At 41.4% G+C, this 72,089-nt stretch overlaps 1 protein-coding gene and 1 long non-coding RNA gene across 2 annotated transcripts; both read left to right on the top strand.

Moving 5' to 3' along the window:
- Positions 1-21,197: 21,197 nt before the first annotated feature.
- LOC119140655 (perilipin-2-like) lies at positions 21,198-26,619 on the top strand. Its single transcript, XM_037372153.1, is given in 8 exon segments — positions 21,198-21,367; positions 21,448-21,643; positions 22,303-22,385; positions 22,890-23,175; positions 23,493-23,606; positions 23,609-23,673; positions 24,415-24,549; positions 25,253-26,619. Coding segments are annotated over 8 exon segments (1,446 nt in total). The 5' UTR covers positions 21,198-21,337; the 3' UTR covers positions 25,790-26,619.
- Positions 26,620-26,988: 369 nt separating this feature from the next.
- Positions 26,989-35,436, top strand: LOC119140656. Its single transcript, XR_005101672.1, has 3 exons — positions 26,989-28,888; positions 31,707-31,806; positions 34,268-35,436. It is a non-coding gene; the product is annotated as an uncharacterized LOC119140656 (long non-coding RNA).
- The last annotated feature ends 36,653 nt before the right edge of the window (positions 35,437-72,089 follow it).

Raw genomic sequence — 72,089 nt, forward strand, 5'->3', positions numbered from 1 at the left:
TCTCTCATCAAAAGAGGTGGAATTACTACTTGTCCATTAGGAGTTATCCACCATCCAACTAGGTTTTTCTTAGCATTTAATAACTGACCTAATTTGTCATCTTCTTCTGAATATCTTGGCCTTTCCTTAGGAAGGGTGCTGGGGTCTGCAGTGGGTCTGCAGATAAGTTAGTTGACTTCAAAGACTTAGTCGCGTACCTTTAAGACAGCCACAGATTGTCAGGTATGTAAACAGGATGTGAAGAATCAGAACTTAGAACCGCAGCATACGGGCACCTACAGCAACAGCAAATAGCAAGCAAGAAGAAGGACACAAAAACCTATCAGGGTCTAACACCTGTGCTGTCTAAGATATATAAATAGTTTGTATAAACAATAAAGGCTATTTTGTCTGAACCCAGCCATGCAGACATAGTGTTTCTTTTAAGTCCGCCTCGACTTGCGTCACCACAGAAGGGTTACTGTTTTAGAAGTGTGTTTGTTTCTTTGCTACCTTTCTTGCCATTTTATCAGCCAAATTATTTCCAGCAATTATTTTTGTATTCCCAATTTGATATGCCTTACAGTGCATGATTGCTACTTGATCTGGCTTTTGAACTGCTTGCAATAATTGTATAATTTCCTTTTGATGCTTAATGTTTGATCCTTGAGAGGACGATAGCCCTCTTACTTTTCACAAAGCCCCATGGACATGCACTACCCCAAAGGCATATTTTGAATCTGTCCAGATATTTACTTTCTTTTCTTTACTTAATTCTAGGGCTCGAATCAAAGCAATAAGTTCCGCTTTCTGGGCTGATGTGGTACTTGCCAATGTTCCTGCTTCTATAACTGTAGTATCTGTTGTTACTGCATATCCAGCGTATCGGACTCCTTGTTCCATAAAGCTGCTCCCATCTGTATACAATTCCCTGTCTGGTCACTCCAGTGGTACATCCTTCAGATCTTCACGACTGGAATAAACATACTCAATGGTAGCCAAGCAGTCATGTTCCAGTTGTCCCTCTTCCTGTATGGAGCTTAAAAACACTGCAGGGTTTACCAGGTTAGTTGTCTTTAGAATCACATCATCCTGTTCAGTCAATACCACCTGGTACTTCATCATTCGGCTGGGAGACAACCAATTGTCCCCCCTTTTGTTCTAAAACAGTTATCACCATGTGTGGGACACAGACTGTTATTGTTCTTCCCAAGGTCAATTTCGAAGCTTCTTGTATGAGCATTACTGTTGCCGCCACTGCTCGAAGGCAGTTTGGCCACCGTTTACTCACTGTGTCCAGTTGTTTGGAGAAGTATCCGACTGGTCTTTACCAGCTTCCTATCTTCTGAGTTAACACGCCCAGTGCAAGGTGTTGTCTTTCATTAACAAACAGCTGAAAATCTTTGGTTAAATCCGGAAGTCCCAGAGCAGGTGCAGACATTAAGGCACGTTTTAACTCTACAAAGGCCATTTGCTGTTGTGGGCCCCATACTAAAGGAGAATTCTTTTGGGCCTCATATAGTGGTTTAGCTATTAGCCCACAGTTCATAATCCAAAGGCAACACCACCCAGTCATTCCTAAAAATGTTCTGAGTTCATGAATATTTTTCGGCTTAGATATACTACAAATAACTTCTTTGTGATCTTTTCCTAATTGTCGCTGCCCTTTTGAAATTTCAAAGCCCAGGTATATCACAGTCTGACAGGCTATTTGGGCCTTCTTCCTGGATACCTTATACCCATTTAGTCCCAGAAAATTCAAGAGGTCAGTAGTCACCTGTATACAAGTAAATCTTTCTTCTGTAGCAATCAATATGTCATCCACATATTGTAGAAGTAAATGTCCAGGTCCTGGTTTGTCCTGTTTCCAGATCTCAAGTTCCTTAGCTAACTGATTTCCAAAAACAGTTGGACTGTTTTTAAATCCTTGGGGTAATCGGGTCCATGTAAGCTGCATCTTTCACCCGGTTTGTGGATTTTCCCATTCAAAAGCAAATAGTTTTCTGCCTTCCTTTTTCAAAGGTATAAAAAAGAAAGCATCTTTCAAATCAAGCACTGTAAACCACTGATAAGTCTCCTTTAACGCTGTTAACAACGTATAGGGATTTGCTACTACAGGATAAATATCCTTAACTATTTGATTCACTGCTCTCAAATCTTGTACTAACCTATATTCACCTGAGGGTTTTCTGACTGGTAAAATAGGAATATTATACTCAGATTCACATTCTTCTAATATTTTATATTCCAGAAATTTATCAATCAATTTCTTCAATTCCTGTCTCACTTCTGGTTTGATTGGATAGTGTTTAATTCTCACTGTTCCTGCGCCTTCCTTCAAATCTATTTTAACAGGCTCTGCTAGTTTCGATTTACCAGGAATACCTGCTTCCCATACTGTAGGGATCACTGCTAAATCCACCTCCGGTGGAGTTTCTTGTTCCTTTACTTTTTCTTGTATCATCAGGATTTCTCCCATTTTTGACTCAGGTATTTTCAAGAAAAGTTCTCCTTCTTCAAAAACAATTTGTGCATTCAATTTGGATAACAAATCCCTTCCTAACAAGGGTATCGGACATTCTGGTACATACAAGACTTCATGTGTAATTATCTTATTTCCAAATTTCAAATCCAGGGGTTGCAGGAATGGCCTGTTTTCTTCTTTCCCTGTTGCTCCTATTATATTAGCTGGTTTTGTTCCAATTTTTTCTTTACAGGTATTTAATACTGAAAATGTCACTCCTGTATCCACTAAAAATTTAACTTCTTTTACTCCCAGCTTAATTATAACCAGAGGTTCAGCTGGGTTCCCCTCCGGTCCCCTTCAATCATCTAAAACCATTACCTTGGCCATGTCTTGATAAGCATTCCTATTTTTAGGACAATCCCTTTTCCAATGTCCTTCCTCCCTACACAAAGCACACTGATTTATTCCTAAGGGGGTATTAAATTTCCCATTGCCATAGTTCATACAACCTCCCCTTCCATTAAATCCTCATCCTCTTCCTCTGCCCCTTCCTCTATCTGCCATCCCTGTCATTACGGCCAATAATCTACTCTCCCTAATTTTTCTTTCCTCTTTTTCTCTGTTGTTATATATTTTCCATGCTACCTCCAACATTTTATTCAAACTCCTTGAATCCTCTCCCTCCAGTTTCTGGAGTTTCTTCCTTATATCTGGTGCCGATTGTCCCATAAAAATCAAAGCCAATTTTATCTGAGCTGTCTCTGTTTCCACTCTCAAATCAGTATATTACCTGTCAGCTTCCTTCAGTCTCTCCAGAAATGCTGAGGGAGATTCATTTTTATCTTGCCTTACTTCATACAACTTAGACCAATTCAGAGATTTAGGCATAGCATGTTTAACTCCATATAAAATCCATTTCTGATACCGACTCAGTCTTTCTCTATGTGCCACATTATTTGGGTCCCACTGCGGATCCCCAGATGGAAAATTCTGCTCTAATGTTCCACCTGTTATTCCACTCAACACAGCCACCTCTGCCTGTGCTTTGCCAGTTTTCAATACCATCTGCTTCTCTGTATCATCTAACAAATTATCCAGGATCACCTGTAAATCATTCCAGTCCGGGTTCTGCATTCTGATTATAGTATCTACTACTCTGCCCACTCTTTCAGGATCTTCTCTATAAATTCCTGCTGCCTGTTTCCATGCCATCAAATCCATAACTGAAAAAGGCACTTTCACACACACTGGCCCATCACTACCAACTCCCTGTCGCAGGGGAGCTATTGTTTGTGTCTGCTGCCGAGTTCTCTGTGAAACAGGAGTATGAATTACAATCTCGGACAGTCCCTCCTCCACATCTTGTATTCCACTGCTATCTGGTTCACCCTCCTGCTCCCGTGCCCTATATTCTTGACCCCGATTCCTTTCTCTCCTAGGAGGGGATATATCTAATTCTGGTCCTTCATCAATTTCAAAAGCAATTCTCTTTTTCAAACAATCTTTCCCGATCTCAGAAACTGAACAACACTTTTTCATTTTCTTATTATCAGCAGTTATAGCCATTACCAGGTTATCTCCAATAGTTAACTTGCATTCATCCTGCCAGTCTTTTCTCTGTCTTAAGTAAAAGAACAAATCCACATATGGCATTTCACTCCATTTCCCCTCTCTTTTACAGTACAGCGTTAACTGCAGAATGGTGTTATAATTCAGTGTCCCATTCATGGGCCACTTTTCCTGCTCATCCAATATATACAAAGGCCACCAATTATTACAATACTCAATCATCTGGCTCTTTCGTAGATCATCATATAAATCTCCCCAATGTGCCAATAAACATCCCAACGGAGAATTTTTTGGAATTTTGTCATTTGCAGCCAAATTACCCATACTTTTACTTTTAAACCACTGTGTTAACTTAGATGCCATTGTATAATCACTTTACAGTACAATACACAATCACTCAAATCTGTCACTCCTATCCGCGGATCCAAACTCCACACTCGACTCGCTTCGTGTTCATTTGCACATCTCTCCTTTACAGCCACACTCACACTTTTCCACAACTGTTATCTCAGACAAAGGTATATAGCACAATATTATACACTTCTTAATTGCTACACAATCAAAGAAATAAACAATTTCACAAAATAACACATGAAATACTTCTAACTTTTTGTTAGAGGTGCTACCTTAAAGAACACTATAGCATATAAGTTCTCTTATCTCCGCTATTGTCCAACCCTGCAATAGCTCTTGCTTATGTCTTACGGGCAGACGCCTAGGCTTCCACTTCCACAAGGATCCTTTAGTCCAACCCTGCGCAGCTTTCGCCATGACTGACAGGCAGACTTATTCAGTGGGACTCTAACCCACTCCTTACAGTGGAACTCTAACCCACTGCGTGGAACTCTAACCCACTTACTACAATTTACATACAAGAAGTGTCTTACCAAAATCCAGGGAACGTCGCGAAGAGCCTTACGGATCGGGGATCGATGGGTATCCCCGAGAAATCCTTGGTGCTGGCTGGAACTGATCAGGTCCCTGACTCCTCCGGTCTCCTTCAGTGAGGTCCCACCTGGGTTGCCAAAAACTTACCGAAATCTCGGAATGAAAAACTTATCAACACCAATGTGATGTAGATAAGCAGACACTTCTTTATTGACGGCTGGGTGCGTGAGTGAGTCCTCTCACGATCGACACACACCAAGCTTCAAAATCATACACCTCATATAGAACTTATTCATACATATTCATTAAGTATTCATGCATAAACATAGTATTTCCCAAAAATCATTAACATACTCTTGCTTCATATGTTAATTAGCTTATCAGTCCTTCACGCTTGCGCAAATTCTTCCAAAAATTCTGGGCAGGGGTCTCCGGGACGTGGGCAGTGGTCTTTGGGAGGAAGGCCGTAGGTCTTCCGCATGGTGTACTTTTCACCTTTTGTCTAGAATGTGATGGTCTTGCAAGTTTGCAGTGTTCTTATCGGTCTGAGCTAATTTATGTCCTTGTTGACCATCTGTGTCTTCTGCTTGTTTCTTTTAGTCGCTCCCTCTAGATAACTTATAAACAGGCCCCTTGTTAGAGAAAGTTAAAGAAAGAGAAACAGACTCCTTCTTTCATCAGTTATTTCATTAATTATTTCTTTCAAACTATGGTTACATGACCTAAATACTATACCTACATTCTTTGAGTAAATATAAGTTCTTAGCCTTGGTACAGGGCTGTACAGAGGATTTCATAGCAGCTTTTGTTGTGCAACTACTAGTTTCATTAGAATATATTTCTTATTCCTCTATATTTCTATTAAAATTATTTTAGCAAATCTGTAACAGAATTATAGGTTTAACTCTAGATTTCTTTACATTTATGAATTGAAACAATGCAGTTACATACATGCATTTTTATGTCTGAATGGAGAACACATATAATACTTGACTACATTACATAACCCCACACAGTTTTAATAAGTGGAAAAGCATACCCATTTTTACATTGTAAAAAACTCTGTCTTTGGTTAATAATCAAGTTTGTTTTATTAGTGCCAAATATCTATTCATACTGATTATTTAAGCACCTTTGTCTTTTTTAATTTATAAAATATGGGCTACAAAAACACTCCTATTTTACTTCAGATAAAAATACAAACGATCATTTATAATTTCTAGTCTTTTCAGAATTTGAATAAATGTTGATTTTCCAACAACAACAAAAGATCTTGGCTATTATTTTGTGTTGCTTCTGCTTTATGTTTTATTTAAGGAATCCTTTGCCAGTAAAATGCTTAAATAATGTGATTCTGGGAATGTATACCATGTCATATTTTGTTAACATGAAAGAGGAAATATCCCAGTCCTCAGATCACACTTTAAAAAATATGACCAGTCTATATAGGAGAACAATGTCTGTACCCATTACAAAGCTTTCATTGCCTGTGAAAACTGAGTAAAAATTAACTTCACATCATGAAACTGCAAAAGCAAATTAAAGAAATTCAGTCATTCGTATCAACTCTGGCTGTATCTGCTAAATATTTTCTAACTGTTCTAAAAAAGAAAACCAGAAGGCAATGAATAAAAACAATAATGGTCAGTAGCATGCGTTGCATGTTATTTGAATGGGAAGTAATTTATTGCTTATGAAATAAAAGCTGTTTATTCTTGTGATTCACTGTTTGTAACAATTTTTACAATTTATCTGTTTAAAAAGTAAGAAACTGTACCACTATGAGCATATGAATACTGCACACGTCAAATTGGCTGTACAATAACAGAAGGACATTTGCTATTGGTGTATGCACACAGACAAAGCAGCCATTTTGAAAAAAAGAAAAAAAGAAATGTTATGGGTGTTTAACCCCTTGTGTGTCTCTCTGGTTTCACACTACTGCTTTGATTGGGGTAGCCTGGGAGTGTGACCTGAAATTCTTAAAAAATAAGCATACAGGTTAAATACTGGAACAAAGATTATATGTATTATATTTTTATTCAGCCAGTAGCAATAGAGACAATATAAGAAACAGGTTCAGAATAAGAGATTTTGAATGTATTTGCATGTGTGTCCGGGGTTGGGGGAGGGGGTTAAGTTTTCCAATGTGAAGATTATACAGAAATGAAACGTTGCCTACATAGTTTTATTTCATGCAAACAACATAGTGGGCCTTGGGTCAGATGTGTGAAGCTATTTCTCAAAGAAGCTGCATATATAATTGAGACCCTATGAAGGGGTCTCAGTTGAAGTTGCCAGGTTACATTCATTTCAAAAGCAGAGCCATTTGTTATCAAATTTAAATTAACTCTCTCAGCACTGAACTCACAGTTTAAAGCACAGCTTTTCAAATGTTATTTACTGTCTAAGGAAGGAAAAATTGTGCCTGTTAACTGACAACATTATTTCACAAAAGACAGAAATCTTACCCATATTTATACCTGCAGAGCAATAATCTAGCAAGATTAATTTCTGAAGGATATCTTGATGCCCTATTCTCTCTTAGGAACCACAGTGTTCTTTTTCTTCACCTGTTATTTTCTTTCCCTTTAAAAAAAAGAAATCACAATTTCAGCTTTAATTTGGAAATAAATTAATAATTCAATATTTGCTGCTGTTTTTCTGCAAGCATGCCACAGCTGCTTTCACCAAATATTTTGGGTTTATGAGATTACATACAAATTAGAGACTCATAAGATATTTATATTTTTCAGCCCCACATGACCTACAACTTTTGGGTTTGATCCTGTAGCTTTTATTTGCACTGACAATCCTTATAGATATAACTGCAATGTGATTTTTTTACATTCAAGAATTACTAATGAGATAAATGATGTCTGGATTGCACTAATTATTATTATTTATTTCCTTGAGCACCCCATTGTGCTATGCACTTTCTAAACAGAGATGTTTTTGCCCCAAGGAGCTCACACAGCTGTGCAAATATCTTTTAAAAGCAATCCATATGACTTTTTTATGCAGTATCTTAAGTAGCAAGGGGCAAACAATAAAAACAAACACCCAAAATCATAAACATTCATTCACTAAATTAATCTGCTTTTGCTGAGTTCATGCTCTTCCTGTATTCACTTTTGGTAAATATTTTAGCAGTTGATTGTCAATGGCAAAATATTTGTGGAAAGCAAATATACCCTGGAAAGAAGTCTGTCTGATAGAAAATTTTAGTGTTCTTGGTTCATTCTTTGGAGATGCTGGATGCTCTGGAGCTCAGCAGGAACATGCATGCTTGAAAGTAAGGCACATTAGCCCAGATCCTCAAGGGACGGTCCCCATCAGTCACCTTTGAAGACAGACACTATGTTGGACAGAAACCAGAATGATCACTCAAAACTTTGCAGCCTTAGCTCCAAAGATAAAATAACAGGTACAACAACATATGAATTCTCCAGCCAATCACAACTGATGAGTACAATGCAGATTTTGAATATCAATAATGAAGTCATACAGTAGGGAAAAAAGCTACTTTGCAATCTGCTCATAAATATGACAAGAGATGAAAATATGACTAAATTTATCAAATAAATTATTCATAGTAAATTATTTGCTCTGTCTGGTCTTAAATTAGGTTTACTCAGGCTAATCAACAAAGATATGCCAACAATTAAACCCAACAGAACATCCCAGTCATATACATACTGTATGTGTGCCTGAATACATCATCATACAATACAGGCTTTTTGAACAAGAAAAGAAAGATGCATATACTTTCATAAATTCTGTATAAACCAAAATTATGTTATTTTTCAGTGTTTTGTTTCAAAAATATAAAAGTTTTATTTTTTTAAAGCTTTTAAACCTGAGATTTTTACCCAATTTAACTTGATATTTTTGTTTTCATTTCTCTGATAAATTGGAGTCTCTAGCCAAGAATAAGACTTTTACTATTGCTAAGCTTAATATACTGAATTAAACATAGTACTTAACAATCTCTGCTTTTCCTTCTTGAAACTTAAGCTTAGAGTATTTACTATATATCCCTTCATCAACATAAGATACTGATTTGTTAGATTTAAGTCAAGCCTGTTGTAGCTGTTGACATATATGATAGCAAGACTGCTTGAATTTCATCTTTATAGCCTGTGAAGGGAGAGGACTTTGTTTTAGAAAAGACAACTAAAATACCATTGACTGATGTGTTGTCAAGTATTTTTTCCCATAAAAATGAACAATTTTACTGTTCATATGTGTAAAGATATAAAACATTTGTTTAAGCAATTAGTAGGCAACTATCTCAAATTGTCTACTATATTAGAAAATGATCCTTCATATAATGTACAAATATTTTCTAAAAAATAAGAGGTAAAGATAAATTGAATTAAAAAGTTATGACAGTAATTACACATTATCACATTTACCTTTTCATTTTTAAAAGGTAAATATATCATGTATGTGTGCTCCCATATAACTCTGGGTATTATTCTAAAACTACAAATCAATTTGCTTATTTAAAGCTCTATGCAGCTAACAATACTACAGGGCTAGTAAATCCTACCAAGCACTCTTTAAGAATCTTGTTTATTTACTGGTGGAAGTAATGTATGATACCTGTGCATCCATGACAACACTGTAACATGTCAGAGCAGGACTAGGTCTTTTCTTGCAACTGCAATATGAGATTAAAAGTAAGAGGCAATATTATTAAATAGCAGAAGCTTTTCAAAAGACAAAACATGAAGTTTATGGGAGGATACAATTGTTGTTCATGGTAATATATTTGTGCTATTTCGGTGCTTTAGTTAGGTTCATCCATTGATTGTAAATAGTACTGAATGGTGAACTTACCAGGAAACATCAAACTTTGTATTTCCTCCTGGAGTTCTTCATAATACTGGAAAGGGATTCAACAGTGTCAAGCCTGAATTCTTAGGAATATCACTTTTTAAAAGTATTAAGTTGGATCGTGTGGTGACGCAAGTCGAGGCGGACTTAAAAGAAACACTATGTCTGCGTGGCTGGGTTCCGACAAAATGGCCTTTATTGTTTATACAAACTATTTTTATATCTTAGACAGTACAGGTGTTAGACCCTGATAGGTTTTTGTGTCCTTCTTCTTGCTTGCTATTTGCTGTTGCTGTAGGTGCCCGTATGCTGCGGTTCTAAGTTCTGATTCTTCACATCCTGTTTACATACCTGACAATCTGTGGCTGTCTTAAAGGTACACGGCTAAGTCTTTGAGGTCAACTAACTTGTCTGCAGACCCGCTGCAGACCCCAACAGGATCGTACTGTAATTTTTATCTTTACTTAAAAGATGCTTCAGGTTCTTCAGTATTTTTCATTCTCATGCCAAATACTTTGATTAAAAATGTTATATGATCCAGTGGATTAGCAATGTAATTGCCTATTTATATTTATTAATCCATGCATTCTTTCAGCACGTTTGTGTTTGCTATGATATTGATATGTTAGATTGATACGCTTGAGATGCAAATGATATGTATGTGGTGGAATTTAGACATTACATTATCATTGCTTCGACAAAGGTTGTAAGGTTTTAAGATTTAGAAAAGCATCTTGAAATATTAAAGCAAATTAATTCTGGAAAAGCAAATCAGTGCAATAAAGGAAGAGATTCGTAGCTAGGGATAGGCTCCAGAAGAATATTTATCTTCCTCTAACATCTTAATAAATAACAGGGACAAATTCTACCATAGGTTTCTTAGCATTCATAGATTTAAATGCGGAAAGATTTTGATTTAATACATCACATTTCCTCCTAGTGTACTGCATTTTCCAGACATGATAGTATTTAAGCTAATGTCTGAAGTACAAGGTTAATAAAGAAAGTTTTCTATTCCAACATTAAGTCTCTTACTGGAAACTGTCAGTTGATTCACTAAAATTAGAGATGAAGAAGTCCTGAAACAATCGGTAAGCCTTAGCTGAGACCAACCTTTCATTGTACCTTAGACAATAAGTATCAGGATGTGGCAGCTATAGAAATTACACAGATAACAGCCTGGGAACCGCATGGAGTACCTTCTTATTTGGTTTCAGCAAATTTACATGCAAAAAGAGGGATAATAAAAACAAATAAATTATCTCTGAGTTTTCTCTCATTTTCTATCCCTTTCTCAACACACTATAAATTGGTCACCTCTACACAAACAAAACAGTTGTATGTTGATCAGTTGCTTCTGCAGATATGTGTTTTTCAGTTAGAATAGAGACACAGGTTTGGGTGTCCTGTTGTTGACTTATTTTGATCATCATATTTTAGAGTGGGAAGGGATTGTTTAAGTGCATTTTGTTCAGGTGTGTGTCTATGTATGCACATTAAAAGAGCTGTTAATTTGGAGGGGTGTGTGAAATATAATTGTTTTCATTGCTTTCTTGGTTAACATATTCAGTTTGTGAGGTCAGGTGGAGCGTTGTGCTAAAGGCACCCATCTAAGTGATGATAATTTGAACTTTCAGCAGAGAAAGGAACGTAAGAAGACCCCCAATCTGGATAAAAGTTATTCTCAAACAGTTTACTAAAAAGAAGGGAGCTCTAGTCCCACAATTATTGGTTTAAAAGAAAGTGGCAACTTTCACTTCATTTTGTGGGCTGCAAGACTGTTGGGTTAAGTTGATGATGCTTTGGGAATACTTAGCAAACCAGCTTCCTGTCATGGTTTAACCCCAGGTGGCAACCAAGCACCACACAGCCGCTTGCTCACTCCCCCTCGCCCAGAGGGGTGGGTAGGAGAATCGGAAAGGAATGTAAAACTCAAGGGTTGAGATAAGAACAATTTAATAATTTAAACAGAATAAAAAGGAAAGAACAACAATTAAAGGAACAACAATAATAATAACAACAACAGTTATAATGGAAAGGTGGGGAAAAGGATAAAATTCAAAGGGAGAAAGGAAAACAAATGATGCACAGTACAACTGCTCACTGACCAATGTCCAGCCAGTCCCTGAGCAACAATCCCAGGCCCCAGAATACCCTCCAAGTTCATATACCAAGCATGACATCCTATGGTATGGAATACCTCTTTGGCTGGTTCAGGTCAGCTGTCCTGGCTGTATCCCTTCCCAATTTCTTGTGCTCCTCTAGCCCTCTGACTGGCAAGGCCCAAGAAACTAAAAACTTCTTGACTTAGTGTAGAGGAATGAAGGCATTGATAATATGCATCTGTGGCCTTGCCTGGAAGGCAGTGGGTTGATTGACATGGATGATGTGCAGCTGTAGCTTGTTCCTGCTAAATAGTTAAATAGCACTAAGGATTAGGGTTGTGGTCTTACTGTGCCTTGTGTCTGGACAGTAGAATTTGACTGATGGTAAAAGCCTTGTTGCAGCCTACTAGTTTTTTGAGCTACAACCATTGGTGTCTTGTGTGAGGCTGGGTTGGACTCTGGCTACAACAACTGGTGCCCAGCGTAGCTGAGACAAGCAGGAGAACCTGCAACCCATAACAGACACTGTGAGAGCTGAGCCATTGACAACTAACTGATATAGGTATATTGCAATATTTGTTGACCACTTTAACTCAAATGGCAGCTTCTGGCACCCAATGTAGATGAGGGAAGGTTGATATGAGTGCAGAAGAAGAAAGTTCTATGTTACAAAGGTTTATAGACATATTTGAAAAAAGAAGCATAAAGTATAACAAGAAGGCAATAAGAACTTTGCTAGGATGGTGCAAAGTAAATGATGTGCTAGTTAAGCTGAAAAATGTCTCTAGTGTTCAGGCATGGCAAAATGCTGGAAAATTACTTTTTGAGGCTGCCTGGGGGGGGGGGGTAAAATTGCTACAGCTTTGTTCACAACTTGGAGATTGATCATAGATTCGCTAGAACAATCAGAAGTGGATGGAGAGATGAGCCCTATATTAAAAATGTTAATAGGCATATTTGAAAATAGAGGCATAAAGTATGATGAGATGGCAATAAGAACTCTGCTGGGGTGGTGTAAAAGGAATGATTTGCCAGTTACAGTGAAAAATGTCTCCAGCGTTCAGATATGGCAAAGTGCTGGAATACTACTTTTTGGGGCTGCTGTGAGAGGGGAAAAAATTGCTACAGCGTCATTGACAACATGGGGATTGGTCTTAGATTTACTAGAACAATCAGAATTGGACAGGGAGACAAAGGCTGCAATTGAAGCAGCCACATCCCCGGTTGCAGAGATGATGCCCAATAAGGTACCTTTGGTGCCATCAGATTCTCTGCCATCGCCTGATTCACACAGTCAGGGCTGGCAGGGGGAGCAGAGTGGTATTGGATCAAGTGGACAGAGTTGGTTCCCTTTGGGGCAGCAGGGGGATCCGGTCATTGTCATGTTGCCTGACTGTGATCCCAAGCCACCTGTGATAGGTTTATTGGAGGAGACCTTGGGTCATGTTCAACAACCAGTCCAAATTACAGCATTGGGACCAGATCCTGCCAAATTCTGGAAAAAGATGCGGGAGCAAGCACTTGTAGAAGAGAATATCAATGTTGCAACTGCCTTGGGGGGCAGGGTGTTAGCCTGCCCAGTGCTTTGAAAGGATGGTAATGCTCCCCCCGAGTGGGAATCTTTCAACTGGGGAGTGATAAAAGAGTTAAGATCAACCTGTACACAGTACGGAATAGGCTTGCCCTATGCTCAATCATTGTTATGTGGTCTTTTCACAGCAGAGCTTACTGCTCATGATTACCGTACGATTGCACAAATTATATTGACCTCTATGCAAATGTTAATGTTTGAGTCAAACTGGAGGTGTTTGGCAAATGAGCAATCATTGATGAATTTAGAATACCCCCAGGATGATCCACGTTTTGGGGCAGGGATTCCACAATTCATGGGGGAGGCTCTGGTTAACTCTCCTCAGTTACAAGCTCGCTTACATCCTTTAGTCCTGCAGCAGGGAAATGAATTAACTCCAAGCTTTATTGCAAGTTCTGGATCATGGCACTCCACAACAGTCATGGACCACAATAAATCAAGGCCCCAATGAGGGGTACGTGTCATTCCTGGATAGGTTGAGAGACTTCTTGGACAAGCCAATACAGAATGGGGCAGCTAAAGAAGCATTGTTACTTCAATTAGCTAAGGACAATGCAAATGAGGATTGTAGAAAGGTGGTTGCAGGCATGGTGAATCGTAATCCCACTTTAATAGAATTAATGTATGTATGTGGGAAGGTAGGAACCGCTGCCTTCCAAATGGAGCGTCTGGCAAAGACCTTTGCTGATGCAGTCAGGGTCGTCCACCGTTGTTACACATGTGGGCAAGAAGGTCACTTAAAGAAGGACTGTCCAAAGAGATCGAGGCTGGGAAGGGCTGATGGCTCTGGTTTGGTATGCTGTTGATGTAACAAACCAGGGCATTTTGCAAAACACTATAGATCTAAATTTAACACTCAAGGGCAGTTATGTGCAGGTGGCAACAGAAAGCAGGGAAACAGGGGGAGGAACCGCACGATGATACAGATGAATCTTCCACAACAATTCCAGGCTTATGCAGCCAACTCGCAGCCTGAACTCAAGGGAGCACCAGATTGGATGTTACTACAGCAACCGCCATCACACTAGAGGATGATAAAGTACATAAGGTCCCACTGAATGCTGTGGGACCCATTGGCAATAAAATGAGTGTGCTGTTGCTTGGATGTTCAACATTACAAGGTTGGTTTGTCTTACCAGGAGTCATTGATGCTGATAATATGGGTTGGATTCAAGCAATGGTGTGGACCCCCACTCCCCCATGTCAATTCCTGAAGGTAGCCAGATTGCACAATTAATTCCTTTGTGGGCGCAAGTTAATTATGCCCATGACAAAGTCTGGGGCAAAGAAGGGTTTGGTTCAGCAGGAACACCACAAATTTTCTGGACTTGGAGTGTGCAAAATGGTTGACCAACTCTAACCTGTAAAATCACCTTTGCCAAAGGGACTCCTTCTGCAATATGGGTGACTGGGATGATTGACATGGGAGCAGATGCGACTATTATATCTGCGTGCATCTGGCCTCACTCTTGGCCTGTCTGTTCAGCAGGTTCCGTATTGGTGGGAGTGGGTGGTGTGACACTGTGTCCAAAGTCAGTATATGGTGCAAGTTCAAAACCCTGAGGGCCAGACACCAACAATATGTCCCTATGTGCTTGATGTCCCTCTGAATTTGTGGGGGTGGGATGTTTTGGGATAATGGGGAGTCCTCATTGGTACCCAGAAGGATTTTTAATAGGGGCCACTGTGATGGAGGGTGTACAAAGACCTACTCTGCCTTTGACTTGGAAGACAGATACCCCTGTTTGGGTGGAACAGGGGCCCCTTCCTGAGGAAAAATGTGTAGCCCTCCAGCAATTAGTCAAAGAACAATTAGTACAAGGACACCTAGAACCTTCCCATAGTCCTTGGAATACCCCTGTGTTTGTGATAAAAAAGAAATCGGGCAAATGGCGCCTGTTACAAGATTTAAGTAAATGATGTAATGGAGGGAATGGGAGCCCTGCAATTGGGCATGCCTTCCCTGATGACGATCCCGTGAAACTGGGACATTTTGGTAAGTGATTTAAAAGATTCTGTTTTTTTCAGTAATCCTTTACATGAAGCTGATAAATGTAAATTTGCTTTTTCCATACCTAGCAGAAACAATATGGCTCTTTGTAAGTGATGCCAATGAATGGTGTTGCTGCAGGGTATGAAAAACAGTCCTCCTATATGTCAATGGTATGTAGCAAAGGCATTGTCACCTGTACGGGAACAATTTCAGCAAGTGTATTGCTGTCATTATATGGATGATATTCTTGTATCAGCTGCAAATAAGGCTGAACTTCAGCAAGCGTATCCAGTTTTGCAGCAGTCGTTGGGCACCTTTGGGTTATGTATAGCTCCAGAAAAGATTCAACAACAAGCCCTGTGGAAATACTTGGGAGTTAAAGTGCTAGATCAAATGCTTAAGCCACAGTCTATCCAGCTCAGAGTAAGTGTCAGAACCCTAAATGATTTGCAGAAATTATTAGGGGCCATAAATTGGGTAAGGCCATACTTGGGCCTTACAACAGACCAATTGACACCACCCTTTGATCTATTGAAGGGTGACACTGATTTGATGCCTCCCCGATCACTAACTAAAGAAGCCACCTTAGCCCTGGAGAGGGTGGCCAATGGTCTGCAACAAAAAAGGCTACACCGTGTAGACGTATAAACTCCAATAAGTTTATATGTTGTCACTGTGAACTATCATCCCATGGGATTGTTGGGCCAATGGAATGAGTGCTGGCAGCATCTGCTACATGTCTTAGAGTGGTTATCTGTGCAACCATGGAAGACAGTGAGCACTCAAATTGAACTAGTATCAAAAATTATCACCAGAGGACGTACACGGTGTGTTCAGCTCACCGGCCAAGATCCCAGTCACCTGATAATTCCCATTGAACACGATTATGTAAGCTGGTGTTTGGCAAACAGTTTACTGTTTCAGTTAGCTCTGGAAGGATTCAAGGGACAAATATCCTATTATCTTCCCGGTCATAAATTGTTACAAACTTATTCAGACATACAAATACTTCAAAAGCTGCTGGTAGCAGATAGCCTAGTGCAAGGCCTTATGGTCTTTATGGATGGTTCTGGGAAATTGGGAAAGGCAGTGGTCACTTGGTATGATGGGAAGCAATGGCAAGAATTGATACACTTAACACAGGGATCACCCCAATTGGTTGAACTTAGTGCTGTCATTGTTGCCTTTAAAATGTTTTCTTGACGTTCCGTAAACATTGTTACAGACTCTGCTTATGTTGCGGATGTTGTGCGACGCATTGACCGTGTGCTGCTTAAGGAGGTAAATTCAGAACAACTATTTTTTTTTATTAAAAACATAATGGGTGATGGTGAGCCAACATACACATAGATATTACATTCTGCACATCTGCAGTCACACTGGATTGCCAGGATTAGTCTGTGAAGGGAATGCCCTTGCTGATGCTTTTGCAGCTCCTGCTTGGACTCCTCCAGTGTTGGATCTGATATGACAGGCCCTCATGTCTCATCAATTTTTTCATCAGGGGGCTCGGGCACTGGTCTGTCAACTTAAAATATCTCTTGCGGATGCATAATCAATTATTGCCACTTGTCCAGAGTGTCAGCGATTGGGTCCCGGACTGACGTTTCCACAAGGGGTCGATCCACGCGGATATCAGTCCTTGGATCTGTGGCAAACTGATGTCACACATGTGCCCTCTTTTGGTCGTTTACAGTATGTTCATGTCTCTGTTACCTTCTCAAAAGTTGTGTGGGCATCGGCCCATACTGGGGAGAAGGCTCTGGGAGCCATTTCACGTCTTCAGCAGGCTTGGGCTGCTCTGGGGGTTCCGAAGCATCTCAAGACAGACAGTGGGCCAGCATATTCATCTACATGCATGGCCAAATTCCTTGCCTCTTGGGGGGTGGAACATGTTACTGGAATTCTGCATTCCCAACTGGCCAAGCCATTGTGGAATGTGTTCATCATACTTTAAAGCTACTTCTTGAAAAACAAAAAGGGGGAATGGGTTCTCAGACTCTGCATGATTGTCTATGGAAAGCTGTGTATACATTGCATTATTTGACTGTGCCAGCTGGGAAAGAGTGTCCTGTGACTATCTCTCATTTCTTGTCTTTGCAGGGAGGAGATCCTCCTATCTGAGCAAAGGTCTTAATGGGAGACCTATGAATGGGAAAATGGACAGGCTCGTGGGATTTAATTACCTGGGGATGAGGGTATGCTTGTGTCTCTACAGATGCAGGGTCTCAGTGGCTTCCAGCTAGGTGTGTTAAGCCTGTTTTGGATCCTAGAATTGACAAGAGGACATCAGATATCTGCTGTTCCACAGACCCCTTGAGAGGGGAGTCAGAACATCTGGGTGACCCTGATGTGGAGCCTGAATCAGACGCAGCTTTGTGCCTTCTTAACTCAGCCTGAACAGCCTTTCCACACAACCTGCCAAGGGCCCTGCAATGGATGATAGACATGGCCTTTTTGGTTAAAAACAAAAAGGGGGAATTGTAGAGGAATGAAGGCAGTGGGTTGATTAGCATTGATAATGTGCATCTGTGGCCTTGCCTCAGAGGCAGTGGGTTGATTGACATGGATGATGCACAGCTGTAGCTTGTTCCTGCTAAGTAGTTAAATAGCCCTGAGGATTATAGGGTAGGTGGTTGGGTGGGGGAGGAGTGGTGTGACCTTTGGAAGAACAGTATGGACAGTAGAGTCTGACTGGTGGTAAAAGCCTTGTTGTAGTGATTTTCCTTGAGGGGGAAAAATAGTTACACAAAAATTACTGGCCCAAGCAGAAGTTGTTTGTACAGGTTTGTAGCACTTGATTACCCTCAAGGCCTGAATCTTTATCAGGCAGCTGTCTCCTGACACTGTCACTGCAATGGCATGCTGAATACAACTTGAATTGTAAATATGTATTTGGACCTTTGCTCACAACAGTTTTTCCCTGCTGCTTTGATATGTCTAACTGTGATGTGTATCTCATTTGTTTATAGGTTAAAAGTGAAGTGCACCTTTGGAGTTACAAAAGTTAAGAACACCAAACAAATGTGGGTTTAAATCTGTGGAGGTGATTATCTGTGAGTGTGCTGACCTGAACTCGTAGTGCTGGAGAAGAAGACCGGAGGCTCATCTGCCTTTCTGAGCTGGTCGACCCCCTGTTTCAGTATACCCTGTGTTCCAGCCTCACCTGGGACGGTCCTGCTTAAGAAGTCTGGATAAAGGAAGAGGTGTGATTAATTTATGACCAACACAGCCTAACCTCCTGCTTTGTTCTTTTGCACATCTGGATGAGTTGAAATAATTCTGAGTGAAGAGAGTAAACATTTTGTCTGTAACCTCTGCTCCTGGCCAGGCTACTTGTGGGCCTACACACCTCGGTCTGAAAGCCTTGACCTTTCCGGCCCCTTTCTGGGCCTTGTGTTCGCACTGAGGTACTACGAACGGCTCTGCTGAAAGAGCAGTTCAACAAGCGTTTCCTTTATTACGATTTCTTTTTCTGGGTGCGGCCCTGCCCGGCCCTGCCCTGCCCTCCCGCTCTGATGCTTGACCGGCACGGGTGAACGCACGGCCACGTCCTCGGCCCGGCCCCGCCCCCGCTGACGCGCGGCGGCAGTGACGCATCCTCCTCTCGCGAGAGGTCGGGTGGCGCGCGGCCGGCGGCGGCCGCTCCCCATAAATAGCGGGGCGAGGCCGGGCCTCGGCAGGTGGTGGCGGTGCCTGAGCTGTAGGTGCTTGTGCCCTTCCTGGGTTTTCCCGGGTGAGTACTGCTGGCAGCGGCGCTCCGGCCCGGTTCTCATCGGCCGCGGGAGCGCTCGGCGCCCGCCCGCCCTGCGAGGCTGGCTCCGCAGCATGGTGGAGCTTACCGGCGGGGCGGGCGGGGGCTGCGGCTGCGGCCCGCCGCGGGCCCGCCCCCGCTGCCTCCGTCGTTGCGCCTGCGGGCCCCCTGCCCCACATCCCGGTGTTTTATGGTAGGCTGCCTAAGGCGCTCGCGGGCCCGGCGGGGCTTCTCGGCGGGGTTGTCAGCCTGCTGCCTTTTGGCCTTTAGCCTCGTGACATAGCGGGGGAGGGAAGGTAGAAATGAAAGCTGTAACTTAGTTTATTTTCCTGTTCAGCATCTTTTGCTGTTTCCGAAATATGCTTTCGTTTCCTGGGCTTTGATTCGGGCAGCTCACTCACCTCCTCCAATGAAGTGGATCCAACTTCTAGTGGCGCTGAAACTGTGCAAGGAATTCTTAAAACTGTGCAAGAGCGTAGCTATCACTGATGTCTTTAAGAGCAGGGATAACTTCACAGACGAACTAGTTGACTAAAATCTACATCTGTGCTGTGTTTGGCTCAATCTTTTTGGACATATTATAGATACTGAGTAACCCTTAAAGTAAGGGCCCTTCCTCCTTCAGAGGCCAAATTCTGCTCTATTAGCCTCTTCTCCTGTTCTACAGTGTGCTTTACAGCCCAAAATGAAATTCAGCTCTACTCTGAGTAATCAGACTTGTAATGCTATGTGAGAAACATAACGTGTTCCTGGGGGTATTTCAATATTTAATAGATGGAAGGAAAACAACTCTTTTACTGCTGTAACCTGTGTCAGTTACCTGCTTGTATGTCCCATGTACAGTGGTTAATCTCATTACAGGCATTACCTTATGGCATGTGTGTTAATATGTGCAAATATGTCTAAAATGTCAACAGCATGCCTTTGTCCTTGTTCCCTGTTATGTAATGGGGAAAAGGTTTTACTTGTTCCCAGGCAGGATTTTAACACACTCCTTTTGATACTGTCATACCTATGAGAAAGAAAACTGCTGGTGCTTCTCTGACAAACTTAGCAGAAAGTCTTGAAAACCACAGTCCTTTTGAGGACTGACTTTTAGCTTGCCTTTCTGTTGCCTTCATTTATGCAGGTTCTTAGGGAACTTAACTGTCATATGAAAACATCAATGCAAAAAGTGGTTCCAGCAAATTATGTTCAGCCTGTATGTGCACATTGGATGACAGTGCACTTCTGTATGTGCTCCTTATGTGGTACTGCAATACCCCTCTTTTCTTACAGGGTTCATATGGGTGGTAGAGCTGTTAGTGTTTTATCCATGTTGGAAGATGTAGGTGTTGGAAGATAACTGAGTAGCATGGGCTTGTTGGATGACTGCCTGTTCCAGTGTGGGATGGGTAATAATTAAATCTAAATTAACATAAAGGAGAGATTTTCTGCAGTGGGAAAGTCCTATACCTTGTGCGTTACACGAATGCTAACTTTTGAGCAAGCTGTGCAGGGGGAGTCCTGCATGGGTATCGGGTATGCCACTAGAGAGAATGAGCTCCTTGAGTTTAGCGGAATGACTTCTGGGAATTGAGCTGAGGTTACTGAAATAAGTACTCCCCTTCAATCTTCCATGTGTTGTCAAGATTTGGGCAGCAGTGATGACTCAAATGTCAAACTTGACTCCCTTATGTTAACAGAAGATCTGATCTGATTAAAGACCTCGATGGTGGAGGCTTCATCTGATTTAGACATCCTAAACTAGAATTCTGGCGATTTGTTGGTTGGTGTTTCTTTGGCCTGGCTCAACAGATAAGCCCAAGTGTGTGTGTCTTCTAGAAAAATGGATTGATCGACTGACTGGTAACTCTTTGGTAATTCTTCAGTGAAGTGCTGTACCTCAAAGCCTGTCTCTTGCATGTGCCCTACTTCTGTTGCCTAAACCAAAGTAATTGGGAAACAAAGTTTTGGATTTCTGAGTTGCTACAATAAAATGTAATTCCTGTATGCAAGAATTTGGACACGCCAATCGCCTTGATCAATGGAGTTGATTACAAAAGGGTTGTTGGTTTCAAAGTCTGGTGATTAGATGGAGTGGATATGAGAATGCTGTAACTCAAATATGCTTCTTTCACAGGCTGTGTGAGATTCAAGACCTGAAAAAATGGCATTGGCAGTAATTGATCCACAGCAGGTAGGTCTTGCATAGCCCCATAGTTCTTTATGCCTAGTTCAGAAACATGAGTCAACTAACACTTTTCTTTTTTTAAACAGAACATTGTATCGAGGGTTGCTAACCTTCCCTTGGTGAGCTCCACCTATGATATGGTGTCCACAGCTTGCATCACCACAAAGGATAACCATCCTTATCTGAAATCCGTATGTGAGATAGCAGAGAAAGGAGTGAAGACGATTACTTCAGTAGCCCTGATGAGTGCTATGCCTATCATCCAGAAACTGGAACCGCAAAGTAAGGCAACAATGGAACTGTTGATAACTAAACTGATTGCTTTTTATATCCAGATGTACTTACAGTTTAACATGGTCATGCCAGTCTGGAGTGTGGTTTCAGGTAGCTGACTGAGCCTGTTGCATGGCTTGTTAAGTAACTGATTACAGATGGGTATGATTGAACAAAAAACCCCAAGCCGCCTAGAGCCAAAGCAGATTCCAGCTTTTGTAATCCTAAACTAACTGATTCATCTTGATATGCCAGATGGTTATGTAGTCTGTTGCTCAACACCTTCATTACCTTTCACCTGGTTTCAAATGCTACTCCTGTACTTTCTCTTGCTGAGAACAACTGATTAAATTTGGCAGCTGTGTCACGAGACTGTTGTAACCAGTAACCTGGTTTCATGAAGTAGCAGGCAGCCAGGTGCTTCTATCTTGTTCTAACAGTTGCTTGTAAAGTGTCAAATGGATTTAAGTGAGCTTTTTCTCCTGTTGCCGTAAACCTGTGTTGTTTCTGGGCTTTCCTGCCTCAAATTTCACTGAAAAAGGGAGGAAACTACTTTAAGAGTGTTTTAGCATGAGCTCTGTTTCAAGAGGAATTCTCAACTGGATTTATTTATACTAAGGGAAAACAAACTCCAAATTTTAAACCAGCTATTGTAATTTCTTTTATAGTTGTAGTTGCCAACAACTATGCACGCATAGGTCTGGACAAAATTGAAGAGAGACTACCTATTTTGAATCAACCCGCTGACAAGGTAAGTTCTTTCCATGTACCTATGTGAAGCAGAAGAACTGTACACCCTTCCTCTTTCCTATTACTAAAAATGCAGGGAGACAGATTTCAATAAGCTGTGCTTCAAGCACAGCTTAGAAGCGGTAAGGAGGTAAAAGGTTTTTCTGTAGAATTTTGTTGCCTTTGGGATGCCATTAAGCTGCTTTTTTTTGATTTTAAAACTTGCCCAATGTTTGACACTTCTGTCTAGATCTGTTCACTGATGGGCATTTTTTTTTTAAATTTGAGTCCTTTACTCTTTCCTGCTCAGTGTGAAGCAAATAGTACTGGAATTACACCATTGAAGTGTTTTGAGCTGAAGGCTGCATGGAAGTCATATTTTGTCTTGTCTTGTACATATGTTTTCAGGACATAATTTCTCCTAGATAACTGATAATTTTACAAGCTTTAGCATAAATCTGTGTTTCCTGGATTATGTATCTCCTTAGGAAATAGTTTTAGTGAATCAGCCTGTTTCTTATGTCAGGTTGTTGCTAATGCCAAGGATGTAGTTGTGGGAGCTAGAGAAGCTGTTAGAACCCCTGTGACTGGTGCCAAGGAAACTGTTGCTCACACGATCACTGGAGTTGTGGGCAAGACTAAAGAAGCAATGCAAGACAGTGTAGAAATGACCAAGTCAGTTGTCAATGGCAGCATTAACACTGTCCTGGGAAGTCGTGTGGTGCAGATGGTGAGCAGTGGAATGGACGGTGCTCTCACTAAATAGGAGACCCTTGTTGACCAGTATCTCCCACTTACAGAAGCAGAACTAGGTAAGACCAATTCAAGGTTTGATTTTGTTGGAATGCTGGTATTGGAGAGAAGCAAGCAATCATCCATTTATTACTTGCAATGGGGAGAAGGCATGTGCTTCCCATGCTGCCTTTGCCTTGCTGTTTGTAGTAGCATTTTCATAGGGAAGCAGAGTGAAAAATAAAGATTTCCACATGCGGTAGTCTTATTAACTTACTATGGTACTAAAGGGCTACTAAACGGGTCCAGTATTCAGCTGTTAGTAAGAGGTCTGAGGCAGTTACATTTGCTTAAGTTTTCTTCCATTGGTCAATTTGCTTCCTTTCTACATATCTAGAGAAAGAAGCTGCAAAAGTTGAAGGTTTTGAAGTTGGAGTTCAAAAGCCAAGCTACTACGTTAGACTAGGATCCTTGTCTTCAAAGGTCTGCACACGTGCCTACCATCAAGCCTTAAAGTTAGAGATGCTAAACAGAAAAGCCAGGAGGCAATCTCTCAGCTCCACCACACTGTTAGTTTGGTAAGTTTAAGCTTTCACTTGAGTTGTGAAAAGCAAACACTGGCACAGTTTGAGTGCAGAAAATAACCAAAAAGAGGCATAGGAAAACTGGAATTGCGTTCTCATACTAAGTGTGTTTTGTGGGTATAAAGGATTTCCCATTCAGAGCTTTTCACCGCTATTCAGGCGAGATCTTAAATCAGGCTAAGCTGTAAATGAGCCAGGAACTGCTTGTAATTTTGAGCATTGCAGGAATAGAAGTGACATGTTTAAAGTGATATTTCTGTTCTGAAGTGTTGAGTTTAACACAGACTTCATTCAGTGAAGTAAGTGTCTTGCAACTCAACACTCCAGTCCTTTATATTAATAAAATGGTCAGGTTCTTTGTGGGCTTGCATATCTTGCTGTGGGTATCTCTGAGCATTCCTGGGTACTTCAGTAGTCTTATCCTAACAATGTACCTTTATGTACAGGATACTGTGCATAAAGAGTCATGGCCTTCTATATGCTTTCAAATCCTTGTGTAGGATGTGAACGGGGGAGGGGGAAATAGTTGAGGAAGAGGGATATGCTATATAACATCTTAAAACTGCATTCTGTTTTCTCTGCTTTGAAGAGAAGGAATGCATGCTTATATTACCCAAAATCTTATATTGAACTTCTAAAGTATTTAAAAAGGAGCTTACAAAGCAGGTAAGTTAGGGTAGTCCTAATGGAACTTTTATATACTCTGCTTTGCTTCCTTTTTTGGCTGTATTTCAGATCGAGTATGCCAGAAAGAACATGAATAGTGCCAATCAGAAACTTCTTGGTGCTCAGGAAAAGCTTTATCAATCCTGGGTAGAATGGAAGAAAAATACAGGCCAAAATGATGGTGATGACTCACATAGCACTGAGGTAAAGAGATGTAAATGTAAACCAGAAATAAATGGATTGTATACTGTCAAGGTAATGGCAAACTAACAGTCCTCAAAGTGCACAGCATCTTAACAGCACAGAAGCTTATGTGCAAATTGGAATTTGAATACCGAAGTGCAGGACAGCTGACTAGCGACTGCTATGGAAAGTGGGGGACGTGCAAACTCTTCAGTGAGCCTACTTGCTGCAAACACTCAGGTTCATTCTTCTTTCAAGAGAATGGTCATCCTGTTTAGCGCATGAACTTGGGTTGGGATGTCTGTATCTAGATCAGCTAGGACTCACATACCTGATATGGCCAAATGACAAATAACCGTTTGTCATCATAAAACGGTCTTAGGCACAGCCTCACTGTGTTTTACATGTAAGCAGCTACATGCAAATTATTTATTAGAATACTTGTCTACTGTGACTTCTTATCTGGATTTGAAACAAGAGCTTGCTTATCTGTTGACTGGGTAGAAGCTACCAGTATTTCTGTTCCACAAAGTACTTGAGTAAGAGACTTGAAAGTACTTGATATTTCTTCAAATCTCTTCAGGCTTAAGACCTGTTTTATTATCTGCTGTAGCTTTATTTTACTTGCATCCTGTTTACTTTGCTGCTTGATATATCTTGAGCAACATGAAGCTGCTACAGTCATAAAAAGATATTGACGTGCTGTTAAACTTTTTGTTTCCAGTACATTGAGTCAAGAACTCTAGCTATTGCCTGGACCCTCACTCAGCAGCTTCAGACCACTTGCCTCCCACTGCTTTCAAGCCTACAGGGGCTGCCACAGAATATGCAGGATCAGGTTTACAATGTTGGGTCAACGGCAGGCGATGTCTACCAGAGCTTTTGGTCAGCATCCTCCTTCCAGGAGTTATCAGACAGCTTTCTCACAACTAGCAAAGGACAGCTGAAGAAAATGAAGGAGTCTCTGGATGATGTGATGGATTATCTTGTTAACAACACACCGCTCAACTGGCTGGTAGGTCCCTTTTACCCACAACTGCCTGGCCTTCAGCATGCTGAGAGCAAAGGTGAAGGGGAGAAAAATTGCAGCCAGAAAGACGAACAGCCTGAACATGCTACTGAATTAACTGCATGGCATGTGTGTACTCTGCTGACTGACCAAACAAGTAGCCTTAGCAAGTGTAGCTGTCAAAAGCCTTGGAGAAAAATCCATAAACATAGAAGTGGGATAAGCATAGAGAAAAAGGACACTCACGCATGAGCTGCATTGTCCTTTGTAGTTAAGCCACTCTTAACTTAAACTGTCTTGAGTGCCAAAATACTGACAGCTTACAGTTGTCAAGATGCTTGTTTGTCAAGTTAAGAAACCTCACTGTGCTTGACTAATGGTATTAATACCATTAGTCTAAATAAAATGTGCCATAGGTAAAAGCATTTGATATGTTGCTTAATCTGTACCAGAATGATATAAAAACCTTGCATGCTATGAAATGCATTTAAAAGCCCTGCAGTCTAGCTAGATATGTTTAAATTCCATATTTGCTTTGGATCACACATTTGATGATTATGGTTCTGACTGTCTCAAATTCTGCTGCTACACAGTTCATGACAAAAGGTCTGTGAGTACAGAATTCCAAAGCTGAAAGTGGGGTTTCTGAATGAGTCAGCTGGAGTTACTTAAATGCTGTGACAGCGTTAACATTAACTATCTAAACTTAACTATTGTATAACATAGTAACCTGACCACAGAATTCTGGAGTATCTAAAGTTGTAAGGGGATCCATAAGGATCATGGAGTCCAACTCCCTGCTCCTTGCAGGACTACCTAATACTAAACCATATGACTCAGTGTTGTCCGCATGCTCCTTGAACTCTTGACAGGCTTGGTGCCATGACTGCTTCCCTGGTGAGCCTGTTGCAGTAACAGACCAAATCATTATCAACATGTTTTTCTAATATACAGTATAAAGACAAGATTCATGCTGTTTGTACCCAGGTGCCTGATGTTGTGTGGGTAGTTGGTTTTTTTTGTAGCCATCTTTTTGTAATTCATTTTGTATATTAGTAATAAATGCTTCAGTAGCCAAAGTCTGTCTCCATTTCAGTGGTGTTTAAAACAAATGTAACTTGCTGTTCTGTGACTCCTTCAAACTGAGTCCAGCAGAAAGCAAGCCTGAAATGCAAATGAAGTAGACATGCATTGAAAATATGTGTGTGTGTATGTATAGATAGGTAAGAGATTGCTGCAGCATGTCCTTCCTTTGAGTTCCTGTGCATCCTTCCATTCAGTCTTAGCTTAGCTTTACTGCTGCTTTTTTTGGTGTTTTCTGTTGCCTGCCTTTAACAATGACCTAAGCTGTGAGCTGATGGATATATTAATATTGAGAAGGATACAGACAAAAAAATGCCCTAACTTTGCAGTAGATATTCTGTGTGTGTGTGACTGCTAGCTAGCTGCTTTGGCAGCTGGCTCCTTATAAACAGTATATACTCAGCTGCAAAGACCAGTTTTAACCTGTTTAACTTTATTTACCCTCTTCTGAACTTGAGTGACTAGCATATATTAACACTCAGCTATTTGGGTACAATCGTTCCTCAGTAGATTCTGTGAATCCCTCTCCTGGAAGAGAATTACAGTCACTGAGAAATAAGCTTTCTTGGTTTAGGGCTGTCCAGGTAAGTTGTGTCTCTGTTCTTAATGCATGCCCTGTGCAAACTTGAGTTTTGTGTAGCAATGCTGACCACCGTTTTCAGAGGTCACCAAGGAAGTGTAAAGGAAAATAAGAGTTCAGAGGAAGCTTGCCACCTGGTGGCATGTTGCTATATGGAGCAATACCCCTCTACTGCTGGTACAACGTGGGCACTAAAGCAAATGACATGTACTGTAGCCTACTGTGAGAGGGCTTGTATCAAGACTGTTTTAAGCACAGTATTAAAAAAAAACAAACAAAAACAACAGAGGATTACAGAAAGATTCTGTAACTTCCAGGTATAAATACTTGGGTTTTGTAAGGGGGCTGTTTAACAAGAAATTGACATGAGATAGCTGGAAAGAATTCTCTCACTAGGGCCTGCGTGAAGGCTTCTGGAATTCTTTCAGCAATTCATTCTGTTTACTTCAAGTATTGAAGGAGTCCAACGAGAGAATATACTTTTTCATCTCTATTTGTAATAAAACTTGTAAAGTGTATCTACTGTTGTGGAGGTGCTCAGGAACAGAATGGGACTAATCTGGTCTGGGAGCAGCTGGTAGTTCAAAGAAGGGAATTCCCATTCTTACATGTATTTTAAAATCTGATGCCTGTGAGCTTTTGTTCTGAGGTGATCCATCAAGTTAGATATTCAAAGTGCTCACTGTCTTTTGGGGACTGAGGAATAAGCAGCACCTAGTACTAATGCAAAAGCAATACATCTCTCTGTTCTGCCTTAAGTTGGACTACTGATTTGGACTTGCTTAGATGCCTGTCCAGCCTCGCTAAATGTCAGCAAGCAGATGAAGTAGAAAATGAGGAAAAATATTACCAGCCTAGACCTCCAAATTATTTTGCCCTCACTATGGACTGTGGGTGGATTCTGTGCAAAAGTTCCTTTGACTTATGACAAAGGCCATGAATGGAGAAATGCCTGGTTAAATGCTTACCTAATGGTAACAGGTAAAGCCTGTTACACCAAAATGCTATACACAAGTTTCTGTATCATGCTCTTCTGGGGTGTGATTCTTCTGTTGGCTCCTGGAGCCGCCCCCTTCCCCAGCCAAAAGTGTGTAAGCTTCTGTCCACCCTCCCAGTAGAACTAGGTACCCTTCTTTGGGGGGAAAAGAGGGCTGAATAACAGCAGTTCAGTATATTCCTAGCTTATGTTGAACATGTCTCTGGGCTGAAATTATGACTCCCGTAGTAATGAGAGCACTGAACTGCAACTGTAGCTTGCCAGGCTATCTTCTTGTTGGTAGTTTAGTACAGCATATCCTTAGGTTCTAGACTTGTAATTAGAATGCTGACAAAACTGGGTATTTTTTTCTAGTGGAGTTAGGGTGACTATTAAAATGTCTGCTGGAGGCAAGAATGATGTGGACATATTTCAAAGACCTCTTTGGCTTTTTCCCCACAGTGGACTGAATCTGAAGTACATGCTGATAATTGCTGAAAACTCTCAAACGGGAGGAAGAAAACCTAAGATATTAACAGAGCAGAGTCTACTCATACATTTTTCCTGTTAGCTTAGCTCTTTCTCTGTAATTGCATGTATGAAGCAGCTCAGCTATACTGCATAGAAATTTGCCTGCTCTTAGTCCAAAACCACTTTTGAGGATATAGCTTGGGCTAGAAAGCTGTGAAATCTCTGGAACCTTTTAAAAAAGGTAAGATTAGGTATGTTGAAAATTATAGGAAATAGTTGAGCCTATTTCCAGCAAGGCAGAAAAATCAGATGAAATGGAAAAGTGTGTCAAAGGTTGCTAGTCATGCAAAAACTAGGATGGTAACAGAGTGCTAATGAAGTAATCACTGATAAGATTATTTATGGCTTATGTAGAGTTCAGAAAATAATTGTTTCTGTTCAAGAGATAATAAAAAAATCATTCATGCTAGTTGGAACTTCCTCTTTCCGGGCATACTTAACAGACAACTACTCTATCATTACTGATAATACTTAGCTACAAAAGTTTTAAATACAAGCATTTGTAAATAGCTCCATATGATATGAAAGTTTCACAAACATCATTTATAGCAGCATACACATTGGTCAAATCCAAATTACAGGATTTGAGTAAGAGCTGGAGTTGCAGGGATATAGCTATTTGCCTTAAACTAAAGAAAGGGAAAGCTTTTAAAATGTCTCACCTTAAGATGACTTTTTTTCTTTTTTTTTTTTTTTTTTTCTTTCTTTCGACAATCTTTTCCAAACTGCAACTTACAGTAATACTATATAGCCAGTAAAATAGGTGAAAGGATTTGGAAACAACTGATGAATTACTTTATTAAAAAAAACACAACTAAACCCAAACAACAAAAAAACACCCAAAAACTTACCTAAGCCATCTAATTAAAAAGAGGAAACAGCATGTAACTAATTTCTTAAGCATGATCTGTTGGTCGTTTGCATGATCAGAAAGTCTTACATGCAACAGCTTGCTAGAGGTTTTGTGCACGGTTTTGATAAATGTATTTCTCTTCATACTAAGATGGGAATTTTCTTTTGGGTAATACAGTCTCTGGTGACTAAAAATAAGTGCTTGTTCTGAAAGTGCACAAATAAGAACCATCTCAAATTGCTAGTGGTTTAGTTCTGAAAACCCGTTAAGAAAAAATGGATTAATTTAAAGTTAGTATTGACATTAACATTTGTATATGAAAATTGCAAAACACTGAAGTATGTTTTGCACTATTCCATGCAAGGATTTTGCAAGTTTTGCACTGTTCTGTGTAAATGATCCAATTGCATCCTATGGAGAAATGGCACGAGGAGGAGTTGTATCTGGCCTTATTCTTTGTTGCAAGAATTGACTTACTGTTGTGTTTCAACTTCCTGTCAAGTGTGAAAAGTGATAATGGAGGTGAAGGTCCTTTACCTAAGCAAGCCTGTAACACCAAGGGCTTTGCATTGTTTTAGTTAGATTGGTGCAGGTGTCAGAATACACTGTCCTAATGTAATTTAGCATGTTCCAGAACAGATAAATCATACTGACATAAGCCCTGCTTTATTCTGATGCTGACAGATACACTCCAATCTGAAATTCTTTCATGGCTGTGAACATCTTACTAGTATGCTAAAGGAGTCAGTTGCTTATAATGTGTGCATTAAGGAGATTAAGAAAGCACGGAATCAAATTTCAGTGCTTATCCTGTTGTCAGCAAGAATGACATGATTATAAAAGTGTCTTAAATTTAGGATGTGGTGAAAATTGTCACTTGACAGACACAACTAACATGGTCATGTGCCCTGCTCAACATAAGTATAGAATAAAACCACTTGTTTAAGCCATCCGTTTGGGCACATTTTAAAACAAGTTTGCACGTGGACTACTTGGCCTAAGTGTTGTTAAGACATCCCCATTTGTACTGCAATATGAAATACAGGGTGATGTGCTGATAATGGGCTAGCTTAGTGATTTCTGTAAGTGCAGTAATTAGTAAAATTACTAAAAGGTAAACTACCATAAGCAGAAAGATGCAAGATAATTCCAGCTGGTAGAAAGATGTGTCTCCTCAGTTCCTAGTGCCTTTTGGTTTTTTGGGAGACAAAGATCACTGATTTCATTTTAGGTTCTCAAAGCAGTTACATGTTTCATTGTATTAACGTTAGTGCCCAATAAGTGACATGTTGCTTAAATTCTTCTGAAGCTTAGTTTAATTAATACTTCAATTACTAGTCTTAAGTCCCTGGTGCCTTAGGGTTTATCAGTTCTCTTAAGGAACTGATTTGTGTTCCCTGCTTCAGTGCTGTCTACAACCTGATAGCTGAAACAGTAATCCTTTTATCCTTTGATGTGTTCTTTTTTTCCAATGTCTTCCATAGCAAGCAAAGCACACATTTATCTTGCACGCTGTCTTTCATGAAAGTAAGTCATAAGCAAGGTGTTTTGCAGTTAAAGAATGGATTAAAACTGCTTCTCCAGACAGCGCCGAGTTTGTTGCACAAATGCCTGGAAGCATTTCCAGGTTGCTGCTGCTTGTATGTGCAGAACCAAAGTCCTGTCAGCATGCAGCCATCGTTATGTGCTGATACTGTGCGTTGCTCCAAGTATGTCACATCACCTGCGTTAAAACGGTTGCCATTAATGAAACTATAGATACAAATACTTTTCACTTGGGGCAAAAATCTTGCGGTTATGAGTAAATCGCTTAATTATATACCATTTTTCAGAAGTGCCTAAGTGTCTTAGCCAACATTTTTAGAAGTGTGTAACATCCATGCATCCACTAGTGTCTCTGGCAATTCCTGAAACCTGGCGGTGCTTAACAGTGCAGAATACTGTACATGCAGTTAAAACAGAAGCCAAAGTGGGATTGCAGTTCCAGATGCTTTGGTTCTTGGGAAAGGCTTGATGTGGTAGGCAGGCAGAGCAGTACAGGGCAATCCATATCAAGCTCCTCAGGGCAGGTTCCTTTGTATAGCCTATTGCTCCCAAGGAAAGAAGAAAGGCAAAATATGTTGCGGTTTTTTTTTTCTTTTGAAAGGTACTTGGTTTATTAAGAGCTTCGCCACCCTGTTCTTCTGATGTTGCAGAAGAAGAAGATGAGGATAGTGACTTTAGTCCACATCTGTTATCAGTTTCAGGTGGGTGAGCAGGAGAAGCTTCTTTTCGTTCATTCTGTCTCCCATCACAGTTGTTAAAAATTACTTGGAGTTGAAAAGACTGCTTGCATTTGCAAGTATCTTTGATAGTCTCTGATAATTTGGTTCTGAATGACTTCTTGCCACAATTGCCTTGCATTTTTCAACCTTGTCGTATCTCAGAGATTCTCTGAGGTTTTTGATATGGCAAAAGAACAATGCTGGAATTGTTAGGTGTTTTGTTTTCTTGCATGAAGGATGTTGACACAGATTTCCATGTACAAAGGTTCATTCATGGGTTCTAGGGAGTACCTTAACAGTAACAGTTGCTTCAGATTGGAGGGGTAACAAGAAAGAGACAAAGATAAAACGTTTCTCATTGGCCAGCTGGGAAAAGAAATTTAAGGTGTCCTCCCAGGTAAGCATCTTTCCCTGGTGCATTCTGAAATACTTGTTCCACAGTTATTGTGCCATTTGATCTGTGTTGATTGCTTTCAGTCTTTAGGTTAACAGTGCTGATCAGAGCTCACTTTGATGAGAAGAAATTATTACTGTTATAACAATGCATGGCATTGATTTAAATATTTTAACGGTGAAAATTTTTAAGTAGCTGTAATTCCAAGTTTTTATTTTTGTATAGGGAAGTTATCTGTTCTGTGCTTTTATTTACTTATATCTATTATGAAAATTATTTGAATTGTCTTTAGTGAAGATTCTTCAGTATTTTTGTTGCAAGGTTAAGATTTTATAAGCAATTTAATTGATTTTAATTGATTTGCCAGTATAAAGAGGAGCATAACTAATAGGGGCTGGTGACTATGCCTGAGGGTACAGAAACTAAGAGAATGTTATGTGAAATGCTTTAATCTGAGACATCATTCACCTGTTCTTTCTTGAAAACAATCCCAGGAAGGGGTACATATGACTAATTGTAGAGGATATGTGTTAATTAGAAATGAGACATCTGCTTGAGTCTATGTCATTAATGAATGGCACTCTATATTCTGCTGCTAAAATATTTTGTGGCTAAGAAAGCATGTAGCCTATGTGTTGGTGGGGCTGTTACAAGGCAACTAAGGGAAGGTGAGGGCCAGCAACAGAACAGCTTTCCTTTTTGGCACCTACTGTGTCGGAGCGGTAGCTGGACATTTTCAGTTTTGGAGCTGGGCTCTGCGAGACATGGATATTGCATGTGCTAATCGGCTGATGAGCTGATTGTATTTTACTGGGTAGTGCTTATTGACCAAGTGCTGACTGTCCCTAGTGTAGAGTTACAAATTAGAAGCTGCAAAGCAAGGGTGGAAAAAGGAGAGGGAAGGTGACTTGAATCATGTGTCATTTGCAATCCCTTTTAGGAAGAATGGCGTAGCAGACAAACGTGTTGGAATTTCAGGGTGCAGAGCAAGATGGAGAAGATCCTTTTGGTTACAAAGATGAAAGCGCTGCTCCGGCAGTCTGAGAGTATATAAGTATAGGGCTAGAAGCTGAAAAGGAAAAGCTACAGAATTGCAAATGGAAGGTCATTTGCCTTAAAAATGTCAAAGATAAAAGCACTGTGAGTAATGCTGTGAGCTTCTGGTAATATCAGAAAGCTTGAGACAAATTGGTGTCTGTGGCATTCTCTACATTGTTGTTAAGATGCTTGATCTGAGAATTGAGCCACTAAAAAAACTAACTTTCTGCCTGTTAACATGGTGAGCTTTAAAAAAAATGTTAACCTCACCTAACTTCTTGAAGTGAGTTTGGAATTTAGAGGTGGTGTTGAGGTAAATACAAAAGGAAATGCCTTTTATTTTTGCAGAAGCTGAAACTTAGGGTTAGTATAGAACTGCTGAGGTTAAACTTTGGCTCTTTATCCCAGTGATGTGCCAAAATTGGTATTTATTGTTCTAGAGTCCTGAGCCGAGCTATGTATACCTGTGATAATGCGAAAAGCATTTCCTTACAGTGTGCTTTGCCTTGCCTATACTGAGGCAGCACTGGTCAGAGAGATGAGTATATCTGCAGAGATATTTATTGATAAATGCAGATGAAGATGGTGGGATAATGTAGGTAGAATTTTCCGTTGTGGAATTGATGCACCACACAAGTGATGTGTATGTGAAGAGGAGGGGATAATGATGACACGTGGCTGGGATTGTAGTTGCAAGGAGAGGGGAACACATTTTTGTTTCATGATTGATTGATACATGCAGAGCAGCAGATAGGATCATGCCTTTCAAACATGTGTTTAGGAGCAACACAAATAGGTGCTGGCTGCTGGTAGCCTCTGTGGCTGCAGGTGGTACCTGAGCAAAAGGTTTGATTACACTGTCCTGCTAGGTATTAATTTATTTTTCTTGAAGTATTTGTAAAGTCCATCCTGTGAATAGTCTACAAAAGTGGTCTGAGTCACTTGTGTCACCTGGTAAGCCTCAGCAAAAAAAGTGGAAGCAGTAATAACACTCTTGACTTGCTTTTCTAGATGTTTGTGAGACTATTGCTGAAACACATTCTGAGAAGGATGACGGGGCATTGGGAACTACGATAGATGAGTCAGCAGCACCACCAACATGGTATGATGTTAATGAGAAATTGATGAAAAAGCAGTGGGAAAAATTAGAAATATACTTGTTGGAGTTGAATATATTGCACCTCTTGATCCTTAGTGGAATATTTCAGTAGCCCACTCCTTACATGTCACATCTACCTGATTTAGCAAGATGGTTCTAAAGTAACCGTCGCTTTCTCCAGCTATTGACTGATTGATCAGCTGGTGCTGAATAGGATGTGCAGCAGCCAAATTGCAAGGTTTTTATCTCACTTTTAACTACATTCTTTCTAGCTTTAAGAGGTGGGTGGAGAAAACAGAATTCTGTTTCTCAGATTGGATCAAGGTAGGCATATATGTTCAGTATAACCTGAGAATAAAAGGACAGACATTGACAAGAGCCCTTCTTTTGTGTTTAAAAAATCCCAAACAACTAAATCCGAACTGAGACGAATAAATGTGACTTGCAAGCAGAACTACTGTGCTAAACCTTTGCAACAATGCTTTTCTCATGAATCTTCTAAAATAACTTTGTTCTGTAATTTCTTTTACTGCAGTTCCAGCAAAGAATAGAATGCAAACCAATGGTATTTTAAAACCTTTTGGCTTGTTTGTCATTTACTTAGTCCAGGAAGGTTTCATGACTTTTTGAATAACATTGCATACCATAATAAGACTCCTACAGATACTTGAAAGTTGCCTACTAGGAGAGAAAAGGAGTTAGCAAAGGAAAGCTGTCCTGTAATAGACATCAGTAGGTGTAGTTGCATGTGAGTCTCAACAGTTGTTGAAGTGGTTAACAATTAAAGCCTGGATTTCTCCAGTGGCTTAATTGGCTCTATAGCACATGGGAGAAGCTTCTGGCATCATCTCACAGAAGCCTCCCCTGCAGCTCCCCCACTACCAAAACCTTGCCACATAAACCCAATACAAGCAGTAAAGAGAACAGGGGGGAGAAGTGAATATTACGTGCATATGAACTCCATAACTGTGGATTATGTGTAACTATTTTTAACAATATGCTTAAAGATTTCTTTACAGATGATACAAACAAATAACTCTGTAGGGGTAGGTGACCTTTGGAAAACAACATTATCCTTTTTATCCACAGAATGTCAGAAGATACATTTGACACTATGTGGTTGTGGATTATAATCCTGCTGTGTGCTTTACGGTTGGCTATGATGTGCAATCACTTACAGGCCTATCTGAATTTAGCCCAGAAATGCATGGATCAGATGAAAAAGGAAACCAGCAGGATAAGTACAATTGATTTACAAAAAATGGTAAATATAATGGCACTAAGGTTACATATATGTGGGTGCTTTGTCTGTGCAAATTTTTTCCATAGAAAAACATAAACATCTGGTTTGGTGTCTTCCTTGGCACCAGAACTGAAATTTGAATGAAGCTTCCTATACTATATCCTTTATAAAAATAATACCGTTACAGCAAAATTCTGTAACCCAAAATATGCAAAGATGCATCATCCATATTATTCAGGTATTTTGTCTTAAGTTGTTCCTCTGTTGTTCTAAGAGATCCCATCATGAAGTATTCTTTACAAATATCTTGGCAAGCCTTATGTTTATCTTGATGAGTTTCTATTCAGCATGAATTGAATCTGGGGAGTGTATAGAGTAAATGGTGGTTTCTTAGCTACAGCATGGAAAAAAGTCAGATTTAGATAGGAGGGCAAAATACTGTTACCTAATCCCAACTGTAATTTTTAAATTGGGGCAAGATTTAAGATAGGATGGTTATATTTTGCGATAAAATAAGACATGTTTAGTTCTGTAAGACTGCTCTCAAAGTCCACTAAATACAGTCCTGTCTGGTTTTACTAGCCATGCCTACTTCCTTTTCTTCTGGTGCTTTTGCCAGTAAAATCTTTCATATCTGTCCTCCTACAATGATCTTTCATTTTTTTATTTGCTCTTTTCGTCATATGCCATCATTTCTTAAAATATTTTCTCATGCTTTTTCTTCTGTCAGTGTTTTACTGCTTTTTTTCTCATGTTAGTTTTTTGATGCTTGATCATCTTAAAGCCCTTTGAGGTTTTAAAGCTATTTCCAAAAATGTCAGGGCTGCCTTCATCTATTTTTGCCATCCTGTATTTTATTCTTTTCAAAAATGCAGTTAACTTTATTTTACTGCTTGCTTGCTATTGATTTAATGGCTTTTTTTCCTTCTTCATTTGTTCTAGCTTTTTAGATCAACAGTTTATATAAATATGTAATGTAACAATCTTGAGAAAGCTGGAACCAGATTGGGAGCAGGGGGTGGGATACATCTGAGTGGTTTTCAATGAAATATAATGTGTACCTGAAATAAAGATAATTTAAATGTTTTGTTATTGATGAACTTCTAATGAAAATTCCTCTTGTCATTTTTTTTTAAAGTACTGGTGTTTTCCATTTGGAGGTCTTACAAATATCTCACTTTGAAAAGGGACTGCAATATTAACCAAATAATGTTTGTCTTTTATTCCTCACTACTTACTTACTTTCTGAGAATTTTAAGAGGAAAAGATACCTTTGACAAAGAATCAACATTTCTGTCTGTCTTCCTCCATTTCACCCTCCTTTTCTCACTTTAGTAATGGGACTTGATATCCTGATGTTTTTTCCTATCCACAGATTTTTCCGTAAGTTAAGAACTAACGTGTTTAGAATTGACCCATCTAACTTAGTTAAGGATTGGATTTGGGTGTTTTTTGTTTTTTTTTTTTTTACTTTTTTTCATTGTTTTGGTTTAAATACATTTGCCTGTGAAGGATTAGTTCCTTTAAATAGTTTAAATAACTTTGAATTCCAGCTGAAATATAAACAAACTTGTTATTGGTTGTTTAAGCACTGCACTTTTATTATAGAAGTCTCTTTAGATAAAATATTAGGATAGTGATAAATCCAAGTATTCTAGCATGATTCAGGGAAGTCCAAATATAACACTATTTCTGAGCTATTTCTGAGCTTAGAGAAGTTGATTAGGAAGAGGAGAAGGGATTGTAACAAGCCTATTCTTCTACTTTCCAGGCAATATTTTCAGGCAGCACTTGTCCTCTTTCGATACCTTACCAAGTTTTACGTTTTCCCAGGTGTTAAAGGGACTCTGGTAATTTCAGCTGCAGTTTTTTTCTCATTCTGACTTCTCTTGTATAAGAGTCAACAAGTAAAGTATCAAGAAAAAACAGGTAGTATCAATGCAAGAGAACATCCTTGTACAGAAGGCCATGCTTTAGAAAATTAATTTCTATGGCTGTTGATCTTCAGCTTCTTTTAGTCACAAATACTGGAAGACGTGAGAAGAAATACATGTTTCCCTGGATTATAAAGTCAAACTCACCTATGAACAAAATTCCCATCAAAATGCATCAATTAGCTAGCATAACTTCTGTGCATATGTAATATGGTTAGTTAGTACAGAAATTTCAACTAACCTCAAAGGAACAATTTAAAGTTTTGCACTTTGTCACAATAACTACAGCTAACTGGTAACAGAGGTCTTGGATTTAATGCATAGAAAATATAAAAGTATTGAATCCTGAAACCTATTATTTAAGTCTCATAGAAATGTTGGAAGGATCTACAAGATAAGCCTTATAACTATTTATTCTCCAAGGTCCCTGTTTTCCATTTGAACATTAACTTGTTTTTCCTTATAAGTTTTTTAACAGTTTTGAAATGTTATTCGTTGTGTTTTGGCATATGATGCAATTTGTGCATTTATTTGTTATCCAGAAAACCTCTAAATTTAACCCACTGTTAATTTTGTGCCTACTAAGTTACTAGAATGTTTTGCCTAAGACTGAAGATTTAAGCTCACAGTGAAAATAGAAAATGTTGAATGAAAATGAGACCCCAAAAATTGTGTGTTCTGTTGAGGAAATCTTTCTATTATGGCTGAGTAAAATCTTAATAGCAGAAGGCAACAGCAGGTTGCTTATATCCTAAATCAAATATTAAAAGTGAATGTTTACCATAACGAGTAAGACTCTTATTTTCAGCATCTGCAGCCTAAATCTGAAGTCTGAAATGATAAATTAAGAGCAATATTTTGACCTTACAGATATTTACTCTAAAGAGCATATAGGGCAACAAGTATTGTAGCTAAATGCTACATCTTGTTAAGCAAGCTGATGTAGTCAGTCTGTACTTCAGAGTGACATTTGAACAACTTTTACTTTAGAGAGATCTGCAATATTGTGTGGCTTTGGCAATGCATGTACGCATACATGTATGCAATGTTGATGTCATATCTAATCTTCATTCCTGATAATAGACTGAAAACAATCTGGGAGGTGGGGGAGTGAATGGGATTCACAAACTCAGGAACAGAAGTGATGAGTTGAGGCTTGTTCTGTGTAACCTGGAATAAGTGGGACCAAACACTATAAAACTGCAGGGGGGAATGTTTGTGGGGTTTTGTTTGATTTGTTTTTCATATGAAAAGTTGTGGAGGATTTAAGCACTAGAAAAATGACTTCTAGAGAGAAACATAAAAAGAAATCTGAAGAATGTCAAGAGGATATTCAGAACTTTATATCTTAATGTGGAATAAAAACTGCATAGGGAAAGACTAATCTTAGAGGAAGACAGAACAAGAACAAGTGACTAGAACCCAACACTTGATAAATTACAGTAGTGGAAAATACACTGTTTTAACAGAGTGAGTAGCTAATTAAATTATAACCTGAAGTGGTGAATTCTTCACTGGGTTGTTTTCAGACATTTCTTTTATAAGCTGCTATTGGTAAGCAAATTACTGGTCTCAGTGAAAATGTACATGCACTTATTGGTCACTATTCTATAATATTCTTTTGGATTTTGGCTATGAGGAAGAGCCCAGCCAGCTTTTTGCATTCCACCAGGGAATTTAAATCTCCTGCTATGTGTATTTTGCTTATTACCTCCTTAAGCCACTGAAACTTTTATCCCTGACAGTAATATTAATGATTGACACGTGGTTTTCAAAGATGAGTAAAACTGACAGCTGTTTTGTATTTTTCTTGTGTGTGGATAGAGTAACTTCAACTAAAAAGTCCAATAACTCCATTCTCTAAGAACGTGTTCAGCGTTGCCAACTTCTGAGTTGATTACTAATTGTGTTTAATTTGTTTCTTAAGCCCTCCCAATTGTGATAGTATTAAAATGTTTGACTGAAAAGAAAAACTAGAAAAAGTAAGCAGGATGATACAAGTGAAGGAAACAGATAACAAATAATTAAGCCACTGTTTAGTTTAGTTTTATTTTAAAGATGAACATTTTTGAACTTTGAAAAGATGCTGAATCTAACTCCCTATCAACAGTAAAGTAAGAACTTTACTCTTAAAAACTTAGAAGTGTAAGTCTTTGAAATGCCATAAACTTTTTTTAATGTTATTATTTTATGATTTTAACTTATCAGTTGGACTCTCTCCAGTATGTACATATCTCTCTTGTACTAGGGAGCCCAGAACTGGACACGGTACTCCAGGTGGGGCCTCACCAGTGCTAAGTAGATGGGAAGGATCACCTTTCCTGACCTGCTGGCAACACCCCTCCTAATGCAGCCCAGGAAACTGTTAGCCACCTTTGCTGCAAGGGGACATTGTCGACTCACGTGGCACACTGTCATATTGTCTGGGTATTGAAGTTAGGTTGAGTGGCTTAATATCCCAGGTTATTCCAAATTTTCTAAAGGTGGGATCAGGAAAACTAAGGCGCATTTGGAACTCAGTTTGGCAAGGGATACAAAGAATAATAATAAGGGCTTCTACAAGAATGTTGGCCAGAAAAGGAAGTTCAATGAAAATGCACCCCCATAATAAATGACAGGAGAGCTGTTGACAACTGACATGGAGAAGGCTGAGGTACTCAACGTTTTTTTTGCCTCAGATTTCAATGGTAATCTCTCTTCCCACTTCTCTCAAGTCCCTGAACCTCAAAGCAGGGACTGGAGGAATTAAGTCCCTCCAACTGTAAGAGAAAATCAGGTTTAAGACCACCTGAGGAACCTGAATATACACAAGTCCATGGGACCCGATGAGATACATCCCAGGGTCCTGAGGGAACTGGATGATGTAGTTGCCAAGCCACTCTCCATCGTATTTGAAAAGTCACAGCAGTCAGGCAAAGACCCTAGTGACTAGAGAAATGGGAATAGCACACCCATTTTTAAAAGGGGTAAAAAAGAGGACCCTGGTAGCTACTGATCAGTGACCCTCACCTCCATGCCCTCTAAAATCATGGAGCATATATTGGAAGTTTTATGTTGAAGCATATGGAAGACGGGGAGTTGATTAGAGACAACCAACACAGCTTCACCAAGAACAAATCCTGCCTGACTAATCTGGTGCCTTTCTAAGATGGAGTAACTGCATCAATGGACAAGAAAAGAGCTATGGATGTCATCTGTCTAGACTTGATATGGTCCCCCACAACATTCTTGCTGCTAAATTGGAGAGATATGGGTTTGATGGATGGACTGTTAGATGGATAAGGAATTGGCTGGATGGCCGAATCCAAAGAGTTCCAGTCAATGGGTCAATGTCCAAGTGGAAAACAGTAATGAGTGGTATCGCTCAGGGGTCCATACTGGGACCAATACTATTTAATATTTTCAGCAATGACAGAGACAGTAGGATTGAGTGAACCTTCAGCAGGATTGCCAGCAACACCAAGCTGAGTGGTGCTGTTGACTCGCTGGAGGGAAGGGATGCCATCCAGAGGGACCTTGACAGTGTTACGTATTTGCTATTAGTTAGAATTAATTAACCATATTTGATTTTAATAGGAATATAGAGTTATAAGAAATATTTTAGTGGAATTTGTGTTTGCATAGCTGTAGAAGAATGGCTGCAGAAGCATGGCTTTAGAATCTCTGAAGATCTGCACAATCCAGGCCTGGTATTAGAATAGGCCTGTAATCAGAATTGTGCTGAAGTTAACAAGAAAGGTAGCCTTGAGCTATTCTTGAATCCTGAGACCAAGTAATTATGTTGTGCCAACAGGCCGTGGCTGTAACAAGATACAGCTGCTGGGAAAGCAGGTGCAGGGCCAAGAAAGATAGGGACCGGTATGGGAAAATAGGGAGTAACAAACTACAAGGCTGAAGCACAGCAACACAATTAGCTACATGGATAGAATGCTTATTTTAGTCATGATAATTAGGGGTGTGAGAACCACGCGCACTTAGAGACTACTAACCAATGATATTTCTGCTTTACGAATATGCATGTGTATTGGCTCTATATAAGTAGTGTTAGAAACTAATAAAGTTGAGCAATCATATTGAGCGTCTTCTTGACTCTGGCGAACCCTTCTTCCAACACATAGCAACCGGCAGCTACTATGAAATCCTCTGTACAGCCCCGTACCAAGGCTGAAGGGATTGGTCAGAATCACCTAGTAGGAATGATTAGAACTTAGATAACAGTTTCACGATTGAATGCATGATTGGATACAGTGTTTACGTGTAGCCTAGGAGAATGTATTGAGATGTCAGAATGTAGAATTAATGGGAACTGGGGAGAGTCGACTGGAACAACTTGTAGTTACCTGCCAAGAAACAGTGAATGTAGGTAAAAGGTAATTCCGGCAGGGGGCTTTGCGACCACTGACTCATGTGCCATCTACCCGAATAATACCCCAGACCCATTTCTGGACCTTTCTAACCTTTACTGCGCAGAATCAGATATAGGAGGAGAGTATGTTAATGATTTTCGGGAAATACTATGTTTATGCATAAGTATTTAATGACTATGTATGAGTAAGTCCTATATAGGGTGTCTGATTTTGAAACTTGGTGTGCGTTGATCGTGAGAGGACTCACTCGCGCACCTGGCCATTAATAAAGAAGTGTCTGCTTATCTGCATCACATTGGTGTCGATAAGTTCTTTATTCTGAGATTTCGGTAACAACAGGATTGAGGAGTAGGCCCATATGACCCTCATGAATTTCAACAAAGCCAAGTGTAAGGGCTTGCACCTGGGTCTAGGCAATCCCCAGTATCAATACAGTCTGAGCGGAGAATAGATTGACAGCAGTCCTGAGGAGAAAGACTTGAAGATACAGGTGAATGAAAAATTGAACATGAGCTAACAATGTGCGCTTTCAGCCCAGAGAGCCAACCACATCCTGGGCTGCATCGAAAGAAACGTGGCCAGCAGGTCGAAGGAGGTGATTCAACCCCCTCTACTCTGCTCCCATGAGACCCCACCTGGAGTACTGCATTCAGGTCTGGAGCCCCCAACATAAGAAGGATACGGACCTGTTAGAGGGTGTCCAGAGGAGGGACATGGAAATGATCAGAGGGCTGGAGCACCTCTCCCATGAAGGCAAGCCGAGAGAGTTGGGGTTGTTCAGCCTGGAGAAGAAAAGGCTCCAGAGAGACTTTATTGTGGCCTTTCAGTACCTAAAAGGGGCTTATAAAAAGATAGGGACAGACTTTTTAGAAGGCCCTGTAGCAATAGGAAAAGGGGTAATGTTTTTAAACTGAAAGAGGGTAGATTTAGATTAGATATTAGGAAGAAGTTCTTTCCTGTGAGGATGGTGAGACACTGGAACAGGTTACTCACAGAAATTGTGGATGCCCCCTCCCTGGAAGTGTTCGAGGCCAGGTTGGATGGGGCTTTGAGCAACCTGGTCTCTTGGAAGGTGTCCCTGCTCACAACAGGGGGTTTGAACTAGATGATCTTTAAGGTCCCTTCCAACCCAATAATTCTCCAGAACCCCACAACGCCTGGAATACTTGTGTTTCCTTCTTGTTAGCTGGTGGAGACATAGTTACTATCTTGTTGACCACATCCATAGGCACATGATGGCATCCATCCTGCCATTTTATTTCCAAGAACTGAATCTCTTGTGCAGGTCCCTTGGCCTTGCTTCTTTTTATGGTGAAACCAGTTTTCTGAAGAATCTGAATTACTCTTTTTCCTTTATCAAATACTTCTTCTGCCTTGTTGCCCCACACAATGATATCATCGATGTATTGTAGATGTTCAGGGGCATCATTCTTTTCCAGTGGAGTTTGGATTACTCCATGACAAATGGTAGGGCTGTGCTTCCACCCCTGGGGCAGTCAATTCCAGGTATATTAGACATCCCTCCACATGAAAGCAAACTGTGGCCTGTACGCTACTGCCGAAGGGATTGAGAAAAATGCATTGGCAATGTCAATTGTAGCTGCCTTTGACTCCAGTTCACCTTGGAGCTCTAGCATGTCTGGTATGGCAGCACTCAATGGTGGCGTGACTTCATTCATGCCACGATAGTCTACTGTTAACTTCCACCCTCCATCAGACTTTCTCACTGGCCATATGGGACTATTAAAGGGTGAGTGAGTCTTGCTGATGACTCCTTGGCTCTCCAGTTGATGAATCAGATCATGGATGGGAGCCAGGGAGTCTCGGTTTGTGTGATGTTGCTGCTGGTGCACTGTCTTGGTAGGAATCATCACCTGCTTTTCTTCAATTTACAGCAATCCCACAACAAAGGGATCTTCTGAGAGGCCAGGCAGGGTAGATAGCTGTTTGACATTCTCTGTATTCACAGTGGCTACACCAGAAGCCCATCAGTACCTCTTTGGGTCCTTGAAGTACCTTCTCTTGAGGGAGTCCATGCCAAGGATACAAGGGGCCTCTGGGCCAGTCACAATGGGGTGCTTTTACCATTTGTCCCCTCTTAAGCACACCTCAGCCTCCGATAGTGACAATTCTTAGCATCCCCCTGTCACTCCAGAGATCCAGGTGGGTTCTGTGCCCCTATACCCTGATGGTACCAGGGTACACTGTGCACCAGTGTCTACCAAAGCGTTATACTTCTGTGGGTCTGATGTGCCAGACCATTGAATTCACATGTGCAGGAGGGGGCCTGGAAATCAGGACCATGGGTGGCAATCAGTTAGCTGAGGGGAATGTGCTCGAGCTTGTAGGTCAAGAACCCTGGGAGGACAAGGAGTGTGAATAGATAACAATTAACAGGATGAGTCATGCTGAGAGAGGATAGGGGAGTGGGGGACAGATGGTGCCAAAGAGAGGTAACACTTTGCTGTTAATTGATGACTGTAAACACTTAAAGTGTCCTTTGTAGTTAACCACTGATTTAAAGAACAGTCAAAATTTCTTATTGACTAAGTATCCTTTATTGGCATTGCTGGATGCATGGGGGGATCCTTCCACCTAATGTGCATGTCTAAAGTAACTATCTTATATTTATACAATGAAACAATGAATATTCCATTAATGCCTATACATATTCATTACCTAACCCCTGACTACTCTCGCTTCGTATGTTAATTAGCTTATCAGTTCTTTGGCTTGCCCAGACTCCTCCAAGAATTGTGGGCAGGGGTCTTCGGAACGTGGGTGGTGGTCTCTGGGAGGAAGGCCATAGGCCTTCCTCATGGTGTACTTTTCACCTTTTGCTAAGAAATACTGAGCTGGCTGAGTTGGCCAGTTTCAACCAATTCTTGCTTTATCTGTCTTTCCCCCACTGGGGTGTTTTAGCTTAAGTTTCAACATAACAGAAGGACAACAGATAACAGGATGTTAGCTTAGATTTCAACAAAAGGTAGACGGATAACAGGATGTCGACAGTGTGACACTGAAGGTCGAGGGATAACAGGATAGCATTACAAGAATACACATGAGGATGTCATATATCTTATATTCATTACATTTTAACTACAAGATTCATTCTATCCTAAAGTGAATTCATACAATATCACCACCAATCAGGGATTGCCTAGTATGTAATGCTTAGTTTAAAGAACCAATCTGTTTAAAGCGCGCAGCTTCTGAAAACATATATAAACTCCTGATTGTGTACAATAAATCGACATTTGCTTGCATCAAGCAGTGTCCCGTCTCTCCATCGCAACACACATGGTCCAGTAAACCTGGTCATCCCTTTCCTCCTCCTGACCAAAGGCAGGTGCAGGAGCGGGCTGGAAACTAGGACCATGCATGGCAATCAGTTAGCTGAGGGGAATGTGCTCGAGCTTGTCTAGACAACAATTAGCATGATGAGACATGTTTACAGAGCACAGGGGAGTGGGAGACGGATGGCGCCAAGGATGGCGCCAAGGAAAGGTAACACCTTGTTGTTAATTGATGGTAGTTAACCACCAATCAGGGATTGCCTAGTATGCAATGCTTAGCTTCAAGAACCAATCTGTTTAAAACGCGCAGCTTCTGAAAGTGTATAAAAACTCGTGCTTCTGTACAATAAATTGACATTTGCTTGCATCAAGCTGCGTCCCGTCTCTTCATTTGCCGCACCATAGAACCAATCCTGATTTATAAGGGATATTATAAAGCTCCTGGGTGTAACAAAGCAGTTTTATTTAGAGCTTGCCCTACTTTCTGAGTGTCTGATAATAGAGCATGTAATTATGGAAAATTAAAGATTGTGATTTGTATACACTATAGCTGATAAGTAAAAACTAAGATGGAGCATGTCTTTCTATCTTTCCTGGGCATGGGATTTTAAGGAAATGGATCATTCTAATGAAAAATTTTATTTTCTTTTTAGGAAACCAAAAAAACAAACAACACTCAGGAAATATATAGTAAATTTTGACCATTCAGAAAGAAAAAATCAGAATAAAGGAAAATATGTTCAAATTATGTTGTTGTTCCCTAATGTTGATGGTGGAGTTTTAGGCCAAATTCTTTTCTCATTAATTTCTCATGACTTATTTCTCCTTGACTTCAGTGAATTCAGAGTTTGGTTCTGATCTGAAAGAGCTCTTACTCTGGGATAGCTTTATTGACTTCACTTCAATTCATCCAGTTTTACCTCACTGGAAATGAAGAGAATCAGGCTCATGGGAATGCAATTTGGCACACTGTTTCAAAATAGGACGTGTGTCATTTCTTTTATTGACATTACAGAGATCCCACTCAAATTAGAAAGAAATGTTCATATTCTATAAATTGAACAGAGTAAAATGAATAAGAAGAAAAATATCTCATGCAAACAAATTGCAAAACCTTTCATCCAAAGAGGAAGACACTTTAGAAACTGCTTAAAAATTAATCCAAAATGAGTGTCTCCAAATGCCTGAGGCTTAATTGCCAGATGTGAATATACTCTTCCGTTTCTAAAATCACACTGGCACTCAGGAAGGGAATTCACCACTTCCCATTGGCAGGCAGGTGTTCAGCCATCTCCAGGAAAGCAGGGCTCCATCACACATAACGGTTACTCAGGAAGACAAATGCCATAACTCTGAACATCCCCCCTTCCTCCTTCTTCCCCCCAACTTTTATTGCTGAGCATGATGTCATATGGTATGGAATTATCCCTTTGGTCAGTCAGGGTCGGCTGTCCCAGCTGTGTCCCCTCCCAACTTCTTGTGCACCCCCAGCCTACTTGCAAGCAGGGCAGTGTGAGGAGCAGAAAAGGCCTTGATGCAGTGTAAGCACTGCTCAGTAATAACTAAACACTGTTTTCAGCACAAATCCAAACCAGCCTCATACTAACTACTGTGAAGAAAATCAAATCTATCCCAGCCAAAACCAGCACAAAACCATAGATAACATCATCTTGGAATAAAAAGATCTTTTCAAGGTATGAAATATTCATCGAATCATAGAATAGTTTGGGTTGGAAGGGACCTTAAAAATCATCTACTTTCAACTCCCCTGACATGTTCAGGGACACCTTCCAAGAGACCAGGTTGCTCAAAGCCCCATCCAACCTGGCCTTGAACACTTCCAGGGATGGGGCAGCTACAACTTCTCTGGGCAACCTGTTCCAGTGTCTCAACCACCCTCATCATAAAAAAAAATATTCCTAATGTCCAATCTAAATCTATCCTCTTTCAGTTTAAAACCATTAGCCTTTGTCCTATCCCTACAGTCCCTTGTAAAAAAATCTTTCTTAAAAGCCTCATTTAAGTATTGAAAGGTTGCCATAAGGTCTCCCCAGAGCCTTCTCTTCTCCAACATGAACAATCCCAACTCTCTCAGCCATTCTTCATAGGAGAGGTGCTCCAGCCCTCTGATCATCTTCATGGCCCTACTCTGGACTCGCTCCAACAGGTCTATGTCCTTCTTATGTTGGGAGACCCAGAGCTGAATGCAGTCCTCTCATGAGAGCAGAGGGGGAGAATCACCTCCTTTGACCTGCTGGCCATGCTTCTTTTGATGCAGCCCAGGATTTGGTTGGCTTTCTGGGCTGTAAGCACACATTGCTGGGCCATGTTGAGATTCTCATAGACCAACATCCCCAAGTCTTTCTCCTCAGGGCTGCTCTCAATATTGTGTTCAGATTATGCTTAGTCTTTCCAGTTTGAATATAATATTTTAAAAACATCCTCCAAAATTTTTAAAAAAGCATAGAAAAAGGAAAAGGAGAGAGACTGAGAGGGAGAGCACAAAAAATAAATAACTCTTTTATAAAATCAATTATTTAAACAATCCGAAATGTAATGTTTTGTCCTAACTTTTTCAAGCTTCTGTGTTTTATACATGCATGCTTTTGCTAATGTACTCAGGGAAGGTGCGATTTGGAAGAAATGAAACAAGGATGAATTATTAATAATGGACCCTGGTATATGTGTTTTATTTAAATTATATTACCAAATACACAAGCTGCATTCATAATGCAGTGGTTTCTTACACAGTTTTGCATGTCAGTAGAAGTGTTTCTGAGTGTAAAAAAGTGCAAAAAGGAACTTTTTTAAGTACAATGGCAGATATGTATCTAAGTCCCATTAGGGACATTAGGGTAGCTAATGAACTTTTTTGCACACACCTTCACCCTGAGTAACCTAATGCTTAGCCCTTAAAAATGACCAAAAATCATCACTTGACAAGGAGTTAAAATCTGTCCTATCAGTAAAGATATTTTTTTTCCTTACTTAATACCATATTACTGGCTGAGACTGTATATAGATACCTGAAGGGAGAGTGGAAAGAAGACAGAGCCAAGCTCTTTTCAGTGGTGCCCAGTGACAGGAAGAGGCAGTAGTTCCATCTGAACATCAGGAAACACTTTTTTACTGTGAGGGTAACTGAGCACTGAGACAGGTTGCCCAGGGAGATTGTGGAGTCTCCCTCCTTGGAGATATTCAAAATCTGTCTGGACATAGTCTTGGGCAACTGGCTCTAGGTGGCCCTGCTTGGGCAGGGGGGGTGGACCAGATTACCTCCAGAGGTGCCTTCCAACCTCAGTCATACTAGGAAAGGGAGAGATGAGAGAGGGAGGAGGAGGTGGGCTGCAGGGGTGGCCTCTGTGAAAAGAAGTAAGGGGCTGCCCTGTGCCAGAGACTGACTGTTCCAGCTGGCTTGGCCATGGTCCTACTTTGTGCCAAAGCTGAACCAATCAGCAAAGCTGGTGGCACCTCCGTGAAAACTTATTTAAGAGTAACGATCCTGCAAACACAAAGGTCAGAGAAGGAGGACAACAAGGTGCTTGAGCAGCCCATGGAAGAGACCACAGTGGAACAGGTATTTCCCTGCAGCCTATGGAGGACCCCATGCCAGAGCAAGTGGATGCATCCAAAGGAGGCTGTGACCCTGTGGAGAACCCATGCTGGGGCAGGCTCCTGGCAGGAGCTGTGACCCTGTGGAGAGAGGACCCCACGCAAGAGCAGGTTTGCTGGCAGAACTTGTGACTTCATGGGGGACCCACGCTGGAACAGTCTGTTCCTGAAGGACTGCATCCCGTGGAAGGAACCCACACTGAAGAAGTTTGTGAAGAAATGCAGCCTGTGGGAAGGACTCATGTTGAAGAAGTTTGTGGAAGACTGTGTCCCATGGGAAGGACCCCATGCTGGAGCAGAGAAAGAGTGTGAAGAGGAAGGAGCAGCAGAGACAATGTGTGATGAACTGACTGCAACACCCATTCCCCATCCATCTGTGCCACTTGGGGGGAGGAGGTAGAGAAATCAGGAGTGAAGTTGAGCCCGGGAAGAAGGGAGGGGTGGGGGAAAGGTGTTTTTAAGTTTTGGGTTTATTTCTCATTATCCTACTCTGATTTGAATGGTAATAAATTAAGCTAATTTTCCCAAGTCAAGTTTGTTTTGCCCATGACAGTAATTGCTGAGTGATTTCCCTGTCCTTATCTTGACCCATAAGCCTTTCATTATATTTTCTCTTCCTTGTCCAGCTGAGGAGAGGAAGCGATAGAACAGCTTGCTGGGCACCTGATGTCCAGTCAAGGTCAACCCACCACACATAATTCCCTGTTTTTTACTGAATAAGGTCTTCTCCTCTACCATCTGTTCATCCTTGGACTTCTTCGCAATCCCAGCAGATCCCATTGAGAACTCAGTAACGTGTTGGGTATCTTCTGGTCTATCTCTGAAGGGAATGATTTGTCTAAGACCTCCAGTGAAACTTATCTAATTGAGGGAGGTCTGTGGGAACTCATGAAGAACGGACTGCAAGAGAAAGAACATAATGCAATACGACTAGTGGAGGTTTAGGCCGCAAGGGCATTGCGACCTTGGGGCCTGTGGTTATACAAAACAGGATGTAGGTCCGGTTATAACCGAAACTGTCAGCAAGCATAAGATTGAGGCATACAATGGAAAGTACCGAAGCAGAACTTGTAACCCTAGGAAACGAAATAAGCAGAGTGAAGAGGAACAGCGAATAAGGAATTTAGCTTTTGCAATATGTAATCACTTTTGCAATGTGTAACCAATGAGCTTTGTGCACGACAATCTTAGACTATGTATGCAGCCTTATAAAAGAAGCATGTTAAGAACAATAAAGCAGATCTGATCTGATTCCACCTGACCGGGTCTCCGTCTCTCAATCGCGGCAAATTGGTGACCCCGACGTGATACGTTTAAGGATCCGACGTGATACGTTTAAGGATCCGACGTGATGGGTCGACGAACCGCCTAGCTGAAGCGGCCTGCTGCGACTCTCACAGAACTTTGAATGATCTGCTGAAAGGAAGCAGGAGGCGGCCTGAAATCCCTCCGGAGTAGAGAGGTGAGCTGTGGGAAACATGGGGAATCAAGCGTCGGCCCCTGAGAGAGACGTATATGAGCTTATGAAAGCTCTTCTTAAAAAACATGGGAAGAGCATTCCTGGGCAGGATCTTAAGACAATCCTTAAGTGGGTTCAAGTTAAATTACCTGCTGTAACCGCATCCACTATTTTTACACGAGACCTTTGGGATAATGTGGGAGTGAAGTTATGGGATGCGGCGACTACGGGGAATGCTGAAGCACAGCGTATGCTCCCGTGGTGGAGAAGCATTTTTGAGGTTTTAAAAGCCCAGGAAAACAATCATAAAAAAGACTCAGACAAAGAGGAAGACCCCCCCCCGGTGTCCCCACCGTTACCGGAGGGAGCAAAGCCCTCGGCACCACTGACAGTATGCGCCGCGGAGTATCCACCTGAAGACGACCCCTTTGACCCGGGACCCATAGACCCTGAACAGGAGCCAGATTTATACCCCCCCGACCCACATGATGTGTGGGCCAGCATTAGACGTCAAGCCTTACAGGAGGGGGAACTGGAGATTGCCAAAACGATAGTGGCTCCTGTACTCTATCCGCGAGGCGGAGGGCGAGTCGGAGGGGGCCAATGGGAAGCTTTATCTTTTTCGGTAGTTAAGGAACTGCGTCGTACTGTTACTGAACATGGACTTTCTTCACCATACTTTGCAAGTTTGTTATCTTCTGTCTTTGATACATATGTTATGACTCCACATGATTTAAAATCTTTGGCGCAGCTGCTCCTAACACCGACTCAGTATACTTTGTGGGAGGCCCATTGGAGGGGGGGACTCCAAGCGCTCCTCTTAACTTATGCGGGTCATAACAACAATGCAATTGCTGTATTGACTTTGGAACACCTTACAGGCACGGGTCGTCATTCTAACCCGGCAGATCAAGCCCGAATCCCACGAGAAGCTCTTGAAGCGATTCGTGAGGAGGCAAAAAAGGCCTTTTTTAAGGTTCCTGACTCTCAAAAACCGCAGAAGGCTTTTACCACTATCACACAAGAACCTCGAGAACCCTATATGCAATTTATCGATAGATTAAAACAGGCTTTGGAACGCCAAATAGATAATACGGAAGCACGGGAAATTTTGTTGTTAAAATTAGCTGTTGAAAATGCTAATGCAGATTGCAGAAAGCTTTTAAAATCTCTCCCGAATCAGAACCCTACTTTAGTCGAAATGATCGAGGCATGTAACAGAATCGGTACTGTAGATTATAAATTTGAGGCCATGGCTGCTGCTTTTGCAGCCATGCGCGGCCAGTTGGGGAATTGCTACGGCTGCGGCAAACCTGGTCACCTAAAGAAAAATTGTCTGGCTGCTAAGGCTGGCGCTAAGCCCCGAGTCCCAGGAATTTGTCCTAGGTGTAAAAAGGGTCGTCATTATGCTAATCAATGTCGGTCCAAGTATGACTTGCAGGGACAACCAATCCAGGGAAACCGATCTCGGAGCGCGGGACAGCGACGCGCGCAGACACAAATAACGCCGTCACCTTTCAACAATTCCCAAAGAGGAGCAGCAGCAGCACCTCAAGTCTTCGCCCAGCAACAGCCGGCAGCGCAGGATTGGACCTGGCAACCGCCCACACAGTAACGTTACTTGATTCCTCGGTTTATTTATTGGCAACAGATATTTCAGGACCCTTACCCCCAAAAACACAGGCCTTATTGATAGGGAGGTCTTCTACAACATTATCTGGTCTTTTTGTATTACCAGGTGTTATTGATTCTGATAGTTCCGAAAACATTAAGATCATGGCATGGACCCCGTTTCCTCCCTGCACGGTGCCGGAAGGTAGCCGTATAGCACAACTGATCCTTATGCCCACAAGCAAAGATTGTTTAAATTTGGACCAGCTCCAACAAAGGCAGGGTGGGTTTGGTTCAACTGGGGACCCACAAATTTTATGGGTACAGTCTCTTTCTCAAAAACGGCCTATGTGCCAATGTACCCTTATTCGAGGGGAACAAAAAGTAGTTTTGAATGGGATTATTGACACCGGAGCCGATGTTACAGTAATATCTCATGCTAAATGGCCACCGCTGTGGCCGCTAACCAATACTCCACAGGCATTAGCTGGGATTGGCGGAACTGGCAAAAGCCACCAGAGCCTGGAGCTGATCCAAATTCAGGGCCCAGAAGGGCGTATTGCTTCTGTTAAACCTTTTGTGTTACCTGTTCCCATGGTTTTATGGGGACGAGACGTGCTATCACAGTGGGGAATGACAATTCGTACCCATTTTTAGGTGGGGCCATTGAAATGCGCGACACCCTAAAATTAACCTGGAGAATTGATACTCCTATTTGGGTAGATCAATGGCCCCTACCTTTAGAAAAGCTTCGCGCCCTTCAGGAGCTGGTCACAGAACAACTCGAAAAAGGACACATTGTACCTTCTACCAGCCCATGGAATTCTCCTGTTTTTGTTATCAGAAAACAAACTGGCAAGTGGCGCTTGCTCCATGATCTCAGAAAAATTAATGATGCTATGGAAGATATGGGAGCCCTCCAACCCGGGCTCCCGTCTCCGACTATGATCCCTCGACACTGGCATTTAACTGTCATAGATCTTAAAGATTGTTTTTTCAGTATCCCGTTACACCCAGATGATGCCCTGAAATTTGCTTTTTCAGTTCCAAGCATCAACATGCAAGCTCCGTTACAGAGATATCAGTGGGTTGTACTGCCACAAGGTATGAAAAATAGCCCTACAATGTGTCAATGGTATGTTGCAAAAATACTCAGTCCTGTCCGAAATGCTATGCCTGCTGTGTTACTGTATCATTATATGGATGATCTTTTAGTGGCAGCACAACATCATGAGGTCATGGAGAAAGCTGTAGCCCTTGTCGCAGATGCCGTAAATTCGGCAGGTCTCTGTATAGCACCAGAAAAGGTCCAAAAGTTTCCCCCTTGGAAATATCTGGGCTGGCGAATAAGAGCACAAACAATTGTTCCTCAACCATTGCAAATCAATACCAATGTAAGAAACCTACATGATGCACAAAAATTACTGGGAACAATAAATTGGGTTCGGCCACTATTGGGAATTTCTAATACAGACTTGAGTCCTTTGTTTGAACTATTAAAAGGAGACACTAATCTTTGTTCTCCACGTAATCTTAACCCTGAAGCAAATACTTCTTTGCAAAAGGTTGCCTCAGCTATCGCTTCTCGACAGGCCCACCGATGGGCCCCTGAACTACCTTTTTATTTGATTATTTTAAACCCTGCTCGACAGCCTCATGCCCTGATATTTCAATGGGACCTTCAGAACTCAGACCCCTTATTAATTATTGAATGGATCTTTTTACCTAACCAGTCTATGAAAACCATTTTGACACAACATGAAATGTTTGCCTCTCTGATTGTTAAAGCTAGATCACGCCTGTTAACCTTATCAGGGAAGGATTTTGTCTGTATTTGTCTACCAGTAACAACAGTATACTTACAATGGCTTTATCAGCAATCAGACACCTTTGTTATGGCACTTGCCGACTATACAGGCCAAATAACTTCCCATCCACCTTCACACAAACTGTTTAACATTGACTTTCGTCTGATGTTAAAACCCAAAAGAAGCGAGCGACCCCTACAGGCACTTACTGTGTTTACAGATGGATCAGGCAAATCACATAAATCTGTTCTCCTGTGGTGGGATGATCAAAAGAAACAATGGGACTCTGACATAGAGATGGTCTCCGGTTCATCTCAAATAGTAGAATTAAATGCAGTTGTTCGCGTTTTCCGAAAATGGAATGTACCACTCAACCTTGTCACTGATTCAGCTTATGTTGCAGGAATTGTTACACGAGCGGAAGCTTCTGTGTTGCGGAATGTTTCACATTCACAACTCTTTACCCTGTTACAGGAACTTGTTTTCCTTTTAGACGCTCGATCTGCGCCTTATTTTGTTATGCATATTAGGTCTCACACCTCACTACCTGGTTTTCTTACAGAAGGCAATCGACAAGCTGATCTATTGACGTTACCAGTTCAAGTACTACCAGACCGTATTGCACAAGCTAAACTAAGTCACTCTTTTTTCCATCAAAATGCTGGAGCTCTGAAACGACAATTTGACCTTACTTCTCAACAAGCGTCAAATATTATTGCTGTCTGTCCTGATTGTCAAAAACATTCTTTCCCATCAGTTGCTGCAGGAATTAACCCTAGAGGATTACAAAGCCTACAATTATGGCAAACAGATGTCACACATTATTCTGAATTTGGTAACCTTAAATATATCCACTCCTCCATAGATACGTTTTCAGGTGCCTTGTTTGCTTCTTGTCACACAGGAGAAAAGGCACGAGATGTTCGTAGACATCTAATGCGTGCTTTTGCTACTTTGGGTATTCCCTCAAAAATAAAAACAGACAATGGTCCAGCTTATGTTTCAACAACTATAAAAACCTTTTTTACCCTATGGGGTATATCTCATGTTACTGGCATTCCTCATTCCCCCACTGGTCAATCTCTCATTGAACGGTCTCATCAGTCTTTAAAACGTCTATTACAACAACAAAAAGGGGGAATAGGAGTTGCTACTCCTGAGGAACGATTACAGAAAGCCTTATATGTTTTTAACTTTTTGAATTGTTCTTTATTAGACAGCAATCCTCCAATAATCCGACATTTCAACGCAAATACTTCACTCGAGATGCGAGTTAAAGCTCCTGTATTGGTTCGTGATCCAGAAACGGGTAAGATAGTGGGGCCTTATCCCCTTGTCACGTGGGGCAGAGGCTATGCTTGTGTTTCCACAGAGGGAGGCCCCCGATGGATCCCAGCAAAGAACGTGCGACCATTCCGTGAACCTTTACCACAAGTTGCGTCCAAAGATTCTGAACAGCGTTTGGAAGAACCTCTTACAAAAGGAGCAGAGCCTGAAGACTCAAGTATTTTAGATGAATAGTTGCTATACGCGTGAGTGTCGCGAAGTATTCCTTAGGGAAGTTTTTTGCAATTTGTGCGGACATTGTGACCTTTGGGTGTTATGTGTATGTTATACTTGTGGCAAGGAGTGGTGGTGCCGCTTAACTTATTCCGGGCGTTGGTGTAATCTTTGTTTAAAGAAAGAATTTGATACAGTGAGACTATTACTTATAACAGGGCATGAACCCTTAGGAAGTAGCCGCCTTTTTGATTATCGCGCTGACTGGCAAAGAGTGGTTATTGAGAGGGCTAAACTCATATAGATTCTTGGTTTGGAATGCAGTAAAACTAATTTAGTACCTGCTATTTGGCCAGTCTCGAAAGAAGACTGGGAACGTATAAAGCAAAAGTGTGAAAGACGGTTTGCCTGGAAAAGGAAAACCAGGCGGTAGAGCCGATCCTTTAAAAAGAGAAATGAAAATGATTAAGAGTAGCTTTGGCATGATGTACCTCTTAACAGGAATCATTACCTCCATCCTCGTTATCAGCACGAAAGCCTGGGAAACCCTCAAGCACATAGAGGATAGAAAAAACCTATGGGTCACCTGGGCGGAGAAAATCAACCAGAGTAGCCTTTGTCTCTCGATGGCTACTCCTTCTGACCCTTTTAGAACGTGTTTATTAGGCATCCCTATTAACATGAGCCTGGTAAACAACTCTACTATAACCCTTGACCCTTCTGTTGTCACATGTGGTCTCCAGTTACCTGGTAGGATACCTCCGTGTTGTGACAAAAATAATATTACCTTTAACGCTTTTTCCCCTTTTATGAAATGTAGTAGCTCTATGTGTACCACAGCTAGAGAAATACAGGAGTTCAACCTTTTAGGCTCTGCCCCCTCAGATCAATGTTTTTGGTTTAACTCTCATATTAATCAAGATGATCCCGTTGATGTCACGTCATATAGACCATACAACGTGACGGCATATTGTCAAAAAACTATTAATGTTACAACGGTCACCTCTAACGCAGGGCGACTGCCGGAGGGAATGTTCTTAATCTGCGGTGATCGAGCTTGGCAGGGAATTCCTCGAAGCGCTAAGGGAGGGCCTTGTTATGTTGGCAGTTTAACGCTATTTACACCAAGTATTACTAATATCTTTCAAGCCAACCATACCCGCAGAAAAAGAGCTCTTGTAGAATTAGGCAGTGATTGTAAGGATAATGTAGAACTCTGGAACCCTCCTGAAGTTATTTTAGCTAGCATATTTGCCCCCGGGATAGCTACAGCACAAGCACTGACACAATTAAGGAAATTGGCATGTTGGACCGGAAAACAGGTTAATATAACGACAAACGTTTTGTCTGAATTGGCCAGTGATGTCCAAGGAATAAGACATGCCCTGTTACAAAATCGTGCCGCAATTGATTTTTTACTTTTAGCACAAGGGCACGGATGTGAAGAGTTTGAAGGAATGTGCTGTATGAACCTTTCTGATCACTCTCAATCAATACACAAACAACTTTCCATTTTGAAAAATAATATGAAAAAACTTCAAGAAAGTAGCGATCCCTTTACAGATTGGTTATCTTCATTAGGTTTGTCTGGATGGTGGATTATAATTTTAGAAAAATCAGCTGTTGTAATAATAATAGTGTTGTTGTTAATTTTGTTTTTGCCGTGTGTTATGCAATGCTTACAGAAGCTAATAGCTAACTCTGTGAAACGAGTTCTTATGGTGCAACAAGAAGGGGGAAATGAAGGGAATGATTTGTTTAATCCTGAAAGGACCCCCAGTGAAACTCACTTAATTGAAGGAGGCCTGTGGGAACTCATGAAGAACGGACCACAGGAGAAAGAACATAATACAATACGACTAGTGGAGGTTTAGGCCACAAGGGCATTGCGACCTTGGGGCCTGTGGTTATACAAAACAGGATGTAGGTCCGGTTATAACCGAAACTGTCAGCAAGCATAAGATTGAGGCATACAATGGAAAGTACCGAAGCAGAACTTGTAACCCTAGGAAACGAAATAAGCAGAGTGAAGAGGAACAGCGAATAAGGAATTTAGCTTTTGCAATATGTAATCACTTTTGCAATGTGTAACCAATGAGCTTTGTGCACGACAATCTTAGACTATGTATGCAGCCTTATAAAAGAAGCATGTTAAGAACAATAAAGCAGATCTGATCTGATTCCACCTGACCGGGTCTCCGTCTCTCAATCGCGGCATATCTCCTCATCTCTCTGGTCAATCTATGTTTTCTTCCTTTTCCTTATTCAGAGAAAGGGACAATTTGATTAGCTTTATAGTATCCTGGACTGTTAAGTATCTTCCAGATATTTTTTTTGAGATTAAATATACTTGCAACCACTGTTTCCAGTCCTTTTCCACAACTGATCTAGAGGTCCTTGGTGTTTTATGCTATGCCTGTTCAGCTGAATAGCATTGTGCTTGGCTGCCTACAGTGGCAGTGTCATGATCCATCAGCTCAGATGTAAACAATACCAATAGAGCTGCAGAAGCAGCAAGGTTACCTTCTCACTGGATCTAGTTAGCAGCACCTATATGTTTGCCTTGGGCCACAATGTTTACAGGAAACTTCTGAAACATGCTACATGCTAGATATAAATACAGTAGATCACCTGAGAAGAAAATGCTGCTGGCAAAGCAGTCACTCCTGCTACAAGTTGTGTTATAAAGGTAAGTGGCCTCCAGGAAGCTGGACTGCCTGTGCTGATAAATACAGAAAATAGAGCCTTTACCTTTGTGTTGTAGTAGACTGAACCTTTGCCTTTGTTACACAAAACCTTTCCATTCACACCCAGAGGACAGCAGGTGCAAGTTGAAATTCTAGCAATTACTCTGGTTTCACATCATGCTGTGAATTATAAAATGCTGAAGATGATAATTCTTAAAATAAGTGTCCCTTTTACTATGCCTACAACACACTGCAACCATGTCTTTTCTGCTTAACATTCAAAGAGGGTCCTCTGTGGAGAGTCTGCCAAGTCACGACAATAACACCAATATGGCTACATGCCGTGCTCACTTTATTAAACAAACAGGTCATATTTATAACTTAAACCAACCGCTCACACGACTTTACAACACAGGTGATTGGATAAGAGTCTCTGGCCACGTGGGCGTCCGTGTCGCTGATTGGTGAGCATGCTGCAGGCGCCTGATCAGAGTGTGCTGATGAGAGTGTGCTGATTTCGCGGTTCCCAGGACTTGCTCTTCACCTGGCTTCTTGTTTGTGCACAGCTTGTTTTCTTTCTCACACTGCTTGTTTCAAGGACAATTTAAAGTTGCTCTGCAGCTTCAACTAACAGGCCTGGGTTGTCCAACCCGGACAATGGTAACATATGTCCTCGGTCCTTTAAAAATCCCTCTACATTCCTACTATACAGACACTATTAATATATAAATGATCAACAGTCTTTACATTGGATCCGAAGCCGCAGAGGTCCGGTAGGTGTTGATTTCCATTGTGACTTAGGGGCCTTCTTCGCTCTGGTATGATGGATCCAGGATGCTTGTTCCTGAATTCTGACTGCTGTATGGGATGTAAGCAGTACTTGGAAAGGACCTTCCCACTTTTCTTCCAGAGGTGAACCTGAAAAAGATCTAACATATACATAATCACCTGGTACAATATTATGTACTGGCTCATCCAGTCCATGGGCACGAGTTCCCAGGACTTGCTTTTCTATTTCTCGTAGCTGTTTCTGCAAATTTATTACATAATCAGTTAATACTTCATTACCAAATTGAGTAGATGTCCCCATTTGTGTCATATAGGGCGCCCCTTATAATATCTCAAAAGGGCTTAGTCCTTCTTTGGCTCTTGGTTTTGTTCTAATTCTCAGAAGAGCTAAGGGTAGTGACTGAGGCCGAGGTAATCCAGCTTCTTATCCCAATTTTACCATGTGTAATTTTATAAGGTGGTTCATTTTCTCCACCTGACCACTTGCTTGTGGCCTATATGGGGTGTGCAATTGCCAATCAATTCCCAAAAGTTTACTAACTTGTTGAGTAATTTTGGCCACAAAATGTGATCCTCAGTATCAAGGATATTACTGCCGGGACTCCAAATCTTGGTATTATTTCTTGTACCAGTGCCTTAGTCACTTCCCTAGTTTTATTAGTTCGGCAGGGGAATGCCTCTGGCCACCCCAAAAAGGCGTCAGTCATAACCAATAAATATTGAAACCCCCCTTTTCTTGGAAGTTCCAAAAAATCAATCTGCCACCATTGCCCAGGGTGATTCCCTCTTCCTATTTGTCCCAACATGATCCATTGGCTGGTTTGAGGGTTGTTCTGCAAACAGACTTCACATTGTTGGGTTACCTGTCTGATGGTAGTATATAGATTTCAGGCCACAATATACTGGTTTAAATATCTGTATAAGGCTTCTGCTTCTCAACGAGTTTTCTGATGTTCTGTCATAATTAAGGCCCATAGCACTGCAAATGATACTATAATTTTCCCCTGTGGTGTCTTAACCCACATATCCTTTTCTACCTTCCCACCCATATCTGTAATGAGTTTCTGATCTTCCTTCGAGTATTTTGGTTCCCTAACTATTTAATCAATATGTATTTTACCGTCTGGGATCAAAGAGTGCAATTCTGCCATACCCGTTTTTGCTACCCTTTTGGTTTTGCGATCAGCCATGGAATTGCCTATATGCTGGGTTGTCATTCCTTTCTGATGGGCTTTGCAATGCATGATGGCCACTTTCTCTGGAAGTTGGACTGCCTCCAATAACTTGAGAATTTCTCCAGCATGTTTTATGTGTTTTCCTTGGGCAGACAGTAGCCCTCTCTCTCTTCAAACTGCCCCATGGGTGTGAACTACACCAAATGCATATTTGGAGCCTGTCCAAATGTTAATTTTCTTCCCTTTTGCTAATTCTAAAGCTCGGGTCAGACCCATGATTTTTGCCTTCTGGGCCAAGGTGTTGGAAGGGAGGGCTTTAGCTTCTATTACCTCATCAGTGGTAGTTACTGCATACCCAGCCTTACATTTTCCATACTGAATGAAGCTACTCCCATCTGTATACCACGTATCTTCAGCATCTTCTAGCGGTTCTTCTTTCAGATCTGGTCAGCTGGAGTATACTGCTTCAATTGTCTCTAAACAGTCATGGGATACTGGTTCTCCTTCAATTCCTCTGAGAAAAGATGCTGGATTGACAGTGTTAGTAACCACAGTTTGCACATCATCTTGTTCCACCATAATAGCTTGTTACTGAAGGAATCATTGAGGTGACAGCCAATGGGCCCCTTTAGCTTCCAAGACTGCGGATACAGTGTGTGATACCAACACTGTAATCTTTTGGCCCAACGTAAATGTTCATGCCTCTTGAATATTCAGTACTACTGCAGCCACTGATCTTAGACAACTCGGCCATCCTTTGCTTACTTCATCAAGCTGTTTAGAAAAGTAAGCTACTGCCCTCTGATCTGGCCCCACATTTTGGGCCAGAATGCCCAAGGCTATTCCTTGTTTTTTGTGAGAAAATAACCAGAAAAGTTTGGCTGGATCTGGTATCCCTAACGCTGGTGCTCTCATAAGTTCTTGTTTTAGCTTCCAAAAAGCTTCATCAGCCTCCTTATTCCAAGCCAAGGTATTTGAATCTGGGTTTAAGAGTTCATAAAGGGGTCTTACCAGAAGCCCATAATTATAAATCCACAAGTGGCACCAACCTGTCATGCCCAGAATGGTATGAAGTTCTTTACCCATCTGTGGTCTCGGGGTCTGGCAGATGGCTTCTTTCATTGCAGTTCCTAGAATCCTCTTGCCAGCCATAAGTTCGTATCCAAGGTAAGTTACTTGTTGTGCAACATGGGCTTTCTGGGGAGAGACTCGATAACCATTTAATCCAAGGAAATTTAACAAACTTATTGTCCATTCTATGCATGACTTTGTTTTCAGTAGCTATTAATATATCATCTATATACTGCAGAATCACTCCAATTCCTGACGGACGCTCCTACTTTTCTAAGTCTTTGGCCAACTGATTTCCAAAAAGAGTCGGACTATTTTTGAAACCATGTGGTAGCACAGTCCAAGTGAGTTGTGTTTTTCTTCCAGAGTCCGGGTTTTCCCATTCAAAAACAAATAACAATTGGCTCTCTGGGCTTAAGGGTAGGCAGAAAAATGCATCCTTTAAATCCAGTATGGTAAACCAGGCCAATTCAGATCCTAACCTAGTTAATAATGTATATGGATTAGCTACCACGGGATACAAATCTTCTGTTATCTTATTGATGGTTCTTAAATCTTGTAGTAATCTATACTTTCCACCTGGTTTCTTAACTGGTAGGATAGGGGTATTATACTCAGATTCACATTCTACCAATAATCCATATTTCAGAAATTGTTCAATAATTGGTTGAATCCCTCTTTTATCTTACTATCTTAAAGGATACTGTTTAACCCTAATTGGCTTTGTTCCCTGTTTAAGTTTTATTATTATGGGTGAAGCTGATTTTGCCCGTCCTGGTACTTCAGAAGCCCATACCCCTGGATATACCTGGTTTTGGACTTATTCAGATATGTTAGTGCTGGTAGGAGAATTTATAAGGTTTAAACTGAGAACTTCAATCAGTTGTTCGTTCCCTACCTTAAACTCCAATTTCCCTTCAGAAAATTTTATCTCTGCTCCCAATTGCTCTAATAAGTCCCTTCCTAATAAGGGCCTAGGTGAATCAGGCATGTACAGAAATTTATGTACCCCCAATTGCTTCCCTAATTTATAACTAAGAGGTTTCAAGAAATATGCCTTTTCACTTTGGCCAGTAGTTCCCCTTACTGTTGCAAAATCATCATCTATAGGCATCAGTGCTTGATTTAAGACCGAAATCATTGCCCCTGTGTCAACCAAAAACTCTATTTTATGCTGCTGATTCCCTAGCTTTAATAGAACCAGCGGGTCTGCTAGGGTAGATTCCTCAGGTCCCTGTAAATCCTTCTCAATATGTGCTTTTCTTCCTCTTCCTCTGCACCTTTCGGGGCATTCACTTTTCCAGTGCCCTTGTTGTCTACATATTGCACACTGGTTCCTCCCTAAGGGCTTCCAAAATCTGCCTCCCCTAGGAGCCCTAGTTTCCTGCAAAGCTGCCACCAGTACCCTCCTATCTTTTTTCTTATCTTCCTCTTCCCTGTTTCTATATACTCTCCATGCTTCATCTAACAAAGCCATGATTAGGATTCCACCTTGGATTTTGTAAAGGGAAGTGATCTTTAATATCTTCCCTTGTGGTTTTAAGATGTTCACTAGCCAAATCTTGAGATACTTTTAGTATCAATTGTTTTTCAGTTTCTGTCAAATGATCCAGCAGTAGCTGAATATCTTCCCAATCGGGGTTATGCTGCTACACAATAAGTTGAAAATATCTGCTCACCCCCACTGGATCATCATGGTAGCCCTTGGCCACGTTTCTCCAGGATTCAAGATCATGCAAAGAAAATGGGACTCTTATCAAAACTGTTTCTCTGTCTGGGCCTACCGCTTCCCTTAACGGAGCCTGTATCACTGTCTGTTCTATCTTTCCTCGGCTGCAGGAGGATACAGGACTGGCGTACGGGCCTCCAGAGATAGAATCCCTGTGCTCCTCCCGCTTGGGACTTACTGGAGCTCAATAATATACTGGTAAATCCCCCTCTTTAGGATCCCTTACCTTCTCTAACTTTATACATCTCTGCCCTATACTACATGCTGAACAACACCTTTTCAACTTGCCTTTCCCTTCCTTCCTATGCTCACACTCTAATGCTAACACCATGAAGTCTTGTGGAGGTACTAATCCACACTCTTTCTGGTATTCAGGGTTGTTTTGGAGAGTGAAAAACATATCTGCATATATGGCTTCCTCCCACTTTCCTTCCCTTCTTAGGAAGAGTATCAGTTGCAATATAGTGTTATAATTTAGGGTTCCATTTGGGGCCCACTTTTCTTCATCCTCCATCTTATAGAGGGGCCACCATTGATTGCAATATTTACTGAGAGTTTTCTTATTTACGCTTCCCCCAGGCGCCCCTGCAATTTCCTTCCAATGGGTTAAAATACAATTTAGAGTGCTTACTTTCAGTACTTCCTTACTCCTTACCCCCCCATCACTAAATCACACTCATCTGACAAGTAAAGTCTAAGCACTGGGAACAATTAACTCGAATATATAAATCACACTGATAACAAAGTGGACAGGAGTAGTCCGGGCTTTACACCAGCGAGGTTCTATATGCCTGAATCCCAATCTACCTCCCTTACATTAACAAAGTATAATACAACATAGAACACATAATAAAAGTGTACTTGCACACACTTTTGCTTCGTTCATCTCCAGCTGTTCCGTGGATCGCAACTCCACACTCGCTTTGTACTTGGTTGTACTTCTCAGTCACACAATCATACAGAAAACAAATGTTGTTAACAGCTCCAGATACATGAGCTCAAAATATACACAGTACTGGGCACTTACAGCAGATATAGGTAATTACCACCACAATAAACACTCCTCCTGCTGTTCCAACCAAGAGAGTCCAAGTTACCATCAAGACACATATACATGTGTGTTACCCAGACAGGATGCCTTTCCAACGGGTTTTACCCTGACCACCCAGGGGTGAGCAATTCAGCTCTCTACCTCGCGTAGGACATCTCCTCATGACTTATAGGTACCCCTTCCCATTTAACATACCCGCTCTGCTGATGGTCCTTGTCTGCCCCTGCAGCGATCGGGTGAGCGAGGCAGTTCCTCTGAGAAGTCTCGGGGCGCGCCAAGGATGTCCTCCTCTCAGCCGGTCCTGTGGCCAGGCAGAGAGGGTCCCATCTGGGTTGCCAAATTGATGTGCGGAATTGTACTGTACAACTCAAAGAGATTTATAAAGCAGGTATGTTTACCGCAGCGCCGGGTGCAAGGGGGATCACTCCTCCTAACTTGAACACTTAATTTTACTCATAATACATATTTATACAATGAAGTTGATTAGTTCTGCCCAAAGTCTATATCTACTAACTAATTATTGGTTAGTTGCTTTCTCATCTCAATTTAAATATACAGCTCATTTTTAATTCACTATGCATGCTCCCCAAGTGGGGGATCCACCCTCTTCAGGAGGGCCATTTGAGTAGGAGGTCACGATCTCCCACTACCACAATTATTTTACCCTAATATCCTTGAGTCTTATCTCTTCAGCAGTTTGTTTTCTTTTACAAAAATTAAAAAAGTTTGTTTTCTGTCCTCATCAGAAGGCTCCTTATATTTACATTCTTGTTGAGCTCATCTACATCTGTACTAACTGTCCCTTCTTGAAGTGCTGAGTGGGCTGAGCTCCTGACCTCTCCAAGACAGTGAGGCTCCTGCTTGTGTGTTGATGATTCTGTTACCTATGCAACTCCTGTCTGCAGCAGAGTTTTAGGTTTTTCACTATATTTTCTCACATCACTACAGGCCCTTGTAAAAAATCTTTCTTAAAAGCCTCATTTAAGTATTGAAAGTTGCCATAAGGTCTCCCCGGAGCCTTCTGTTCTCCAGCATGAACAATCCCAACTCTCTCAGCCTGTCTTCATAGGAGAGGTGCTCCAGCCCTCTGATCATCTTCATGGCCCTACTCTGGACTCGCTCCAACATGGCCATGTTCTTTTGATGTTGGGGGCCACAGAGCTGAACATAGTACTCTAGATGGGATCTCACAAGATTGGAGCAGAGGGGGAGAATCACCTCCTTTGACCTGCTGGCCATGCTTCTTTTGATGCAGCCCAGGATTCAGTTGGCTTTCTGGGCTGTAAGCACACATTGCCAGGTCATGTTGAGCTTCTCATCCACCGACATCCCCAAGTCTTTCTCCTCAGGACTGCTCTCAATCCATTCTCCACCCAGCCCCTATTTGTGCTTGGGATTGCCCCAACCCAGGTGCAGGACTTTGGCCTTGTTGAACTTCCTGAGGTTACATGGGCCCACCTCTCAAGTCTTTCAAGTTCCCTCTGGATGGCATCCTTTCCCTCCAGTGTGTCAACCACACCACAGAACTTGGTGTTGGCAAACTTGCTGAGGGTGCACTTGAGCCCACTGTCCATGTCACCCAAAAAGATGTTAAATACTAGTCTCAGTACCAACCCATGAGGAATGCAATTCGTCACTGGTCTCAACTTGGATATCAAGCCGCTGAACACAACTCTTTGAGTGCAATCATCCAGCCAATTCCTTCTCCACCAAGTAGTCCGTCTGTCAAAACCATGTCTCTCCAGTTTAGAGACAAGGATGCCATGCAGGACAGTGACAAATGTTTTGCACAAGTCCTGGTAGATGATGTCAGTCGCTCTTCCCTGATCCATCAATGCTGTAACCTTGTCATAGAGGGCCACAACATTTCTCAGGAACAATTTGCCCTTAGTGAAGCCATGTTGGCTGTCAGCAATCACCTCCTTATTTTCCACATGCTTTAGCATAGTTTCCAGGAAGATCTACTCCATGATCTTGCTGGGCACAGAGGTGAGACTGACCAGCCTGTAGTTTCCCGGGTCTTCCTTATTTCCTTTTTTAAAAATGGGGGTTGTTTACCCCTTTCCAGTCAGTGGGAACTTCACTGGACTGCCACGACTTCTCAAATATGAAGGATACTGGATTAGCCACTTCATCTGACAGTTCCTTCAGGACCCTCAGATGCATCTCATCAGGGCCCATGGACTTGTGCACCTTCAGGTTCCTTAGATGGTCTCGAACCTGATATTCTCCTGCAGTGAGCAGTTCTTCATTCTCCCAGTTGCTCCCTTTGCCTTCTGCAACTTGGGTGGTGTGGGTGGAGCATCTGCCAGTAAAGACCGAGGCAAAAAGGTCATTGAGTACCTCAGCCTTCTCCATGTCCTGGGTGACCAGGTCGCCCATTTCCTTCCAGGGAGAGCCCACATTTTTCCTAGTCTTCCTTTTATCACCAATGTGCCTATAGAAGCTTTTCTTGTTGCCCTTGACATCCTTGGCCAGATTTAATTCTATCAGGGCTTTAGCTTTCCTAACCTGATCCCTGGCTGCTTGGACAATTTCTCTGTATTCTTCCTAGGCTACCTGTCCTTGCTTCCACCCCCTGTAGGCTTCCTTTTTGGTTTTGAGTTTGTCCAGGAGCTCCTTGTTCATCCATGCAGGCCTCCTGGAATTTTTGCCTGACTTCCTCTTTGTAGGGACACATTGTTACTGAGCTTGGAGGAGGTGATCCTTGAATATTAACCAGCTTTCTTGGGTGCCTCTTCCCTCCAGGGCTCTATCCCATAGTACTCTACCAAGCAGATCCCTGAAGAGGCCAAAGTCTGCTCTCCTGAAGTGCAGGGTAGTGATCTTGATGTGCACCCTCCTCGCTGCCCAAAAGTATCTTGCACTCCACCATCTTGTGGTCACTGCAGCCAAGGCTGCCCTTGACCTTCACATTCCCCACCAGACCCTCTTGTTGGTGAGAACATGGTCTAGTATAGCACCTTCCTTGTTGGCTCCTCTGTCACTTGGAGAAGGAAGTTATTGTCAACACATTCCAGGAACCTCCTAGGTTGCTTATGCCCTGCTGCGTTGTCCCTCCAACAGATATTGGGGTGGTTGAAGTCCCCCACGAGGACCAGGGCTTGTGAACGTGAGGTGGCTCCTATCTGCCTATAGAGGGCCTCATCTGCTCGGTCTTCCTGGTCATGTTGCCTGTAGCAGACCCCCACTATAATGTCACCTGTCCCTGCCCTCCCTTTGATTCTGACCCATAAGCTCTTGGTCAGCTCCTCATCCATCCCCAGGTGGAGCTCCATGCTCTCCAGCTGGTTGTTGACATGTAGGGCAACACTCCCTCCTCTTTTCCCCTGCCTGTCCTTCCTAAAGAGCCTGTATCCTTCCATTCCAGCACTCCAGTCATAGGAGCTATCCCACCACATCTCCGTGATTCCAATAAGTTCATAGCCCTGCAGGCATGCACACGTCTCTAACTCCTCTTGTTTATTCCCCATGCTCTGCATTTGCATAGAGGCATTTAAGTTGGGCCCCCAATGAAGCTGATTTACTTGGTGGAGCAGCTGGAATTCCTTTGTGCTGCTCTTCAGGTGCTCTCCTGAGATAAGGGATTCATGTCAGTAGTTGCACTAATTCCTTTTAAAACAGAAGTGAAACCCTATCGAAGTCCATGAGGTTGTGGCTAAACACCCAACTCAGGGTTCTATTTGGACAACTGTTTTACAAAGGAATGAGTGTATGGGATGCTGTAGACACTAAAGGGAGCAAGTTAACTGTAACTGAGGCTTGGATTATGTCCAAGACATAGGTGCCTCCTCTTACAGGAAAATGTGGTGTTGCCTTATCACTGTTGGAACACTCATAACTGTAACTGGTATGCCCGAAACCTGTCTCTAAAAGGTTCTGCCTTTTCATGTTGCCCACGGGACAACTCAGGTATTGAAGATAAGTTGCAACCCAGCTTTAGAACTACAGTTACAGGAAGAATGCCATCTGTATTAGGACGAGGTCAATGACTGATAGGCAATAATGTTACACTAACCCTAAGATCTAAGGTTAATCTAAATTTAACTATTTTCAATAACACTGGATGGGAAGCTGCACATAGTTTTGACAATAGAGTGCAGTGGGTACCTACAGTGGCAGGAGATTGTTTGCATTGTAACGCTAATGATACTTATGAAATTAGTAAACATTGCACCTACTGGCTATCAAGTCAAGGGTAGATATGCTCTACCATGCCTGGAGCTCTGGAATGATGCAGTATGAAACACTCATCTGGTACCTGCATCTGCCAATGTATCTATGGTAATGAGACACAAGTATATGACAATGGATATGTATTTGTGTGTGGACCCACCTTCAGTAATATTCACCTTGAAGACAATGTAAATCTTGGACCTGGCAACATCTGCTGGTGTAAACGGATGAGCAGGTATATATTTTCCAGCAGCCAGGAGTGTGGCAGCATGGTGACCACCCAGAAAAAAATCAGTTCTCTGCTTCTCCTGAGTTTCTAGCACCTGGTAGAACCAATGCAGCCACAGAGACAGAGCTCCTGTTCAAGCATGTGACCACCTGGGTTTCCAGCTGTGGGATGTGTGAAGGAATATTCCTAGAGGTAAAAAGTGTTTACAAGCATACCTGTGGGAGGTGTGACCAGATTAATGAACTCTTCTGCTTGGTGGCCAAGCTTCAGGATGAAGTGAGCAGACTGAGGAGTATTTGAGAAGCTCAGAGGGAGATTGATCAATGGAGCCATACTCTGCCATCTATGATGCATACAAGACAACTCAGCATCACCACTATGGAGGCAGGTCCTGGATCTGCTTCATGCCAGGAGGAATCACAAGGTATCAAAAGGGATAAGGAGAGGTGGAAAAAGGTTACAGCACAGAGTGGTAAGAGAAACTCCTCATGACCCTCTAAGTTACCCTCTAAAATACCCTTTCAGAACAAGTATGAATCCCTGGGTACAGTAGATGAAACGCATAATGAGAAAGAGGAGGAACCTCCACAAGCAGTCTTGCCAAGATGAAAGAGACCAACCCCTCATAACAAAACCTGCATTAAGACCAGTGATAAGAAGAATCAGTGGCGAGTTATGGTCATTGGTGATTCCTTCCTGTGTGGAACGGAAGCACCTGTTTGCAGACCGGATCCTCTTTTCAGGGAAATTTGCTGCTTCTCTGAGGCCTGAATTATGTACGTCACAAGACTGAAGAGCCTATTCAGTCTTCATGCTACTTTCTATTCCTGCTCTTTCATGTAGGTACAAATGATGTCATGACAAAAAGTCTAAAGTCAATCAAAAGAGACTTCAGAGCCCTGGGAAGAATGCTAAAAAGTTTGGGAGCACAGGTGTTTTCCTCAAGCCTCCCAGTAATGGGGGGAGACTTCGGAAGAAACAGGTGAGCACAGGATATCGCTACCTGGCTCCAGGACTGGTGGCTCCACCAAAACTTTTGTTTTTATAACCATGTGTCCTGGTTTCAGCTGGGAGAGAGTTAATTTTATTCTTAGTAGCTGGTCCAGTGCTGTGTTTTGGATTTACTATGAGAATAATGTTAATAGCACACTGATGGTTTTGGTTGTTGCTAGGTAATGTTTATACTAAGTCAAGGAATTTTCTGTTTCTTGGGCCCTGCCAGCAAGAAGGCTAAAGGGCATGGGTGTGGATAACTGGCTAGCTGAAAAGGGTCACATAGACATAGTCCAGCTGGCTGGACAAAAATGCACATCGCTCTCAGCCTATCTGAAGTAAAGCAAAATACACTGTCTTTGGCTGTCCTTGTTACACAATAACAGGAAGATTTTGGTGGGAAAAGAATGTTGCAGGTGGGAACAGAAAACTACAGAAGAGAAACAAGGGGCGGGCTTGGTATTTAGGCAACTAACCAATAATGAGCTTAACTTTTGTAATATGTATGAGCTAATTATAAGAAGGCATAAAAGGTGACTGTAAGGGACAATAAACGAAGTCTGCTGATCACTCATATTGAGTGACTGTGTCTTCCCTCCGTCGCAACAAATGGCGCCCGAACAGGGACCCTAGAGAGGGCTGAACCTGCGAGCCACGGTTCGACGGAGATTCGGGTACCGGTGCTGAAAGCAGCGCAGGAGGCGGAAGGGCACAGTCCCCGCGCCCGGGAGCACCTACAGAGGGTCCCGCCGGCCACGCGTCGCCGAAGTCTCGCAAAGGCTGCAACAGCGCTGACGAAGGTATGGAGAGACAAGCGACGTACGATTCGCTCATATGCTTTTTAGAAAAGCGGAGCGTTCGGGACATAGATTGTAAAAAGGAATTCCTCGGGTTATTAGCGTATGGGATAGCATCCGGGACCCCCGCGGCAGCGGCGAGCGGCGGCGCGCGGCCCGGCAGGCCCCTTCCCGGCCGCGGTTTCTCTCCAAGGCGGCACCCCACCCCCTCCGATCGGCGCCATGGCGATGCAAGCGGCCAAGCGAGCTAACATCTGGCTGCCCCCAGAGGTCAATCGGATCCTTTATATTCGGAACCTGCCGTATAAAATCACAGCGGAGGAAATGTATGATATTTTTGGGAAATACGGACCTATTCGACAAATCAGAGTTGGAAACACTCCTGAAACAAGAGGAACAGCTTAAGCTTCTCAAGGAAAAATACGGAACTGATTACAAACCCACCAAAAAAAAAAAGTGCTTCAGATATCCCCTACAAGAAATGGGTTTCTGCCTTGAACTAGCAAACATCTCTGTGCTTAAAGAGAAGCCTTTTTGCCTTGATGGAGATAATTTATTCTGTATTCTGTATTTATGCTGTATTCTGAATGTGGAAATTGGTTGGGACTAGGAGGCTGGCTTAAAGGCATTTTGCAAACGGGATTATTATTTCTGATCATTATTGTAATAATAGTTTTTTGATCAAAACCAGCCAAAATTATTTGTAAGCATTAGGCATATCTGAAGAGAATGCCTTTATTTGAATCAGCAGTTAAGGTGTAGTTTAGTCTGAGGCTGTGGTTTTATCTGCTTCTGGTGAATTTTTGAAGTGATGAAATCAGAGATAGAAGGTATACTAAGAGTTATGAGGTAATAAGGTAATAATCTAAGTAAGGGTGCTGTATTTTATATCTACAAGTGCAATATGCTTTTATGTAGCAGAGAGAAACTTTAACAATAATGTTGCTTGAGCGAGATGTGCATGTGACAACTTGGGAAAAGGGATATCACAACTGGAGTGCAACAGTGTTTCTACGTCTGGCAGAGTGAAATCTTTCAAGACCTGAGTTTAGACAGTCTAAAATAAATTGTTAGTATTCAGAAAACCCATCTTAAGCCTCTTTTGCTTACATAGTGTTATGGAAGTCAACTGCTATTGTAGAGAATTAATGATTTTTTAATACATATTAACAAATACTACTATTTTAACTTGAGGCAGTTGAGTGAGAAATACTCACGTGTAGCATTTGAGGGAATGTCAGCATAAATCGCACTTACAGTAAGACTGCATTTTTAATTACTGTACTCGTTAAGATTCAATGATGCCATAAGGCTAAGGCCTTTTATCACAGATTGGTTCTGAACTAAAAGGTGTGTGCACATGTAGATATGCACATTTGTGTTATTTTCCTTAATTGGCTACAAAATAATATAATTAGGTCGGGGACTAGATCTTGGGAATTTGTCTATTATACTTCTGTTTGTTAAGGAACGTGCATAACACACAGCACCCATGTAGGCTTGGCTTGTGGCATAGTTGTCAAATTTAGTATAGACATTCAGACAGATAAGCAACGTACTCTTCTTGTGTGTATCACCTACAAGCCATTATGGCTTAGTGTGTAAATCTGTATGTAACTATTGAAAAATCCACTTATGAATGTATATAGCTTAGAACTAATTTTTCCCCTTTGTTAATTCTTTGATATCAATGAGGTATTCTTTAGAAAATGTATGGACTGGTTGGTTGCATAAGGGCAGTTGTTATTTGGACAGAAAATTGTTAATGGTCAGGGACTTTCCACTAAAATATTTGCAAATATTCCTAGTCAAACATCAGTTTGGTTTCTTTTTGGGTTTTGAGCTTGCATTAGTCCATGTTCAGAACTTTAAAATTACCTTTGAATTTTTTAAACTTTTTATATCACTGGAACAGAAAGAGCATCTAAATTAAAGCTTCAAGCTAACTTTATTTTTCAAGTATTTCAGGAATTATACTTCTGAACTGAGATTTTATAAGTTGGCTGTGTATTTTCCTGTGTTAAAACGCTGTTATTGAAAATGGTCAACCAAGCCTATGTCGCCCAAAATAAAAACGGGGGAATTGTGGATAACTGGCTAGCTGAAAAGGGTCACATAGACATAGTCCAGCTGGCTGGACAAAAATGCACATTGCTCTCAGCTTATCTGAAGTAAAGCAAAATACACTGTCTTTGGCTGTCCTTGTT

This window comes from Falco rusticolus, chromosome W (genome assembly GCF_015220075.1).
Source record: "Falco rusticolus isolate bFalRus1 chromosome W, bFalRus1.pri, whole genome shotgun sequence".
In the NCBI taxonomy this organism is placed as follows: domain Eukaryota; kingdom Metazoa; phylum Chordata; class Aves; order Falconiformes; family Falconidae; genus Falco; species Falco rusticolus.